Source organism: Hordeum vulgare, chromosome 7H (genome assembly GCF_904849725.1).
Source record: "Hordeum vulgare subsp. vulgare chromosome 7H, MorexV3_pseudomolecules_assembly, whole genome shotgun sequence".
In the NCBI taxonomy this organism is placed as follows: domain Eukaryota; kingdom Viridiplantae; phylum Streptophyta; class Magnoliopsida; order Poales; family Poaceae; genus Hordeum; species Hordeum vulgare.
Window position 1 is genome coordinate 293,664,412 of NC_058524.1, and position 71,751 is coordinate 293,736,162.

The 71,751-nt window shown below is 50.3% G+C and overlaps 1 protein-coding gene and 1 long non-coding RNA gene across 4 annotated transcripts; one reads left to right on the plus strand and one right to left on the minus strand.

The window, feature by feature from the left end:
• Nucleotides 1-4,970: 4,970 nt before the first annotated feature.
• On the minus strand, nt 4,971-55,201 carry LOC123413152 (ribonuclease E/G-like protein, chloroplastic). Of its 3 annotated transcripts, none has more exons than XM_045106102.1 (14): nt 54,939-55,201; nt 48,658-48,761; nt 48,113-48,297; nt 38,650-38,959; nt 37,349-38,556; nt 36,320-36,637; nt 36,163-36,204; nt 34,390-34,514; nt 29,107-29,254; nt 20,374-20,446; nt 19,136-19,248; nt 6,296-6,415; nt 5,704-5,859; nt 4,971-5,549 (listed from the first exon to the last, which is right to left on the minus strand). In XM_045106102.1, the coding sequence occupies exons 1-14, from the start codon at nt 55,055-55,057 to the stop codon at nt 5,427-5,429; spliced, it is 3,144 nt and encodes a 1,047-aa protein (XP_044962037.1). In that variant the 5' UTR covers nt 55,058-55,201; the 3' UTR covers nt 4,971-5,426. The 3 variants fall into 3 exon arrangements, with proteins under 3 accessions (XP_044962037.1, XP_044962036.1, XP_044962038.1); XM_045106101.1 differs by having other exon boundaries at nt 4,971-5,603; XM_045106103.1 differs by lacking the exon at nt 5,704-5,859.
• On the plus strand, nt 14,216-14,879 carry LOC123413153. Its single transcript, XR_006613683.1, has 2 exons — nt 14,216-14,256; nt 14,532-14,879. It is a non-coding gene; the product is annotated as an uncharacterized LOC123413153 (long non-coding RNA).
• Nucleotides 55,202-71,751: the final 16,550 nt, after the last annotated feature.

A 71,751-nucleotide genomic window follows, 5' to 3' on the forward strand; every position in this document is an offset into this window, starting at 1 on the left:
CCTCCGGACATCCGAGGGCTGGACGTCCGACCAGCTTCGGAAATCCAGAGCCCTGCACCAGAAGAACATGAGCTCTATAACTCGGATTTCCGGCTTCCTCCGGATGTCTGAGGCCCGGACGTCCGTCCCCTTTCGGAAATCCGGAACCTCCCACCAGAAGAAGTTGAGTCGAATAACTCAGATTTCCGGTCTTCTCCGGACGTCCGGTCGCTGTTCAATTCACAGGAGTTCCAGTCATATCTACAGCCCTCGAATGACCGACCTGTGTCGGACGTCCGACCTCTTGCAGACGGCCGGACCCTGTGTGACTTAAAGTGTTTCCCAACGGCTGTTTTACACTCCCCACTATATATACCCCTCTCCCACTTCGTGAGAGGGTGTTCAACACAGCTAGAATACATTCAAGAACACCTTTCTTCTCACTCACTCTTGTCCACACCAAATCCTAGATCCCAAGAGCATTTGTGAGTCCCTTTGAGTGTTGTTCCAATCAAAAGATAGATCGTCTCCCTCTCCTCCTTCCCACCAAAGTGATTTGTGATGTGAGCAAGTTTTGAGCAATCCCCGTGATCTTGTTACTCTTGGAGGTTGGAGACTCCTAGGCGGTAGGAGTCTTCAGAGAGGAATCAAACCATTGTGATTTCCCCCGGAAAGTTTGTGAAAGTTTGGAAGCCACCTCAAGGCTTACCACCAGTGGTTGAGAAACGCCTTCGTGGAGTTATCTCAAAGGGAGAATAGGGTGAGCCTTCGTGGCGTTGGTGTGCCTTCGTGGTAACATCCGCCCCTCTAACGGTGACGTAGCTTCCCTCCAAGGAAGTGAACATCGGGATACATCCTTGTCTCTCTTGGAGTTTCGGTTATTTCTAACCCTAACTCTCTACTTGTGTTAATCCTTATTACGTACTTGTATTTGATTATTATTTACCGCTTGCCTTACTTCACTCTAAATAGCTTACTCCTTGTCATAGCAATTATTAGGCCTACACTCATATTCCGCACTTTTGCCTAAAATGGCTAAGTAATTATTAAAATTTGGAACTGTACCTATTCACCCCCCCCCTCTAGGTCTATCTCGATCCTTTTCACCTACGCATATGCAAACTAAGAAGTTAATTTGATTTCAAATTGCATATAAATCAAATAAAACTCTCACATAATTACCCCCTAACTAAAACCCATAAATCACTATACTTATAGAACATGAAACGAGTTAAACTAGAAATGAGAGATGAAAGGATGAAGTTCCCAACTTTTTAGAACATTTGGATAGATGGGGTGCCATCAATCTTGACAAATCTTGGTAAAAATGGAGGATCAACTCGAGCTTGGGGAAGGAATGAAACATAGAGGAGAGAAAGCTTGGATTCGGGCTGGAAGAAGCATAGCTTTATATAGGGAAGACTTTAGTACCAACCGAGACTAAAGGTCTATCTTTTAGTCCCGGTTGGTGATACCAACACAGACTAAAGGGGCTCGTACGGGCCCCAACCTGTCGCAACCCCTTTAGTCCCGGTTGGTATCACCAACCAGGTATAAATGTCCCATTCCAACCGGGATTAAAGAGAGTCGTGCCCCCGTCCTCTCCTAGCCGTTGGAACCAGAACTAATGCTCACATTAATCCAGATCCAAACCCAACCGGGACTAAAGCTCTGGATAAAAGGTATGTTTTCCACTAGTTAATATGGAGCCAAAATATCATAATATCATGTTCAGGTATTGATGAGCTCAAGACAGTTAGATCCACCATGACCTTGGAGCACCCAATATTACGTACTAACTTGAGTCCTCGACGAAGAGCCATAGCTTTAGTTGTTGCAGCATCCACGACATGATCGAAAGATTCAGCTATACCATAGGTCACCTCCCCATGTTTGTTTCATAGGACAACAACGATCGGTCATGAACCATCCTCAAAATATGTTGCATCGGTATACAACTTGTATGGCCTCGGAGGAGGTTTCTCCCAACTGGTTTGTTCGCCTGCTCTTTTGGGTTCTTCTCTCCATAATTAGTTGTATAAGTGCGTGGATAGCAAAGGATGAACTAAAAAGAGGTTTAACATGCACGCCCTTCCTAGCTTCTCTGCATTCAAACCAAAATCTACCAAGATGCAACAACCACCATCTCTTGTAAGCCTAGATGACCAAGAACCGGGGACTTTCTTGTCGGCCATCGAAGGATTTCTTCCAAAACAACTGAACCCAAACGGTCCACTACCAAAGCTTGATCAATGATGTTGTCTAGACCAAGAGCCTTCTATAGTTTGCGTGCTCAGGTACATGTAAAGAGTAGATGACAAATATCTTCAGGACCAAAGTGAAAAATAGGGCAACATAGTATAACTTTGATGTGCATGTGGGAGACCACTGCCATGCTGGGGTTCACTCCCTTGAGGGTGCGCCAAACAAATACTTTAACTTTGCTTGCAACTGACCACTTCCACACTTCCGACCTAACTGGGCCAAAGTCACATGTTTTTCTCAAATACACCGAAAAACGTGTCATTGCATTGATAGAGAAGAAAGGAATAGAGTTCACGATGGTGTCGGGGCCTCGTACACACGAATGGCGAGGCCCACGCACCCGATCGAGCAAAAGACAGAAGGGGGTTGCTCAGCCCCCGAAACCAGATATTCGGGTTATAGGAATGCATGTGGTTATTCCTCGAACTCCCGATGCGGTCCACGAACGAGCTTTGTCTTTGATTCCAGCGATGAGGGCAGTGGTAGAAGGGGTGATCTAGTCGAAGATAATGGCGTTTCGATGCCGCGAGAGGCACCACGCCGTGAGCAAGGCAAGAGTGGCCAATTCACGTCGTCGTGATGCCGGTGTAGCGTGATGCCGGTGTAGCTAGCATAGCCGAGGAGAGCCAGTCAAAGTAGGGCACCGAGCCATCCGGAATGGCCGTCATCGGAGAGCACCAGGCAAGTATTTCTTGCTAAGTGACGCGCGCGAAAACGCAACCCACGAGGATGTGGTGAAGCGTCTTGGGTTCCTGGGAGCAGAGCACGCATGCCGGTTCATGCGGTTGTCCATGTCGGGCGAGACCATCCGCGGACCAGCATCAGTTCAAGAAGGCGAGCCATATGAATAATTGCACCGAAGTGGGGGCTCCGGTCTGCCAGGCTAGACGCGAGAACTCTAAAGGAGTGGAGCCATGAAAGAGTGCGTAAAGGCTAGACGCCAAAGTCACATTAGAAATCCCTTTCATATGTAATGATTCTAGACCCAAATTGATATTCCGTCGGCTCGGTTTTCACCGACAACTATGTCTCCCCGACTCGCAGCCGAGACTAGATGACAGGTCTGGAGATCCGATCACCCAGCCTCAGGCCGACCACCTCCGACGTAGGAGATGACCACCACCGCCATAATCCTCGTGATGCGATGCAGACCCGGAGTGCCTCCGCGAGCCGTCGCCGAAGCCGACGAGATGCCGCACGCCTGAATGTGAAGGTTGTAGATTGAGCCCGGGACGTATCCCGACCGCCGCTGCCGTCTTCTCCTACCGACCCCGCCGGCTGCAGCAGAGTCCCCCCAACGCGCCCCAATCGCCGCTGCCCGCCATCCTCGTCATAAGGGGTCTAGGTCTGACTGCCGTCGCCTTAGATCCTGGGACGTGAGAGGAAGTCTGCCGCGGCAGCGGCGGCAGAGGGAGTGAAATGCGCAGGGGTCGAGGGGAGTTGGGTGGAGACAGCCCCGTGCGGCCCGACGGCGGCCGCACGGGGTCTGGAGGAGGAGCTGCCCGATCGAAAGGGCACCCACGAGGTATACAATGATATCTTAAAATGTGGAGACTTTTACTTCCCGGCCTCTGCACTAACTAGGAATGCATACAGCCATATTAGTCAGCTAACAACGCTTTCAACAAGATGAGAGAAACTATCACTTCGATCTAAGAACACCATTGAAGGGACACCAAGATAAGTGTTTGAAACAACTTATGTCATTATGTTTCATTCCACACAAACCCAAGCATTCACACTTAGATTGAAGAAGATGCTAGACTTTGCTTCCCTCACCGGTTGTCTAGAAACTGAACAATATTCATTCAATACATGTCTCAATGAGGTTGCATTACTCATATCTGCTTCCATAAGGATTAAGGAATCATCAACAAATGATAAATGAGAGACTGATGGTGCATTCCTCCACACCTGAACATCTTTAATGCCACAAACCTCCTCTTCATAAGTCAAACCACTGGACAAACCCTTTGCACACATTAGGAATAACATGGTGATAAGGGGTCCTCCAAATGGAGTCCCCTTGTAGGGATGAACCTTTTGTATCATGATCACTATACCTCACTTTGTATTTGGGATGAGTGATGTTTTTACAATCATTCCACCTTTGTTTAAACCAAGATATTTCTCTAAATCGAGATATTTACTCCGATATTGATAATAAATGACCAATAAATGCAAAGGATTTGACAAATCCTCTCTTTATTTTGAATCTAGAGGGAATGGACTACAAATGGACTAAATCAAGTCAAAACATGGAAAAGGGGTAAAGGAGGAGATATAGGGAATTATCATGAGGCACACCACAGACGCCACAACGAAAGACGACATTTCTTACGACCGCAACCGCTCATATGAGCGATCATATGGCGTGGAAACCGAGGCAGCTCATCTACGTTGAGACGAAAAAGCTCAGCTCCGCCGACGACAACGACCAGACTTCGCCCGACCTCACCCGCTTGCGGCAGCAAGGGAGGAGCATGGAGGAGTTTTGGCAGTGGCGGCTAAGGTTGCCCTCTCCGTCACACGCGAGGGCAAGGAGGGAGAAGATAAGGTTCCTCTGTTTCGCTCCACCGCAACAACAATAGATTATATTAGCTGATTGAGATCAAACTATATCTCATCTAAATAAGTTCCAATCACTCCCTTATAAGCTCCTGTAATACGATTTGCATGAAAATGCAGGAGGCATCATCTAGTTATCTAATTAACCCACACGACTCTTAAAGCTAACAAATGGTATGTGTTCGATGATTACCCGCCAGCAAGGGCGGCTCACCGCCATATGATATTTAACAGTAAAATTGTTTATGCTGCAACGTTGTTCTGAATACTATAATTCATATTTTGACAATGATTGAAAAAATAAACAAAAAAATCTGACTAGGGCGATACAACAACTACGTAAGTATGCTCTGCCCTGACAGCCTTCACACAATCTAATTTCATTGCGTTCTACAATCTTCCCACATATTTCCTACATTTCACGTTAAACTTCACTGAGTGGCAACTAAAAAATCAAGGACAGTAGTTGTCCAAACTTTAGCCAGACAAACATGAATATCCACTGTTGGAATCACCGTTGGAACATAGCAAAGCCATGAGAAAATATCCCCTTGTCAATCTGGGATTAAGTTCAGCTCTTTGAAAAAAAAGTCCATCTCATCTTTGCAAGATATTCACTTGGCTCGCTTTGCACGGCTCATCCATTTCTTTATAGGAAAAATCGACAGCTTCGGTCTTCCTGCTTCCCTTGGAGGTGGTAAGTCTGGTGATAATTCCTTCTGCTCATCTGTGTCCTTCTGATCAGAATATGGTAGCAATTCAAATGCACCCCGTGTAAAACCTCGAGCAATCTGAATAATTTCATTTAGTAAAGTGAGTTCGCTTAAGTTTATCATTGTTGAAGGTTCATGGAGGGTGTAGATGGATAAATAAATGCATGGCATGTTATACCTTCAACAAAACCCAAACTTTGAGGGAGCTACTAAGGATCCCTAATTTAGTCCTTTTGCCTGATGTCAAGTACGTGCACATCTCATGGTCCACCCTAAGCAAAAATCTTGGCCACGATTTTGGTTTCTCTGGATCTGATTTATGACCAGACACGGCCTGTTCATTGGAAAATATTAAGATAAACATTCCTTGTCCATAACTGTGACTAAAATCTTGAGTACATCATGACCTGAAGTTCTATGTCTGGAATTTTGGTTATATAAGGAGATCATATGTGCATCCAGAAATGATCTAAACAAACATGCGATTTCAGTTCCATGGGTCATCAGTATTGTTTCAAGTTATCTCTAGAAAATTAGCTACATCCAGCTGTGAGCATTCATTTCGATAGTGTATAAGGAGATCATATGTGCATCCAGAAATGATCTAAACAAACATGCGATTTCAGTTCCATGGGTCGTCAGTATTGTTTCAAGTTATCTCTAGAAAATTAGCTACATCCAGCTGTGAGCATTCATTTCGATAGTGTAACACAAACTAAAGCCATAAACCGAGGACAGACAACAAACAAGCATATGTTTGTAGAACTTACCAGGCGTCGACAGATTTCACGTTCTATCTTAGAAAAGGACGTATCAAGAGCTTCAACACGACCAATACCATGGCAGCATGGACAAGGCTCGCTGATCATGAAAGTAACACTTGGTCGAACCTGCATACCAACCAGGCATATCAACATTACCGGCAACATGATCATTTAAAGGAGGGGTGTCAGGATGACTCTAAAGTAATAAACAAGTAACAGTAGTAAGTATGTTGCCACACGAACATCATTTCAGCATTAAAATAAAAAAAACAAGAACACTCAGAAACTACTGATGACTAAACAGTTACAACCTTATTTTCAAAGAGAAAAGACAGTTATTGTTAGCTGTAATCTGTATGTTATATTTACTTAGCTACTACAAGGGTTGGGCGCGCTTTGCTGCGCCGTTGGTGTTATTGGGTTTCCTAAAAAAATTACTCACTTTGTTTCAAAATACAAGGTGTATTACTTCTTTGAAAAGTCAAACATTAAAGTTTGATTAAATTTGTAGAGAAATACATAAAAATCCATAACTTCATATCGGTATGATTAGATTCATCATGAAATGAATTTCCATACTTTTTTTGTTTAATATTGTGGATGTCAATATTCTTTGCTTTGAACTTGGTCAAAGTTAAAGAAATTTGACTTTCCAATGTTAGGAAGTATTAGTATTGGTCTAGGAGTCCTATTAGTCTATGTTTACTTTCCTTGCACCTCAAGTCTTGTGTAATATATATATGCCCCTTGGGCCTTCAACGGCTCGTGCGATGATGATCGCCGCCTCTCTTCCGCCTCACTTTTGGGCTGAGGCTGTTTCCACTTCCACGTATCTCATCAACCTTCAGCTGTCCTCTGCTTTGCAGGGCGGCGTTCCTTTCGAGCGTCTCTTTGACCGTTCTCCCGATTACTTGGTGCTTCGTCTGTTTGATTGTGTTTGCTATGTCTTCTTGCCCCTCATGAACGCACCGAACTATCCGCTCAGTCAGTTGAGTGTGTCTTCTTAGGTTATAGCAATGAGCATAAGGGATATTGTTGTTGGGATCCTGTCGGTCGTCGGATGTGTATTTCTCGCGATGTGACTTTTGATGAGTCTCATCCCTTCTACCCACGTCCATCTTCCTCGACCTTTGCAGTGGAGGATATATCTTTCCTCACTTTTCCTGACACACCTATCACTCGTGTTGAGCCCTTGCCCATCCGTCCTACTGTCGCTGCTTCTCCGACTGTTGCAGATTCGACGCCATCATCTCCCATGGTTTCCACACCTCACCTATCATCGGATTCTGCACCTTCCTCTCCGGTGACTTCTACGTCTCCACCCCCTGATTCTATCTCAACGATTCCTCCTCGTATTCTTCCATCTTTTTCTCAGCATTATACTCGTCGTTCATGTAATGTGGATGTGTCTACTGATGTGTCTTCCTCCTCTCAGCCTACCTATGGCTTGTGTCCCCGTCTGCTTCTGCCTGTTGATCGCCTTGGTTTTTCAACCGCTGGTGCTGCTGTTCTTGAGCCGACTTCTTATCGTGAGGCAATTGTTCATCCTGAATGGCAATTTGCGATGACAGAGGAGATTGCTGCTCTTGAACGCATCGGTACATGGGATCTTGTTTCTCTTCCTCCAGGCGTCCGTCCCATCACTTGTAAGTGGGTCTACAAGGTTAAGACTCGCTCCGATGGTTCTCTTAAGCGTTACAAAGCTCGTCTTATGGCTCGTGGTTTTCAGCAGGAGCATGGTCGTGATTACGACGAGACTTTTGCTCCTGTGGCCCATATGACCACTATTCGTACACTTCTTGTCGTGGCCTCTTCACGCCACTGGTCTGTCTCTCAGCTTGATGTTAAGAATGCCTTTCTTAATAGTGAGTTGCGTAAGGAGGTATATATGCAACCACCATCTGGGTATTGTGTTCTTGATGGCAATGGTATGTCGTCTTCGTCGCTCTCTCTATGGCCCTAAGCAAGCCCCCATGCCTGGTTTGAGCGTTTTGCCTCCGTGGCGACTGCCGCTAGTTTTTCAGCGAGTGCTCATGATTCAGTATTGTTTGTCCATCTTTCACCTTGTGGTCGGACTCTTCTTCTTCTATATGTCGATGACATGATCATCATTGGTGATGACCCCGAGTATATTGCCTTTGTAAAGGGCCGTCTTAGTGAGCAGTTTCTTATGTCCGATCTTAGACCTCTTCGCTACTTTCTTGGGATTGAAGTCTCTTCTACCTCTGATGGCTTTTTTATATCTCAGGAAAAGTATATCCAAGATCTTCTTGCTCGTGCTGCTCTTACTGATGAGCACATTGTTGAGACTCCCATGGAGCTCAATGTTCACCTCAGTCATACTGATGGTGACCCCCTGCCTGATCCGACGCATTATCGCCATCTTGTTGACAATCTTGTCTATCTAGCTGTCACTCGTCCGGATATCTCTTATCCGGTTCATATTCTGAGTCGGTTTGTCTCCGCTCCCACTTCGGTTCACTATAGTCACCTCCTTCGTGTTCTCCGATATCTTCGGGGCACGATCTCTCGCCGTCTATTCTTTCCTCGCTCCACTTCTTTACAGCTTCAGGCCTATTCAGATGCTACGTGGACTAGTGATCCCTCAGATCGCCGTTCACTTTCTGCTTACTGTGTTTTTCTTGGTGGTTCTCTCATTGCCTGGAAGACGAAGAAACAGACTGTAGTTTCCCGTTCGAGTGCAAAGACTGGGTTACGAGCTATGGCTCTTTTGACGGCAGAGGTGACTTGGTTACAATGGTTACTTCTGGATTTTGGTGTTTCTGTCACTACACGTACTCTGCTATTATCTGACAGTACAGGTGCTATTAGCATTGAGCGCGATCCTGTGAAGCATGAGCTCACCAAGCATATTGGTGTTGATGCTTTTTATGTGCGCGCTGGTGTGCAGGATCAGGTTATTGCTCTTCAGTATGTGCCTTTCGAGTTACAGCTGGTGGATTTTCTGACGAAGGCCCAGACTAGAGCACGACATGGCTTCTATCTCTCCAAACTCAGTGGTGTTCATCCACCATGAGTTTGAGGGGGGGTGTTAGAGTACTATATATATAGCCATGTAACCTTTTGTATTTACCCTATTGTAAAAGGGGTTTCCTACATATTCTACACACCTGTACATATATATATACTGGCCTATGGCCTTCTGGAAATACAAGCTGCATATTTCCTAACATGGTGTTAGAGTTTTTTATTTTTTTCGGGCGCCGCAACTCGTCCTCCCGATCCAATCTTCTATTCCGCCGTCCTTGCCTTCTCTTGCTGGCCGTCGCTATCTTCCCCATCGCGTGCCTCTTGCCGAGCCGTTGGTACTCCTTCTACTCCCGGACGCCACTCAGATCGATCTACGCGGACGTGTCGTCACGTTGCACTGTGCCTCAATCTACACCATGATCGATACGTCGGCTCCTTCCCAGCCCGTCCGCTGGATCCCGTATCCGTGTTGATTCGTTGGATGTCACGCTGCCTGCAGCAGAGCTCCAGCTCGCATGTGCAATTTGGGGAGCTGTTGGATGGAGTGCTGCTACCTGCTACGTGGTGCTACTATCTGCCACGTGGTGCTGCAAGTCACACCATGGATCTGGCTTTCGCAGTCCGTCACCATGGATCTGGCTTTCGCAGTCCGTCTGCCTGATTGATTCAGCTATCTGTCTTGGTCCGCTTCTTGATCACGTAAAAAAAACTTCATGTTTCTTCTGCTGCCTTTGCCGCTAGTTTTTCCGCTGCCATCGCATCTTCGTCTAGCATGTGCTTTTTTCGCTGCGTCCATCAAATTCGTTGATATTTTGTGTTTCTCATGCCATGCGAGTCCACCATACCATTGTCCGTCAGCCTTTTTCCGGTACCGATCCTTTCTATACAACTTTTGTGGCCTATTTGTCCTTGTTGTTTTCTATAGGATTTTCTGGACTTCTTTTGCATTGTCAATCTACGTCCATCGTGCCTTAACCGCTGAGCTTCTTTCGTCGTCGGTTGTCGTGGACTATGATTTTCTGCGCAATGCTTTATTCTCTTGATTTACCATCTTCTTTTGACAACCCATCTTCTCTTGATAGTTATGTTGTATCTTCAAGTGATGCGGTGTCTTCCTCTGATGTGACATCTCTTCATTATCCACTTTGGCTTGACTCGATAGGTTTTGAAGACTCTTCGTGCTATGACAACATTCTTAAAACGCGGATTTGGATTATCATTTTTTTAGTATTACACTTCTTCAAATGCAATGCTATTGCATACGCTTTGCATTTGAGAGGGGGTGTTAGGAAGTATTAGTATTGGTCTAAGAGTCCTATTAGCCTATGTTTACTTTCCTTGCACCTCAAGTTTTGTGTAATATATAGCCCCTTGGGCCTTCAATAAAGATAGGTTGCGTATATCCTAACATACAAAACCTAATACCCCTTATATTTTGGAACTGATGGAATGTTTAGTTTGGCAGGTGAGGGAGATGATTGAGTGTATTTTATTTTTATTCATAATACGGTAATTTGATGGGTCTTTCATGGTGTGGTTCTGTGTTATCCACTAACCAACATATATTTTTGTGAGGGGAATTTCTGTGTCGGTGGATGGATGTACTACATTGGTGCTACAGTACCATATGATCACGTTTCTTCTTTCCAGGTGGTGGGAGGGGTGTGCGGGAATGATATGTTTTTATAGGTTAGCTGATGCTGAATGATTTAAAAAATCGTTGGCCAGGTCAAAATCGTAAACCAAATCCGAAATTGAATGCCTCGATAGAATGAAAAGAGTTGTAAAATTCAGGAACATAGAGAATTAAAAGAATTGAATGGGAGAGCTCCTTGAGAAATTGTTGGCCCGGTCAAAATCGGGTGACCCAGATCTAAATTGAAGACCTCAATTAATTGAGGGTCCTTGAAAATTAGAAAGCATAGTGTATAGTATAAAAGAATTGAATGAGAGAGCTTTCAAAAATTGTTGACCGGGTCAAAATCGATCCAAATCACTCACGATGCCATCTTCGATGAAGAGGCAAGCTGGGATTGGGTGGCTGGAAGCCCATATCCACCCTTCAGCAACTCCATTGTCACGATGACCAAGCAACCTGCTCCTGCCACACCAAGTACAGCTGCAGGGGGAGCACCTTCCCCTGTTCCTGCACCATCTCCTGCTGCACAGCCGTCTCTAGCACAGCCGTCTCCACAGCCAACAGAGCGTGAGTTCGTGTCACTGCCTCGCAATCACAACGAGCGGGTGGATGCTCTCATGATGACACACCCCTGCGCTACTGTGGCATTAATAATGTGATTGGCAACGCCATCATTCCTGGATAGGCGAAACGGAAGCTCGTCGGCGACACTCTACCTTGTGTGTGAAGGAGAGCCAAGCTCCTTCGCTGAGGCAGAGCGCGATGCGGCAGGGCGGGAAGCTATGAAGGAAGAAATGGATGTCATAGAGCGAGACAACACCTGGGAGCTTGTACACCTACCACGCAGCCATCGCCCATTTGGCCTACAATGGGTCTTCAAATTGAAGAAGAACGAGGCCGGCGCCATCGTCAAACACAAGGCACGCCTCGTCGCCAAGGGGCACGTGCAGCAGCCTAGGGTCGACTTCGGAGAAGTCTTCACCCCCTTCGTGCACCTTGAGTCCCTTATCCTTCTCCTTGCATGTGTCATGAGAGGCGGCCTGTCCATGTGGTGGACGTGAAATTTGCATTTCTGAATGGAGTACTGGAGGAGGAGGCCTATGCGTAGCAGCCGCCTGGGTTCATCATCGCCAGGTCTGTGATCTTGGGATCCTCTCCTTCTAACCGGGGCTTAAGGTACACCACGGCAAATATGTGATCACTTTGAATCAGAGAAACTATGCCACGAGCATCCTCGACATTGTTGGGCTGAGGAATTGCAATCCCTCGCCCACATCCATGAAGGAGCAACTCAAATTGAGTCGTGGGAGCACAACACAAGAGATTGATGCCACGGAACTGGCAGATCAATGAAGTCTAGTACCTCATCCATGCGAGGCCTGATCTCGCCTGATCTTAACTTCTTGGTGGGTTATGTGAGCAGATTGATGGAACCCCTGCGGTGAAGCATGTTAGAGTATATATAATATAGCCATGTACACCTTCGTATTTATCCCATTGTATAAGGGGTTCTCTGCATATAGTCCACACCTGTACATGTATATATATCGGCCTATGGCCTCATGGGAATACAAGTTGCATATTTCCTAACATGGTATTAGAACCTAGGTTCTTTGTTTAGCACACGCAACATGTGCTCCTCCCGATCCAATCCCCTGCACAGCCGCCGCCGCCGTCTCCTCTTTCCCGTCGAAGGTTGTTCCGGCCGAAGACTATCTCGTGGCTGTCTCTTCTTCCCTGCTGGAGGGCACCCCATCAGTCCCGCTCCAACCGCGCCCCCGCTGGAGGCTGGCCTCGATCTGGTGATTCCCGCTCCAACCGCGTCCCCGCTGGAGGCCGCCATCTTGCCAGATCTGGTGATTCTCGATCTGTTCGCCTCGCCCCAGTATCGCCAGCTCCCGCCACCGTCTCGCCGGACTCAGCCGTCTCCAGTTGCTGCCTGATCCCGTGGCCCGGCTGCAGCTCCAACTCCCGCCCGAGCCGCCGGCTGCAGCTCCCTCCCCAAGTCAACCTCGCCGCCAGGTCTCCTCTAATCGCCCGTCGCCGGATCCTGCTGCCATCCTCTGGATCGAGCGCCCTGGCCGCTGCTGATCCTAGATCCAGCCGAGTTCGCTCCGTTCCACTGCTGGACATCTCTGCTGCCGCCGGGAGATATTCCTAAAAAAAACAATGTCTGCTGCATCAGGCTACGTTGTTGTTCCTCGTTGTCCGGTGATTTTTTATGGCACTAACTACACCGAGTTCATTGGCTTCATGCACATTCACATGCGTGGCATCCGTCTATGGGGCGTTCTTTCTGGCGAAGTCCGTTGTCCACCACGTCCGGTTCCTCCTGTGGCCCCCACTCCGCCGACGCCACCGGTTCTTCCTGCGGATGCTAATCAGTCTGCGAAGGATGCAGCTAAGCTTGCTGATGAGGCCGTTGTTCGTACTTATGATGAGCAGGTTTTGATTTATGAGGAGGCTCTTCAGGCGTATCATGGTGCTCTGTCTGTTTACACCCAGTGGCTTGATGATTATGCTCGTGCTGCAGCTGTTCTCACTGCTAGTGTTCTGCCCCAGTTTGCCTCTGAGTTTCTGGGTCTTCCTACTGTCTTTGAGATGTGGACCCGTCTTCGTCAGTGATATGAGCCCTCTGGTGATGCCTTATACCTCTCTGTGGTTCGTCAGGAGCATGCTCTTCAGCAAGGTGACTCCACTGTTGATGATTTCTATGCACAGAGTTCTGCTATCTGGCGCTAGCTTGATTCTCTCCGCAGTGCTGGTTGTCGTACTTGCCCATGTTGCCAGGCTGTACAGGCCAATTTGGAGTTTCATCGTGTCTACGAATTTTTGTCTCGGCTCCGTAAGGAGTTTGAGCCCCGACGTGCTCAGTTGTTTGCTCGTGGCCGCATTTCTCTCATGGAGGCACTTTCTGAGATTCGTGCTGAGGAGACTCGCTTGCGTGGTGCTGGTTTACTAGAGATTCCCTCTATGCTCGCTGCTCGAGCCCCTGCTACGCCACATGCTGCACCGACTTCGTCTCGCTCGAGTGCTCCGCCGCTCTTGTCCACTCCTCCTGGCGGCTCGGGCCGCCCCCGTCCACATTGCGGCTACTGCAACCTGGATGGTCATGTTGAGTCTCAGTGCTTCTGGAAAAAGAAACACCTGCGTCAGGCGCGATCATCATCTTCAGGGACTTCGTCTACTACCTCGACATCTTCAACCACCGCTTTGACTGAGCGGGATATTCTGAGACTTAAGCGTCTGCTTGCTGCTTCAGATTCTTCCTCGACGGGTACTGCTGGTTCTGTGACTGATGCTTCTCGCACTGAGCAACCACCTTCTACACAGTCAGGTACATCCCCATGGATTCTGGACTCTGGAGCTTCTTTTCATATGTTCTTCTCATTCTTCCACTCTGTCCTCTCTTCGTTCGCTTGATTCTCCCGTTCATGTCCTCACTGTTGATGGTACTCCTCTTTCTGTCGTTAGTAGAGGCAATCTTACCACTCCTTATTTTGTCCCTGATGTTGCTCATGTTCCTAGACTTACCATGAATCTGTTTTCTGCTGGTCAACTTACTGATTCTGGTTGTCGCGTCATCTTGACGTTGACTCTTGTTCTATCCAGGACCGTCGCACGCACACTCTGGTTGGGGCTGGCCCTCGCCGCCATGATTCTCAGGGTCTTTGGGAGTTAGACTGGCTTCATGTTCCTTCCGCTGCCACCACTATCGCCAGTTCCTCCGCTTCGGTCGCCTCTACTACCGGTTCCTTCCAGCAGTGGCATCATCGACTTGGTCATCTTTGTGGTTCTCGCTTGTCATCTTTAGTTCGTCGAGGTCTTCTGGGGTCTGTCTCAGGAGATGTCTCTTTAGAATGTCAGGGTTGCCGTCTTGGCAAGCAGATTCAATTACCATATTCGCATAGTGAGTCGGTGTCTAAGCGTCCTTTTGATTTAGTCCATTCTGATGTATGGGGTCCGGCTCCCTTCGCTTCGAAAGGGGGTCATAAATACTATATTATTTTCATAGATGATTTCACTCTTTACACATGGCTTTATTTCATGACTTCTCGTAGTGAGGTGTTGTCTATTTATAAGCGTTTTGCTGCCGTGGTTCACACTCAATTCTCTTCGCCCAATCGTGTGTTTCGTGCTGACTCTGCTGGCGAGTATATTTCTAAGATGTTGCGGGGTGTTCTTGCTGAGCAAGGGACTCTTTCTCAGTTCTCTTGTCCTGGTGCTCACACTCAGAATGGCATGGCTGAGCGAAAGCATCGTCATCTTCTTGAGACGGCTCGTGCATTAATGATTGCTGCCTCTCTCCCGCCTCATTTTTGGGCTGAAGCCGTCTCCACCTCCACCTATCTCATCAATCTACAACCTTCCGCTACTCTACAGGGTGGTGTTCCTTTCGAGCGTCTTTTTGATCGTTCTCCTGATTATTCGATGCTTCGCTTGTTTGGTTGTGTTTGCTATGTTCTTCTTGCCCCTCGCGAACGCACCAAACTGACCGCTCAGACTGTTGAGTGTGTCTTCTTAGGCTATAGTGATGAGCATAAGGGCTATCGTTGTTGGGATCCTATCGGTCATCGGATGCGTATCTCTCGGGATGTGACTTTTGATGAGTGTCGTCCCTTCTACCCACGCCCATCCTCCTCGACCTTTTCAGTGGAGGATATCTCTTTCCTCACTTTTCCTGATACACCTCTCACCGCCCATCGAGCCTTTGTCTATTCGTTCTACTACCTCTGCTTCTCCATCTCTTGCCGATTTGCCACCACCATCTCCCACGGTTTCCACCCCTAGCATGTCACCGGCTTCTGCACCTTCATCTCCGGTGACTTCTTCGTCTTCACCCCCCGATTCTACCTTGGCGATCCCTCCTTGCATTGTTCCATCTTTTCCTCAGTGTTACACTCGTCGTTCACGTCATGTGGATGCCTCTGCGGATGTGTCGTCGTCCTCATCTCAGCCTCCCTATGCCTTGCGTTCTCAGCCTCGTCTGCCTATTGATCGCCTTGGGTTTCCCACCGCTGGTGCTACTGTTCTTGAGCCGACTTCCTATCGTCAGGCTGTTGTTCATCCTGAATGGCAGTTTGCGATGGCAGAGGAGATTGCTGCTCTTGAACGCACCGGTACATGGGATCTTGTTTCCCTTCCCCCTGGCGTCCGTCCCATCACTTGTAAGTGGGTCTACAAGGTTAAGACTCGCTCCGATGGTTCTCTTGAGCGTTATAAAGCTCGTCTTGTGGCTCGTGGCTTTCAGCAAGAGCATGGTCGTGATTACGACGAGAATTTTGCTCCTGTGGCCCATATGACCACTATTCGTACACTTCTTGCCGTGGCCTCTGTATCTCAGCTTCATGTTAAGAATGCCTTTCTTAATGGTGAGTTGCGTGAGGTGTACATGCAGCCACCACCTGGGTATTCTGTTCCTGATGGCATGGTATGTCGTCTTCGTCGCTCTCTCTATGGCCTTAAGCAAGCCCCCCGCGCCTGGTTTGAGCGATTTGCCTCTATGGTAATTGCTGCTGGTTTTTCAACCAGTGCTCATGATCCAGCATTATTTGTCCTCCTTTCTCCTCGTGGTCGGACTCTTCTTCTTCTCTATGTTTATGACATGATCATCACTGGTGATGACCCCGAGTATATTGCCTTTGTAAAGGCCCATCTTAGTGAGCAGTTTCTTATGTCTGATCATGGACCTCTTCGTTACTTTCTTGGGATTGAAGTCTCTTCTACCTCTGATGGTTTTTTATATCCCAGGAAAAGTATATCCAGGATCTTCATGCTCGTGCTGCTCTTATTGACGAGTGCATTGTTGAGACTCCCATGGAGCTCAATGTTCACCTTCGTGATACTGATGGTGATCCCCTACCTGACCCGACGCGTTATCGTCATCTTGTTGGCAGTCTTGTCTATCTAGCTGTCACTCGACCGGATATCTCTTATCCGGTTCATATTCTCATTCAGTTTGTCTCCGCTCCCACCTCGGTTCACTATAGTCACCTCCTTCGTGTTCTCCGATATCTTCGGGGCACGATCTCTCATCGTCTATTCTTTCCTCGCTCCGGTTCTTTACAGCTTCAGGTCTATTCCAATGCTACGTGGGCTAGTGATCCTTCAGATCGCCGTTCACTTTCTGCTTACTGTGTTTTTCTTGGTGGTTCTCTCATTGCCTGGAAGACGAAGAAACAGACCGTAGTTTCACGTTCGAGTGCAGAGGCTGAGTTGCGAGCGATGGCTCTTTTGACGGCAGAGGTGACTTGGTTACGGTGGTTACTTCAGGATTTTGGTGTTTCTGTCACTACACCTACTATGCTCTTACCTGACAGTACAGGTGCTATCAGCATTGCGCGCGATCCTGTGAAGCATGAGCTCACCAAGCACATTGGTGTTGATGCTTTTTATGTGCGTGCTGGTGTGCAGGATCAGGTTATTGCTCTCCAGTATGTGCCTTCCGAGTTACAATTGGGGAATTTCCTGACGAAGGCCCAGACTAGAGTGCAACATGGCTTCTATCTCTCCAAACTCAGTGTTATTCATCCACCATGAGTTTGAGGGGGGGGTGTTAAGAGTATATATAATATAGCGATGTACCCCTTCGTACTTATCCCATTGTATAAGGGGTTCTCTGCATATAGTCCACACCTGTACATGTATATATATCGGCCTATGGCCTCATGGGAATACAAGTTGCATATTTCCTAACAGAGCACATGGGCGCCGTGAAGCAGCTGTTGTGCTACATGGCCGCACAATAGAGTACGGTCTCTCCTGTCCGCGTAGTTTAGGGGAAGAAAACTGGTTGGCCATTCAGAAAGCGACCGACATTGACACCATGAAGAGCACATCCAAAGCTCTATTCTTCCTCGGCGGCGGCCGGGTAAGCTGGCAATCAGTCAAGCAGCAAGTTGTGACTGTCTTCCTGAAAAGAAGAGTATGTCGCTGCAACAACTGGGGGAAGCCAAGCCGTTTGGCTAGCATGGTTGCTTGGCAATCATAAGGGCAAGAAAGCTGACACCATCAAGCTGAAGATGAACAGTATGTCCGCATCGTTGTCCGGTATCATTTCATCCCCGAATTTTTGGAGAATGGGAGCATATTTGCTTATTTCATTGGCACCAAGGACCAGCTAGGACCAACTCTCAACATCCTAAGTTCCTAACAAAGGCATTAGGGAGAGTTCGTTTCCATGAGCTCAGCACAAGGATTGGAATGGTAGCTGTAATCCTTGTGTTGTACTCCCTCTGTAACAAATGCAGGACGTTTTTTTGTAGCCAACTACACCAAAAAACGTCTTATATTTTGTTACAGAGGGAGTATTTACTTAGCTAGTACTAGTATAGGCCGGCTGGAGCTTTCTTAGTAAGATACTGTATGCAGGTAGACAGCTAGTAGTCAATTTGCTTTTTGGATGTACTAGCAGCTGCTAGAGCTGCATGATCGTTTTAGCATACGCAACCCACTTTGCCCATGTACTCCTATTATATATAGACCTCAGGGCAGCAATACAGGCAATAGCCTCAGTAACACACTATCCTGTGTTCAGCCCCAGCTCCCATCTGCCTCTCTATCTCAGCCTGAGTTCTAACAGTTGATGCACTCGAACTTCTGAATTTGGCAGTATTCAGATGCTGACATAGAGTGTTTTCTGCCAAAATCCCCGTATACTGGAAATTCAGTATAAACCATGACCTTGGGAGAGAAAAGACAAACCTTGAGACAAGAAGAAAAAGTTTGAACGCACACTGACAACAATATGAACTTCTGAATCACTCTTTTATGTTCACAAATTTCAATATAGAGAATAGGTATTCTCATTAAAACTATGCCCTTTTTAGTCAGAGTTTGCACCCTAACAAGCATAGGTAAGGCAAATTGTGGATCAGAACGATGGATGATTAATCAGTTCAGGATACCTCACCTACAATTTATTGTATTTATGTCTTAAACTTAAAAAGGAAAATGGACCACAAATGTGGCAATAGTGATTTCTCTTATTTCTTTTTGTTTATTTAGCCTTCTTTGGATACCCTTGGTTTCATCAACTTGTTGCTCAATATGTACTGTATAATCAGATAAATATGTGTTCATGTTATTGTGAACCTCTTAGATAAATGTCAGCATGCTGGCAAAAGTGATCCAAACAATTACGAGTTTGAAAATTGAAGTTTCCAGTGTACAAGAACTTAGTGTCAGCATGCTGGCCAAGTGTCAGTAGCACTTACCCTTTTTCTAGTTATTTCCATCAAACCTAGCTTTGACAATTCTGAAACACCAACAGTTGAGCGGTCCTTTTCTACTGCTTTCTTCATTTCTTCATAGACTAATCTTTTGTTTGCTGGTGGGAAATGCTAGATTAGATCAAGAATAAAAAAAGGAGCAAGAAAATACGCATAATCTTATGGGCATCATTAAGCGCAAGAAATATTGATAAAATAACCAGGAAGGAATTTGTCTCAACCATCAGAAGAAAAATGGGAATGACATAACAGATTGGCCACGATGTCAGCTAACAATCTAACCAACTATGCACGATGCCCAAATGGTACAAGTAAAAGGGGTGTTCTCTATTACCTGTAGTGGCCTTAATTCAGAGCATAAGCAAAGCTCTTAAAATTCCATGAAGATTCAGTTTTGAACTGAATGCACTTTCTAAATTACACATCATGAATTTCCCGTCAAACGAGAATGATGGCCCACACAAAATCTAGTCAAACAATATCTAACTTTTGCAAAGTATCCAGATCAGATGCCTAATATTCTTCTAGAGATATACTGAGCGAAATTAAATCATTTTTTGTTGATACTCCAACTAAATTTACAGCATCCAGTTACAAATAACAACTTAACAGGTAAAGAAGCATTTGTAGGACAAACACCAGACTAAATCTTACTGACAGGACTAATGATATGCAAGTGTTTGAGTACAAAATGTAATATACTGTTCACTAATAAACCAATGCCGTTAAATGAAATCTTATACTTGTTTTTTACAGACAAACTAGCAATTTAACATCAACAAGCAACATCATTTGCTAGGTAATTTACCTAGCATATGAGCACATGAGAAGGTACAGGTCACAGAATGGTATTCGATGAAACTGCATTCTTGTAAATTCTAAAACATCAGCCTGCGCAAATGATACTAACACTGTTTTTGAGTCGAACGACTAGCTGCGACTAGTAGTCGCAACCGCAAGGTCGACTCACCATGTTGACTAGTTGACGAGTCCCAACTGCAGGGTCGACTTGCCAAGAGTCGCTACCCCAGAATGACTCGACTCGGAAAAATTGGATGCTAGTATACGATATAAAATTGTATGAGATAGTCCAGTATCAACGGGTTGGCAGAGAAAAAAAACATAAATGCAAGTTTAGTGAGAATCTGTAAAACAATGCACAATCCTGGATATGCATTTACATGACATTATTAGTTCTACCAGAGTCAAGGGTAATATCTTACAATCATCTGTCATGTCGATAAAATCAACAACAATGATCCCACCAATATCCCTCAAGCGCAGCTCGCGAGCAATCTGTGTTGAAGAAATTTCAAGATCAGCAATCAAATCCGGTATGTTAGGAAGTATTAGTATTAGTCTAGGAGTCCTTATTAGTCAATTAGTATTAGTCTAGGAGTCCTTATTAGTCTATGTTTACTTTCCTTGCACCTCAAGTCATGTGTAATATATATATGCCCCTTGGGCCTTCAATATAGATAAGTTGCATATTCCTAACATGGTATTAGAGCCTAGGTTTAGGTCTCCGGACGCTGCAACTCGTCCTTACGATCCAACTTTTTTTTTCTTCTCTCGATCGATCTGTTCTGGGTCGATCTCGTCCTCCCCGTCATGCTCCCTCACCCCGGCGCGTCGGCTCCTCCCTGCCTCGCCGTCTCGCGCTGCCTCGTCTCCCGTCGCTGGTCCAGGACCAGCCGCCACAGGTCGCGCCGGTCTCCTGCCTCGGATCCAGCCGCCATCCGCCTCCAGCCGCCGCCGCCTCATCCCGCTGGATCTCGCGCCCCCAGCCGCCGCCAGATCCCGCCGCCTCCCTCCTTATTTCGGTGGATCTTGCAGGTCTCATGCTGCGGTGGTGGCGCCGTAGTCGAGGTCGACGAGCTGGTGGCCCTGCACGCCGAGGTCGCGGTCGATGAGGCGCTCGACGTGGACGAAGCGGTCGACGCGGCAGGGGATGGGATGCCTCGTCGAGGAGGGCCCCGAAGAGCGGGTGCTTGTCGCCCCTAGATCGATACAGACACGGGTGCCTGCACTGGCCGCTACTCCCTCCAGGATGTACGCCGCCGTCGACTTCCTGGCCGCCGGCCCCGCTGCTTCCCCCCGCTGCAACGTCTCCTCACAGCCCCGGGTGGCCGCTAGAAGTCAACCACCCTGCAGCAGGTCTTCCATCCAGATTGATGCGCTTGCCTGCAGGATTATCTACTGTGTTTCCTGTTGTGCGTTGCTGCTAGTGCTACTATCAGCCACGTGGTGCTGCTAGTCACACCATAAATCTGGTTTCCACAGTAAAAAAAAACTCATGTTTCTTCTGCTGCCTTTGCCGCTAGTTTTTCCTCTGCCATCGCATCTTCATCTAGCATGTGCTTTTTTTCTTTCCGCTGCGTCCACCAAATCCGTTGATATTTTGTGTTTTCTCATGTCATGCGAGTCCACCATACCTTAGTCCGTCAGCCTTTCTCCGGTCCTGATCCTTTCTATGCAACTTTTGAGGCCTACTTGCCCTTGTTGTCTTTTATATGATTTCCTGGACTTCTTTTGCATTGTCGATCTACGTTCATCGTGCCTTATCCGCCGAGCTTCTTTCGCCGACGGTTGTCGTGGACTATGATTTTCTGCGCAATGCTTTATTCTCTTGATGTGCCATCTTCTTTTGACAACCCATCTTCTCTTAATACTTATCTTGTATCTTCAAGTGATGCGGTGTCTACCTCTGATGTGCCATCTCTTCGTTCTCTTCTTCGGCGACTCGACAAGTTTTGAAGACTCTTCATGCTACGACGACACTCTCAAGACGCGGATTTGGATTATCATTTTTTTTAGTATTACACTTCTTCAAATGCAATGCTATTGCATACGCTTTGCATTTGAGGGGGGGGGGGGGGGGGGGGTTAGGAAGTATTAGTATTAGTTTAGGAGTCCTTATTAGTCTATTAGTATTAGTCTAGGAGTCCTTATTAGTCTATGTTTACTTTCCTTGCACCTCAAGTCATGTGTAATATATATATGCCCCTTGGGCCTTCAATATAGATAAGTTGCATATTCCTAACACGGTACTTGAATAATCTTCCATACTTCAAATACACAATCAGTTTATGCAAGCAATATTTATTATCTTGCTCCATAGCGTGTGTATGGTTGCTGGTTACTACAAAACACAATTACCAGTTGCAGGTATGGTGTCATTGTGCAAAGCAATTCTCTAATAGGGATATCAATGCAAGTATAATTTCAGTAATAAATGGTACTCCCTCCGTTCCAAAATATAGGATGTATTAGATTTTTTCGAAGGCACACTTTTAAACTATCACCAAGTTTATAGGAACAATTTATCGGTGTTTAGAATACCAAACCAATACCATTATTTTCATCATGAAATATGTTTCATATGTTATATATCAGGTATAGTACATATAGATAATTTTCTCTATGAACTTGGTCAAAGTAGATGAAATTTAACTTCTGAGAAAACCAATGTGCACTATATTATGAAATGGAGGAGCACAGAATATCCTGATGAAGGCTGATTGTCCCAGCTGAAAGAAAAGAGAAATATGCACTATTTCATCTTAAAAAGCACAAGGTTATGAAGTAAAGTGTGGGCCATAGGACTCTGAATTTTTTATTTAGTACTTGAAATGAAATAAGGAACAATTCCTTTGTGAACCATACACGGATATCACTTCTCAAAACACAATCACCTAAATGACAGTAAGTCAGTAACACTCATAAAATGATAAAATCCTAATACTGCGCTATTATTTGATGTTATATTCTACCCGAAGGGATGCATTTGTTTTTGAATGTGCAATATAGCTACTGGCGTCTGAGCAGCCCACTCGTTAGGTCATCCTGCCTTGGGATTAGATAACCAACATTTAAAAGAACTAGTGCAATTTTGTGATAAGAGCATGTGATACATGTTAAACACCGTATACATGGGCCGGTTGAGGCTGCGCCAGGTCCAGGTTTTACTTGTCTTGTGTGCTACTCCTAGGTAGTTAGGATAGATTTCCTCTATCTAGTTAAACATGTATTCTATCTCTATCTCCCTGTCAAATCTCTCTCCCTGTTCTCTTTGGACTCCTATTGTAATCTGATCAGGAAGGCTGTTAGCCTCCGGTATATAAAACATAGCGCTGGCTCCTGCTGGAGGAGTTGAGACACTCCATACAATCTTTCATGGTATACAGAGCTGGCCCTTCCCAGCACATCTAGCTCATCCACCTCGACCGATCTCCATTACCAACCTCCGTCGACCATCACCACCACAACCATGTCCACCTCCGCTGCTATTCCCTCCACCGGCCTCAACTACAACATCTCCGAGCCCCTCACCAGGACGAATTATGTCCTCTGGCGAGCTCAAGCCCGATCCCAAATAATGGGTGCCGGCTTGTACGGGTACATCGACAAAACCATCGAAGAGCCTCCCAAGCACAGTGCCACAAAGGATAAAGAGGGCAAGGAACAGGAGGTTCCGAATCCTGCCTACGCCCCCTGGCTTGTCCAGGACCAGCAAATTGTTGCTTACCTCCTTCGGAATCTCTCCAAAGAGGTTCTGGTTCAGGTGGCTTCCCTGGAGACATCGCACGCAATATGGATGGCACTGTCCAACATGTTTGCGGTGGTCTCCCTGTCTCGCGTCAACAACCTGCGTGCAGCCCTCACCAACGCCCAAAAGAGCACACAATCAGCCTCGACCTACTTCGGCTACATGTGTTCCCTCTCCGACGAGCTCACGGCGGCGGGCAAACCACTTGGGGAGCAGGAACTCATCTCCTTCATCGTCGCCGGCCTTGACATGGAGTACCAACCACTCATCTCTGTGCTTGATGTCCGCACCGAGCCCATCACTGTCGATCATCTCATCTTCTTGGTGGCCAACTTTGACCAGCGGGTTGAGTTGTACCATGGAACCGGCGTTGGTGGCTTCAAATCTTCGGCCAACTCTGCCTCCCAAGGTCGACGGGGAGGGAGAGGGGGCTACCGCAACCAGAAGAACAGCAGCAGCAGCAGATTTTATGGTGGCAACGGTGCTCAAGGCCATCCTGGTGGCAGTGGCGGTGGTTATCCAGGAAGTGGTGGCGGCGGTGGCGGCTACCCAAACAATGGTGGCTACGGAGGCGGCCAACGGGGTGGTGGTGGCTACTACCACCCCAACAATGGCAACACCACCAATCGGCGATCTTCCTCCAACAACAACCGACGGCCTTTCCAAGGCTATGACGGCTACGAAGGCAACTGCCAAATATGTAAGAAAACAAATCACATTGCTAAGGATTGTGATTGGCGTTACACCAATGACAATTCCCAAAAAAAGAAAGTTGCAGCTGCAGCAGATGGATCCTATGGTGTAGACACCAATTGGTACATGGACACTGGAGCAACAAACCACATAACTGGAGAATTGGAGAAGCTGGCCATGCATGAGAAATATCGTGGCAATGATCAAATCTACACGGCCGCGAATGCTGCAGGTATGGAGATTAATCGTATTGGTCAATCAATTCTCAAAACCCCGCATAAAGATCTTGTACTAAAATAAATCTTGCATGTTCCTAATTCTTCCAAAACCCTTCTTTCTGTCCATCGTATTGCCCTTGATAATAATGTCTTCCTAGAATTTCACCCGTTTATCTTTTTGATCAAGGAGGGGTGTCTGTATTCAAGGGCTATATGCTTTGCTTCCTCAATAGTGCAAGTTTAATAAACAATTCTATGGTACCGTCAAACTCTCCGCTAAAAGATGGCACAGTCGTTTAGGCCATCCATCATTCACTACAGTTCATCAAGTTCTTAGTAGAAATATTCTCCCGGTTATTGGTGAGAGAAATCCCGAAACTATTTCTGATTCGTGTCAAAAAGCAAAGAGTCATCAATTGCCATACCCTGTTTCTACTAGTGTATCTACTAAACCTTTGCAACTCATTTTGTCTGATGTATGGGGTCCAGCACCCACCTCTGTTGGTCGTCATTCCTATTATGTGAGCTTTATTGATGACTACAGCAAGTATACTTGGATCTACCTCCTTAAAAAACGTTCGGATGTGTTCCAAGTTTTTCACAACTTTCAAGCTCTCGTTGAACGTCAGTTTGATAGTAAAATTCTTGCTATGCAATCTGATTGGGGCGGGGAATATGAGAAGCTGAACTCTTTCTTTCAACAGATAGGTATTTCTCATCATGTGTCTTGCCCCCATGCTCATCAACAAAATGGTTCTGCTGAACGAAAACATAGACATATTGTTGAAGTAGGCCTAGCACTTCTCGTTGCAGCCTCCATGCCATTCAAAATTTTGGGACGAAGCTTTTCTCACTGCCGTTCATCTTATCAATATGTGGCCCAGCCGCACGATTAATAATGAAACCCCAACAGAGCGCCTTCTCCATGTCACACCTGATTACAGTACCCTTCGTGTCTTTGGTTGTGCATGTTGGCCAAATCTTCGTCCCTACAACACTCACAAAGTCATGTTCCGTTCTACCCAATGTGTCTTTCTTGGATATAGTGCCCAACACAAAGGTGTCAAGTGTCTCGATGTTTCCACTGGTCGTGTATACATTTCACGTGATGTCGTTTTCGATGAGACACAGTTTCCTTTTGCTCATCTTCATCCTAATGCCGATGCTCTTCTCCGCAAGGAGATTCTTCTCCTTCCCACTTATCTGGAACTGACTATGTGGGCAATGATGATTGTGTTGATTCACTTACAACTAATTCTCCTAATTCTGTATCTAAGTGTGCTATTACAGGTGATCACAGTGCCGAGGACAGGCTGCTCCATGGTGCAAATCCGGCTCAAAATGGTGCACAAACCTGCCCAGTTGGTGTCCCACAAAATCAGCAGCAATCTCCCTCGGAATTGCCCCCGCTAATCGTGCCAGGGCTGCCAGTATCGCCTTTGGTGTCCGACACTCCACCTGCTTCGCCTATTTGTCTGCTGCCGCGCTAATGCGGTTTGCTACCGAGCCGCGCGTCTTCACCAGGCGGGAGCCGCGCTTGTCGACTGCGCGGGATGCTCCCGCATGTGGGCGATATGAGCCTGCTTCCGCGGGTCCTTCGCCACCATCAGTTGCTCCCTTGGTCACAGAGGATCTGGCGGACGGACCAGGTGTTGCCTCGGGTCTTCCCTCTGAACCTGCGGCTTCTGTGGACACAGACACAGCTGCTGCAACGGTGCCTCGCACACGTTTACAAGCAAATGTCATTAAGCCCATTAATTACAAAGTTAAATTTGGTTTGGCAGCCTCTACAGGAGAACCACGTACCCAACATGAGGCTCTTGTGGATCCAAAATGGAAGGCAGCTATGGATGCTGAATTTCAGGCTCTTCAGGATAATCAGACCTGGCACTTGGTCCCTTCACGTCAAGGTCAAAATGTGATTGATTGTAAGTGGGTTTTCAGGATCAAACGAAAGTCTTATGGTACAATTGATCGGTATAAAGCCAGACTCGTTGCCAAGGGTTTCAAGCAAAGGTATGGCATCGACTATGAGGATACTTTCAGTCCTGTTGTTAAAGCCGCTACCATTCGCCTTGTTTTGTCCATTGTTGTATCTAGAGGATGGAGTCTACGACAGCTAGATGTGCAGAAGGCATTTCTTCATGGTGTTCTGGAAGAGGATGTTTATATGAAACAACCTCCTGGGTTTGAAGATAAGAACAAATCATCTTATGTGTGCAGACTCGATAAGTCTCTTTATGGACTAAAGCAGGCCCCGAGAGCATGGTACTCACGTTTGAGCACAAAATTGCAGCAACTTGGTTTTGTTCCCTCAAAGTCTGACACATCACTGTTCCACACATATCCATCTTTGTGCTTATTTATGTTGATGATATAATTGTGACCAGTTCCTCCAATGATGCAGTAAAAGCTCTTTTGTCTGACTTGAACTCTAAGTTTGCTCTCAAGGATTTGGGTGATTTGCATTTTTTTTCTGGGTATTGAGGTTCAGAAAAACAAAGAAGGTGGTCTTCATCTTTCCGAGGAAAAGTATGCAGCAAATCTCTTGAGAAGAGTTGGACTGCAGGGCTGTAAACCTTAACCCACACCTTTGTCTAGCTCCGAAAAACTTTCTCTCACTGCAAGGGGACTATTGAGCCAAGAAGATGGCGCCAGATACCGGAGCTTGATAGGTGCACTTCAGTATTTGACCCTCACTAGACCAGATATCTCTTTTTCAGTCAATAAGGTTTGCCAATTTCTTCATGCACCCACTACTGCTCACTGGACTGCACCCAAACGCATTCTTAGATATGTGAAGCATACTTTGAATGTTGGTCTTACCTTCAGTAAATCCTCATCCACTCTTGTGAGTGCCTTCACTGATTCTGACTGGGCAGGATGTCTAGATGACAGACGGTCCACAAGAGGGTTTGCAATTTTCTTTGGACCTAATTTGATTTCATGGTGTGCAAAGAAACAGGCCACGGTATCAAGATCAAGCACTGAGGCAGAATACAAGGCATTGGCAAATGAGACAGCAGAAATTATTTGGGTTAAGTCCTTGCTCAAAGAACTTGGTCTTCATAATACTCAAACTCCTTGTCTCTGGTGTGATAATCTTGGTGCTACCTACTTGGCTGCTAATCCTGTTTTTCATGCAAGGACAAAGCATATTGAGGTAGATTATCATTTTGTGAGGGAACGTGTTGCCAACAAGGAACTTGACATACGGTTTGTTCATTCCAAAGATCAAGTTGCGGACGGGTTCACAAAAGCCTTGGCCACACGCCAATTTGAGGAGTTCAAACGTAATCTAAACTTGAGGAGTGGTTTAGCTTAAGGGAGGGTGTTAAACACCGTATACATGGGCCGGTTGAGGTTGCGCCAGGTCCAGGTTTTACTTGTCTTGTGCGCTACTCCTAGGTAGTTAGGATAGATTTCCTCTATCTAGTTAAACATGTATTCTATCTCTATCTCCCTGTCAAATCTCTCTCCTTGTTCTCTTTGGACTCCTATTGTAATCTGATCAGGAAGGCTGTTCCCTCCGGTATATAAAACATAGCGCTGGCTCCTGCTGGATGAGTTGAGACGCTCCATACAATCTTTCAATACATTGATACTAATATATAGCTAACAATATAAAATTAATAGAATAGCCAAACACAACAAACAACCAGGACAGGCGCTGGTCTAAGTATAAACTACTGATATACTACCTCTATTCAAAACATAAGGCACATAAACATACATGTGATCAACTTTTTAAAACTTCGACCACTAATGTCGTTGTATTTGTCTTGCAAGATATTTGTATGTCATATATCTTTTTACTAATTTTTGTAAGCATATTATAAAGTAAAAAATCGTACTCAAGATTGTGCACTGGAGACTGAAAAGTCAAACACCCCTTATATATAATGGGAGGAGTAACAGCTCTACCACATACACGAACTGCGTCCCTTAAGTGCTACTGCAAAGTCGATAGTTTCATCGTAAATATGTTCATTCATAACAAGAAGCAAGAGCAATCTTTTCGTAGCAAACCTGGGTTGTGTACGACAAAGTGCAATGAGTTGCGTCTGTAGCAATTAATAAAGCAATGAAAGTGAATCACAACAGAAGGATAAGTTCATGACACAGATAGATTCTGTGAGGCAAATTGGAAGCAAATACTCCCTCCGTCTCGGTTTATAAGTCATTTAGGTTATGCACGCGACCAAGACGGAGAGGAAAACAAGAAAAAATAATGTTAATTTGCTAATTAATACCATTGCATGCAATGAATTGACCACTGCATGTCGTGCTAGTTAGTCTCAAGTCATTAAAATCATACACGTCCACGTCTCTTATTGGTTGATCCCTTTATTCATGTCAAAAAAACAAAAAACGAGGTAAAAGTTAATGCACCGGGCCTAAGTGTTTTGGGATTATTTGGTTTCGTAAGATGACTTATAAACCGAGATGGAGGGAGTATACTGTTTTCCTGCAAAGCAACAGCATAAAGCACATACTTGCTTTGCAGCTTCAAGATTGACATCTAAAATAGCCTTCTCCTGCGACGTCCCTTGACCAAACATACTGTGGCCACCATTCACATCAATGGAAACTAGAGCTTCAGTCTGTTCTATAATTAAAGAACCCCCATTCTGTAGCACAACCCTGCAACAAAGGAAACACTATCATATAAATATAATAAGGCAGAAATTTATAAGCATCTCTAATATCAATTGGCGTGGCTCTTTCACCAGCTCAAGTTACCGCGGGAGCTGCTAAAGCTCGACCTAACCAAAGCGTTTGACTCGATCTCCTGAACATTCGTCCTCAAGGTTCTTTGTCGCTATGGTTTTGGCAAGAAATTATGCGGCTGGCTGTGCATATTGTTCTCCTACACCAACACTAGGGTCCAACGGCATGCCCAGCGCACCGATTTGGCACTGGAAGGGCATGCGGCAAGGGGACTCCCTTTCCCCGCAAATCTTCATACTGGCCGTCGACACCATCTGCCGCTTGGTTCAGCCTGCCCTGGACTTTGGCTTCTTCTTCACCCTCGTAGGAAAATCCTGGCTAAATCCCTGTACGCTAACAACATCATTGTCCTCTGCCATCCTTTCAGGCAAGAGTTGTGGTACAGACATGCGAAAAGCTGGTGACTCAATAAGTGGTGTCTGTTGCAGGCAAATTGAACACTCGCTTGGCGTCCAGCTGTGTACTAGTATGCCATCATGGATGGCGTCGTGACGAGCGGCAGAGGCAATGGCAGGCCTACTAGACTCCCTGCAGCGAGACGTGGTACATCAATTAATCATATCTATCACATTGACCGTTGGCACAGCCCGGGCAAAACAAACACATGGCAGGCCACAATGTTACATGGGCTGGGCTTCTTTACTTTGGTACACAGGTGTTCGAACCCCTGAAAACTAGCCAAGGGAAGAAAACCAGCCGCTGAATGAAGGCATGGACGAAATATAATAGATGACACTTCATAACTCCGTCAATAATCATCCATAGATGTTGTGCCACCTAACTTTTTGGCAGTTTTAGAGTCTTTATAAGTGGAGGAAGTTAGGGTGGATTTCGGCGCCTCTGGCTCCCAAGGTTGGCTGAATTTCCCCTCTGTCCCTCCATAAATACCGCCCTAGAACATTTGTCGTCGTTTTCTCACAACAGATGCCAGGGGGTGGCTAATCGAGGTGAGAGCAAGGCTGCCGTGGAAGATCCGGGACGGGATAAGGTAGTAGCACGCGGTGGTTTACCCAGGTTCGGGGCCCTCGCGTGCAGGTAACACCCCTACTCCTGCATGTCTAATGTATATGAAGAGAATGTGTTTGTACATAGTTGCTCCTTGAGCTGTCTGGAGGAAGAAGGAGGTTGTGAGCTCTCCTCCCCTGGTGTGTGTGCGTGTGAGCATGAGAGGGGTGAGAGAATGGGAGAGAGCCTCCGTGAGCCGGCTCCCTAGGTCACCTTATAAAGGGATGCCCATGGGACAAAGGGTGGCCCACATGAACTTTACTGTTTGACGTGACGGGTGACAAGCAGGCGACAGCCTGCAGTCGGCCAGGGGCAGCCTGCAGCCGGACAGGCTTCCAACCGGCCGGGTGTAGCCTGCAGCTCGCAGTCGGCCAGGGGCAGCCAGACAGGCTCTAGCCGGACAGGCTCCCAGCCGGCCGGGTGTAGCCTGTAGCCCGCAATCGGCCAGGAGCAGCCAGCAGCCGGCAAGGCTCCAGCCGGACCGGGGAACCAACCGGGGTAGCCGGACCGGGGGTCGTGGAGCCGACCAACCCTGGAGCCATCCAACCTTGGAGCCGGCCAACTGGGAGCTAGCCGGACTGGGGAGCCAGCCGGATCGGGGAGCCAGCCGGAGCAGGAGGACCAGGGGGCGTTAGCCACCCCAATGTTTTAAAATGTTGAGTCGTCTCCTTGAGCCTACCTGGGGTCATCCCCCTGACAGTAGCATCCGAGCCTCCGAGTGACTTGGAGAGTCGGGTGGAGGGTTTTCGCTATTGTTGTAGCAGAGTTCGTTGGTGACGGTCGGCAGCGGGATGCGGTCAACGTGGCTTGCTTCCAGTGCGACTCGAAGAGTCGGGCGGTGGGTCTTCATAGTTGCTAAAGCAATCAACGACATCGAGGATGTCGGGCACGGACGCGGAGACCGTCGTCTGGTGGGCGCGGAGCCCTGTCGTGCGTCGGTGTAGAGTCCGAGGGTTGATGCGCACGGAGCCCTGCCAGGCGGGGACGCGGGGGTCCGCCGGCTGGTGGCCGCGGGGCCCTGCAGGGCACGGACGCTAGGTCTGCAGGCTAGTTGTTTCCAGCGGGGGCGCGCACGCGCACCCGCTGGGTGTAGCCTACGGGCGACTGAAGAGTCGGGCGGAGGGTCTTTGATGTTGCTGAAACAGACGGTGGCGTCGAAGATGTCGGGCACGGACGCGGAGTCCGCCGACTGATGGGCGCGGGGCCCGCCGACTGATGGGTGTGGGGCCCTGCCGGACGCGAACGCGAAGTCCACCGGTTGATGGGCGTGTGGCGCTGCCGGACGCGGAGTCCGTCGGCTGGCTGTTTCCAGCGGGGGCGCGCAAGCGCACCCGCTGGGTGTAGCCTCCGGGCGACTCGAAGAGTCAGGCGACGGGGCTTTACTATTGCTGAAGCAAACGGTGGCGTCAAAGAAATCGGGCGCGGACGCGAGGTCTGCCGATTGATGGGCGCGGGACCCTGCCGGCCACGAACGCCGCCGGCTGGTGGGCGTGAAGCCATGCCGGGCGGGGACACGGGGGGCCGCCGGCTGGTGGGCGCAGGGCCCTGCCGGGCGTGGACGCGGAGTCCGCCAGCAGGCTGCTTCCAGCGGGGGCGCGCAAGCGCACCCCCTGGGTGTAGCCTCCCAGCCTCCGGGGACTCGGAAGAGTCGGGCGGAGGGTCTTTGTGTTGCTAAAGCAGGCGGTGGCGTCGAAGATGTCGGGCGCGGACGCGGTGTCCGCGGTCCGATGGGCGCGGGGCCCTGCCGGGCGCGGACGCGGGGTCCGCCGCTGGTGGGCGTGGAGCCCTACCGAGGGCGGACGCGGAGCCCGCTGGTCGATGGGCGTGTGGCGCTGTCGAACGCGGAGTCCGCCGGGAACTCCGCATAGCTGGCCAGGTGGAGGAGCCGAACGGGGAGGCAGCTGGAGCAGCCGGACCGGGGAGCCGACCAACTAGGAGCCAGCTGGACAGAGGCCTACCCGGGGCAATCGGACCGAGGGGGGTCCGTTTCTTGTGTCCGGCACGAGGATATACGGGTGCAGCCGGCAGCCCGCAGTCGGCCAGGAGCACCCTGCAGCCGGACAGGCTCCAGCCGGATCGGCTTCCAGCCGGTCAGGTGTAGCCTGCAGCCCGCAATTGGCTAGGAGCAACCTCCAGCCGGACAGGCTCTAGCGGCCGTGTGTAGCCTGTAGCCCGCAGTCGGCCAGAAGCAGCCAGCAGCCGACAAGGCTCTAGCCGGACGGGCTCCAACCAGACCGGGGAGCCAGGCGGGGTAGCCGGACCGGGGGTCGTGGAGCCAGTCAGCCCTGGAGCCGGCCAACTGGGAGCTAGCCGGACTGGGGAGCTAGCCGAAGTAGCAAGGCCAGGGGGCGTTAGCCACCCCGATGTTTTAATCCTTGAGCCTACCCGAGGGTCACCCCCCCCCCCCCCACACACACACACACAACATTGCTGCAACTTCATGTAAACTGATGAGTCCAACGACCGCCGGCGAACTGCTTTTCAGAACCCCAACTCATATTCGTAATACTCGCATTGCTATTCATAATTCTAGCTTGGTCAATAACAACTCTGGAGTTCGTTTGGCGATTGCATGGCGCACCGTCGACGCACATTGTAGTCGGATCGTCAAAATCAACTCCAACAAAATAAAAGGAGTACCTCTCATCAGAAGATCAGGACACCCAACTGCCTATCATTGGCAATGGGCAGTCTTCTTGCCGAATTTTGGTATGACCGCAGGCTTGGCGGCAGCACGGTGGCAAAATTATCAACTGACATCCTCGCCAAGGTTCCTAGCCGTCAAGGTGAAATTCACATCGTGGCTCAGTGGCTTCTCAACGGTGCCTGGATTGACAACATCCTGATCGAGCTTTCCTTGTTGGGGCTCTGACAGTTTAGGACGCTCTGGCGAGCCTACCAACTCTTCGATGGGCCTGAATGCCTCGTATGGAGATGGACTGAGTCTGGTGTCTACTCTGCCAGACCATGCTATAGGGCAACCTTCCATGGGTCTATCCGCTGTCGTGCCTGGAAACTTACTTTGATGACATGGGCTCCTTGTACTTGACCTCCTAGGAGGATTGTAACAAAACTCTACCTTTTCAATGCAATGAAACGCAAGTCTTTTGCGTTTTCTCAAAAGAAAAAAAAGTCATTTTTTCTTCTGGCTGGCCAGTCTGGATCGTTGTTGGACTGTGCAGCGCCTTGCCAACAAAGCGCTGCCACATAATCCTGCTTGCTTGCTCTGCATCCAAACTTTGTAGAGCATGGAGCATCTCCTGGTCAACTACCCGTTCGCCAGGGATATTTGGCACGAGGTCATGCCTTGGTTCCTTGCCTCCTCCAAGGGGGCTGATCCTGGCGAGACCCTCATCGACTAGTGGTTGAAAACCAAGCAGAGAACCTCCAAGGAGCGGCGGAAAGGCCTCGCTAGTACTGTACTCCTAACATCTTGGATGATCTGGAAGCACAGGAACGCCTGCACCTTCGGCAACGCACAACCGAACGATCGCACCCTTCTCAGTGATATCCTTCTTGAAGGTTGTGCCTGGGTCAGAGCCAGTGCTGCAAGGCTGGCTGCTTGCTGGCCAGAGGGTTGGGACAGTTCATTCATTCCCTTGGGAACCTCCTTTTTCTGCCATCTTTCTTTTTTTTCCTTGGCTCCCTTGGGTGCCAATGTCAATTCGGTCATGGGCCAATTGACTTGTTTGGCCCATGATGGATCAGCTATTACAAAACCAACTTCTAAGTTAACTCTTTGAGCAAGTTCGACGCAGAAGTACCTTGCACTCAACTCTTTGGATTAGTTATTATTAATTAATTTGTTCTTGGTTAGGAAGTGATAAAAGCTATGGTTACAGCAATACAGAGATAACATCCGCACTACTCCACAGAAGCAGCTCCTTGATCCAGACATAGTGAAGCTACTTATCAAACTCAAATATACAGTTACAGATGCAATTTTGCTCTCCAGTAGAATGGCTCCCAGATATTACACACAGGAAGCAAAAACATTAGCAGCTGTAAAACGAACATCGGTAATGCAGGAAGGGACATCATACCTTTTGCACAGAATATTGTCGATCTCCTTTTCAATCTTATATTCATCGAATATGGGAGCTCTTTTCTCGTAGAGGTCAACTCGATTGCAGAGCTCAGGTGCGACCTCTTGGAGATAGCCCGTAACCTAGAAACGAAAGAAGAAAAGCATTTTTTGTTTACATCAACAGGTCTGGAAAATGTGATTTTCTACTAAGAATGGACAATACCCCTCAATGTAACAAAGGTAGAGCACACAATACATGTTTTACTTTTATATCCATAGGAAACACTAATATGCTAACAGTAAAATGTAAATTGTACATTTTTGCTTTAAGGTACACTAATATGCTAACAGTGCAACTATCCATATTTGGTTATTATGCTTTATAGGGCAGTGGAGGCACGCCTGTGGTCGAACTCATAGATTGTTCTGGTGGCCCGCTCCTTTGCTGCCTGGAGCTCGACCTCAACTAGGTCAGCCACTCTGGTATGGGCCTGGGCCTCCTGGACCAGCAGTACATGGGCCACTCATACAACAGTCGCCCTCAAGAGAGGCGATAGATACCATTCATTCCCATCTTGATGCGGAGCATCCCCCGGACATCACCATGTCAAGTGCCCCATCGTCAAGAGACACATGCAGCTCGCACATCATGCATATAAAGGTGAATTTCTCTCCTTTACACTGTGTTTACTTGCCCCCTTTGAGGATGGTATACTATTTGACTCTCCCTCCTAGTGCATATATAGGTTTAAGCTGAGCTTCGCGCATGTTGAGGGAGTGCAAGCACAAGAGTACGACTACGTCATCCAAGAGGGAAGCATGGAAACAGCGACGGAAGAAGAGGCAGCAAAGGAAAAAGAGGTGTGGTGCGGTGTCGGTCTGCGCAGCTTCAAAACCTTCTGTTGCCACCGGGCTGTCCAGAAGACTCGCCATCGAACTGTCCGGCCAACCGACCAGACTGTCCGGTCCTGCACCGAAGCCTCCGAAGATTTGCACTACCGGACTGTCCAGTCCTCCACGACCAGACTGTTTGGTAATACTGTCTGCGCAAAGTTTTGGGCCCACGGACCATGCATCCCTTCCTCACTTACGACCTATATATACCTCTCCCCCACCTTCGATCCAGGGTTAGCTAAGATTAAAACTCATTGATAGAGCTTAGCTCATCTACGTCTCCTAGTGGGATCCCTCCATTATGGAGATGGCTCCTCATGGAGAACACTTGTGGTGTATCAAGGCCACCCAAGGGAGAAGACTTGTGGTGTATCAAGGCCACCTACGGGTGAAGATTCCTCTAGGAATTCAAGCCCTTCTTGTGTTAGGACTTGGGGAAGAACACTATCTTGTTTCATCTCTCTCTTGTGGATGATGTGGATCAAGGATCCATCTATGTATATCTTTATTTGCAACTTGTGTGTTGATTTGTACTAGTTCCCCTTGTGTTTCCTCTCGTGTTCTTCGTGTTCTTCCTCAAATCCACCTCCACTTTGTGAAGATCGGGCCACTCTCTAGTACGGGCCTGGCCATCCTGGGCCAGCAGTAAATGGGCCACATGGGCCATTCATTCAACAGGCTTATGTGACAACAAAAAATGTGCAGCAAATTTTTGGAGAATATATTTCAAGTGTTTACTTCTTGGATTACAGAAAAAATAGGCATATAGAACTCAACTTCTGTATAGAGGCACACACCATAAAGCATGCATCAGTGTGAAGGAAAAATAATTTACAAAAAATATTTTTTCAAGAGTTTATATGACTATAAACATATCATATGTCAAGCTACTCACCTCATGGTAGGTGCGAGGAGAATCCACAACCAACCTCTTGACCTAAGTGAAGAATACCAGTTAATCGGGATTCGAGTAAAGCATTTGAAAAGAAATGAACTGGTGACATAATTTTATTGGTTCTGCTGTGTTTGAATAGTATGCAAACTTTACTCACCTTCTCATTAAAATCATCTTGAACAATAGATAGAGCCTGGCCCTTTGATCTATACAACATCACAGGAATAGCACCTTCCACACCCTCCTCGGCAGCCAAGGCAGCAGATTGAGCATGTTCGGTTATTCCTTTCCAGGTAGATAACAAGCGATCAAGGTCCTTGTTTAACTCCTCCCAGGAATGGCCAGCGGCAACTGTACGGGCCGTCAGAGTAAATCCAGGAGGACGTAATAACTTTGTAATGCCCTTCAACCGGGTGCGTTCTATCCCAGTAATCTTTTTTGAAACTCCAACTTTGTTGCCACGGGAGACCAATATCTGCAATTCAAAATGGAAGGCTTATCCCAAAGTTAAAAAGGTTTCTACCTGAGCACCTATGCACCATACAATTTGGGGTCTGTCAGAAGAAGGGCATTCTTTGGAAAGTTTTGGTACTTACATCAGAATGTGCCTCGAAAAGTTAGTTGCCACCTGTCGGTGATATCATTAACATGTTATCATGGCAAATGTCCTTAAGCAACATAATCCAGGTAAGTTAAGATCATTGCTTTATTCAAGATCAGAACTCGAAAAGGTTTGTTAGATAGTGAAGCAGGAAACAGCTTGTTATGGCATGTTTTGCAAATGCACATGTTAAGGATGTTGTAGATACTTGATTTTTCTTCACATTTTTTTTCATGTGTATAACATGCATTTTTGCAACAGGGTGCAGAAACATATAGTTGTGGTTCTGTGAAGTAACCAGGATGCATTTAGCGGTCAGAGATATTCCTTTTGTGTGACTGTTGTACCAATGGCAAACAAAACAAACAAGTAGGGGTAGGCTAGAGTTGAAACACATAAGATCTCGAAACCAACTCATGGTTCTGGCATGTGGATAGCTAACACGCACCCCTGTCCATGGCTGGTTCTTTGGTGATAAACAAGAGATTATAAAGCATTAAATCTTTTAAACAAGTGATTATAAAGCTTTAAAAATGTAATGCTCAAAGTGCATGAGAACTAATGAACTATGTTAATCTTACATACCCAAAATCGGCTTCTTAAGCATGGAAAGGGACTCAGTGTTGGACCTTTCGTGCCCAATCCCTCCTTGACAACTTGAACCATGATTTTTGTGCCCTTGCGAACTTGAGACCATCTACATCCATTTGTATCATCGTTAGATTCCCTCAAAGCATGCTGAATGGAAGATAATGTCTTAATATCATTGCAGATCTCTGACCGATCTCCTGGTGAGTGATCATCATTGTATTCATCTTCCGAGTGATCATCAATTTCATCATCCCAACCAGAGACATTTTCAAATTCAGCACCATCAATCCTCTTTATCTTAGAATGGGAGACAATGTCCAAGCCTTCTTCATTTTCTTTAACATTCTGAGCCAGAAATGTTGATGAATCATCCTCATTTTCTTCATCTGCAAACTCATCGTCAGCAACATCATCATCATCATGATCATCATCATCATCATCGTATGTCAAAAGGCTCTCATTGTTATCACCGGAGTAATTAGCAGAACCTCCTTTAATATCCTTGACAATTTGAGGATACACAAATGGATCACGGTTTTGCTTTATGCTCATAAGTGAAGGTCTCAAAATTCCAATGTCGACAAAAGCACCTCCCATATGAGGCACAAGTTTCGTTATTATACCTAAATAAATACTGTCACAATGTACATTGTTTTTTATGGGCTCCAGCAGGAGTTCAACTAGTTTCCCATCTTCCAATACTGCAATTCTCTGTGTACTGCAGATAGAGGAGTTAATTAATATGACTCTTGGCGGTTCACCGGTGGCGGGCATATCCTTCTCAGAAGCTGCTGAGGGTTTATCATATTCTTTTAACCTTTTCATAATATCCTTTGATTCTACTTTCCGTTTCGATATAACACCAGCTCTGTTTGCTGTCACCCAAGACTGAGATAACCATGGCTCCTCCACAGGCTGATCCTGTTCAGGCATGTTTTCAGTTATTTCACCTGAATCCTTTTCCGTATTCAAAAACTTCCTTCTGTCTTTCTTGCGTTTCACTTGTGCAACAGAGTTCTTTGCTGAGATGATAGGTCCAAGAACCCATGGCTCCTCAACAGGCTGATTTATCTCCTGTTGGTTTACATTTATTTTAATTGCATTGCGTTTATCAGCTGCAGCAAAATCATCATGCACACTGATGGATGGACTGACTGCATCTAAAGGAGTGCCATTCCAAAGTCTCATTATAATATGCTCACCTGCCAATCAACTGAAAACATTTAAGTGTTCAGCAACTCTAAGGGTCTCAGTCAATACTGATTAAATGAAAATATGTGGTAGAGCAACATTACCTACAGATGAAGCTCCGTCCACCATATCTATAACAGAGTGGCCTTTCACAATGCTGTCACGCTTCCCTCTCTCAGCAATTTGATCTTCAACAGAGTCAGCTTCCATCAGCCATGATCCCCAGGAAGGAGAGGAAATACCTGCCACACTGGTTTCCATCCACTGATCTTTTACAAGGATGACATGATTTTTCTGGCTAACTGAAGGTATCGACAAGGAGCACTCAGGACCAGGCCTCCATATGATGTCATTAGAGGAAAAAAATTCCTCTCGAACAAAATAATTATACTTGAAATGCACGCCATATGGTACCTGAAAGTGTGTAACATGTCAAAAGAATGATATCATTTTTCTAACAATCATAATAAGTGACTGTTGTGTTTCTGATAATAACAATGAATAGGCAGGTATGTCAATTAAATCAATTACCCATAGCATTTGACACGAAAACCTCTTTGTAAAGTTGTGAATTTAAAATGTTTGTCAGATGTATGAAATACAGAAAGATGTGCCTCATCCTCCCAATATAGGTTCCATATAACACGATGTTTCTTATCACAAATCCATTAAACAAAGGAATTTGCAAAGTAAAACCTAAACTGAGCAACTCATAAAGGAAAAGGAAATTATACTTTGCATAAGCGTGCATGCGTTCACTGAACGCATATCAACGGGATTTTTCCTATATTGAGAGAGCACAAGCAGGCATGCAAAAAACTTACACCTCATGCTGACATCATCACATTAGTTGCTTTTTTGAATTTTTAAAGTGATTTATCTCACAAACCATTAATCCAATAGCGATCCGCCTTAACCGCTGGGTTCGCCTCGGCGAGAGCTATGAAACAAGATCCCATGTTGACATGTTCCAGTGGAAAAAAAACGCTGCCACGAGCTGCCAGATTATGTCACCATAGTTGTCATCTTAACAGGGAACGGTTGCCACAAAAATTATGAGTAGTTACCAGACAATATTTTTGTATATTTTTAAACTTTGCAATGTCATGCAAAGCTAGATAGTGATTACTCAAGTGTTAACAATGAGTAAGAAGTATCAGCCTACACTTTAGTTGAGCAATCTGGCAACTAAGTTAATTAAATCCGGTAACTATCTGACTAATAACATGGCAAGTAAGTGATAGTAATCTGCAAGTATCGCCAAAAAAAGTTTGTCGAAACATACCGACATGGGATATAGTTTTGAAGATCTCGCCATGAGAAAGCTAAGGTGAAAGCTGATCGTCAATCAGGTTAACAATTTGGGAGATAAAACTTTTTTATATTCAAATTGGAAAGAATCTTTTGATGATGTGATGGTTATATGTCATGGTTGCATGCAAGAGAAGGAGGGGAGGCATCCACATGGGAAGGCATCCATGCGGTGCCACTATGTAGTGGTGTCCAACAGAACATGAAGCTATCCTGAGCTCAACATTAGGCTACCTGTATTGGGAGTATCATAGCTAGTATCATGCATGCCAACTAGGCAATTTTGATGACGTGGCATCGAATTAAATGTAGAAAAAGAGGGTTGAGTATCATATTATGATACCATATCATAATAAACTCTATGCTATTGTGTGTCATGCATAAATGAGATCATCTAAAATACTACTCTATGATACTATGCACTATGAAGGTAGTATCATACACTTAGTATCATATGCATGATACTAATGTGTGATACTCCCCACTACGAGTAGCCTTAAAGAAAACAGTTGAGAAAATAAATGTTTAATTATCATCTCAGCAAGACTCTAGAAAATATTATCTACTCCCTCCATTTCTAAATATAAGGTGTATTATTTTTTCAAAAATTCAAACTTTTCTAACTTTGACCAAGTTTATTGATAAAAATATCAATGTTTAGAATACCAAATCATTATCGCTAGATTCACCATGAAATATATTTCTATATTTTGTATTTTTAGTATTGTAAATGCGTACTCCCTCTGTCTCGATGCATTAGGCATCTTACGAAAATAAAATAATCCCAAAACACTAAGGCACATTACAATAGTACTAGTTGCATGCATATTAATTAGACTCCATCTATTAATTGAAGGACCAATGCATTTAACTTATGCGGCACTCTTTTTGACTTTGAAGAGGTCTCCTAATTAATAGCACATTTTTAGTTGAGAAAGGAATATTGTGATTGGCTTCATCTGTAATTCAGTTTCTTCTTCTATCCAATCTTTGTGTGCCTAGGTTGCAGTGCGCCTTCTAAGATGCCTAATGCACCGAGACGGAGGAAGTATATATTTTGCTATAAAGTTGGTCAAACATAGACATCCTTTGACTTTTCAAAAAACGAATACACCTTATATTAAGGAACGGAGGGAGTATACGATAAGAAGATAAATATAACAACGCGTGACTTATGAACCAACTTATCTAGAATGGATTACAAATACTTAGAAGTCAAATGGTTTCGGCGAATTTTTCTCATTAATTTTCTCTAATGTTCCTCATCATTCTCCCCTTGTTGTTTGGAAGTCGACCTTGAGTTATCTTCATTAACCGCTTGTTTTGGGTGGTAGAGGGTCAAGCCCGCAACACTGAATGTGTTGGATATATCCATCTCGCATGAAAGATCCATCACATAAACATTATCGTTTATCTTCCTCGGAATAGAGAAGGATCCACAATTTCACTGCCTAAGCTAACACCTAAAAGCAGTCTTTCTTTTCGGAGGTATACCATCATCTTATCACCAACTTGCAATGATTTCAACCTCTGTTTGCAGTCAGCTAACTGCTTGTACTTCTGATTCTATGCTTCCAAAACACTGCATATTTCTACAAATAGTTTAATGTACTTCACCAGGCCCAGCAAAGTACATGTCTTGGGACTTTAGTGTAGACAATTGAGAAAGGACTCCTTCCAGTGTTTCTATGTCTGCAGTTGTTATAGGAGAACTCAGCTAGAGATAAAGCCAAATCCCATTGTGTTTAATCAAACTTTTTATCATCTACATTTTGCCTTTTGTGGAGGATATGTGCCTACTCTACTTTCCTATCTAGGACTCCTACAAAATATATACTAGTGTGAAGCATAGATTGCTTCAAAAAAAAAAAAACCTTTCCAAACTGTACGAGCTTCTTCAAAGCATACGGTTTCTAGATGTATATGACGTGGTGCTGGAGCTTCTGAACCAGAAGCTCTCGACCCCATCCCTAGCGTAACATCTCTGCGTGGGGAGTTGGCTTCTTTTTTCCGGAGAACGCAGCAGCTCAGGCTCTTCCTGCATACCATAAATGGCCCACAAAAATGAATAATCCTAGAGCAAAATGAGGCCCTTTCTTTCTCCACAAATGCAATGAATCATACCCAAAAATTTGTTCAGCACTTTGGTCGTTTTTGTGGATGGGCAATGCTAGAAAAAATTATTTCAGTGTTGAAATGCTTCCGTAAAGTGAGCCAGAATGCAGCAAGAAACTTGCTATCATGGTCTGAGACAATGGACGTTGGAACACCATGAAGCCTGACCACTTCTCGAAAAGAATAAATTTGCCACATGACGAGCATCTGTCATCTTGCGGCATGCTATTGTTGAATAAAACCAGGCACAGGCACAGCTTGTTTTTCTCACCATGGCAGTGCATTTAGGCTTCAACGGCAGTGTCTAGTTTTCAGTTAGTGCTTTTTCATCTCGTGGCACCGCTTTAGCTCGAGATGTGTGGCACGATTCATTAGTGGGATGGCGCGAGCAATGTGGATCGTGGCACTGCACGTTTGCTTGTAGAGTCCAAGGTCTTGAGTTCAAGTCCTAGCTTTCGCAGTTTATCTAAAAAATTGTTGTCCCCCCTTTGTCCATGTATAGGCCTCTTGAGCCATACATCGGAGTCCTCTCTCTCTCTCTCTCTCTCTCTCTCTCTCCCTCTCTCCCTCTCTCCCTCTCTCTCTCTGTCCTAGCTTAGCTTCTCCAATCTCCGGGATGCCAATCATGCCGTGAATGTCTGCGGCCCATTGGTTCGCGTGAAGGCCGTCCGCAACAGTTCTTGACTTGCGACGCCGTTTGGGGATGAGATCAAAAAGGAGAGGCGCGATCTCTCGGATTGCACGTCCGTTGATCCATCGGTCCTCCCAGAACAAGGCGCGCTGGCCATTGCCGATAGCCATGGTGGTAGAGGCGAAGAAGAGCGCGTGCTCCTCGGGCGCGAAGTGCAGGTCAAGGCCGCTCCAGGCCATGCCAGCATCGACTCGGCTGAGCCACTGCCACCGTATGCGAAGGGCGAGGCCAGTGCGCTCGAGGTCGTGAACACCGAGGCCCCCAAACTGGATAGGCCGGCAGGATTGACGCACTAGGATGAAGTTGTCGTGAAGACTTCGCCCGGGGATGAACGCGTTTTGGACGTTGCTGATGAGGTTGTTGAGCCTGGGGGCTAGGCGGAGCGAAAGCAGCTTGGCCAGGACCTTGGCGACGATGTGAATTAGGCTTATGGGCCTATAATCACCCAGGCCAGTGGCCTCGGCGCGCTTGGGGAGGAGCGTGATCAGCGCCTGGTTAAGGCAGCTAAACCCTCGTCCACGCAGCGCGTAAATCTGGTCGAAGACGCATCGGAGGTCATGCTTGATGATCTGCCAGCAGGATCGGAGGAACTCTGCGGTGAAGCCGTCGGGGCCGGGCGCCTTGCGGGACGGCATGCTTTTGATGGCTTGCCAAATCTCATCCTCGCTGAATGGCGCGTCAAGATCTTCCAGGTTTGAGGGCTCGATGAATTGCGACAGGCTAATGGTGCAGTCACGCTGCATGTTCGTCCCAATCCGGCTGTCAAAGTGCTCGAAAGTGGTCGCGGCCATGCCGGTAGGATCGGTGATAGCGGCGCCGTCGAAAGTGATCGCAAGCTAGTCTCGCACGTTGCCAACGAAACGCGCGCTCCAGCTGGTGAGCTTGCGCATGAACCGCTGGAACGGGTCGGCATCATCCACCGAATGCCACGAGGCCGCTACGATCTCCAGGAAACCGGCGAGACAAGTCCAGTACTCCTCGAAGTGGAATCGTCGACGCGTTGCTGGGAGTGGCGAGCAGTCAAGCAAGAGGGGGGAGTGATCCGAGACGACCGAGGCCAGGCAACGCAGGTGGCATTCGCCGTGCCGCTCCTCCCAGTCCATGGAGCACAGCACCCGATCAAGATGGACCAGGGTGGGCGGGTTCTGCTCGTTGGACCATGTATAGCGCCGGCCGCTGAGGTAAATCTCCTTGAGCGCGAGGTCGTTGAGAACGCGACGGAACCGCCCCATCATTCTCCGATTGAGATTGTCGTTGTTCTTGTCTTCGTCACGATAGATCATATTGAAGTCCCCGCAGATGAGCCATGGCCCGGGGCATGCGTCGCGGACGTCGCGAATCTCCTGCAGAAAAGCTATCTTGGCGTTGTTGTCCTGGGGGCCATAGACGATAGATAGCCACCACGGCAAGCTCGTGCTACCAGGTGTGCTAACCTGGGCGGAGATGGTATTGGTGGTGAACATCGGGTCCGTGATCGTCACGTCCCGGCTCTTCCACGCCAATAGTATCCCGCCACGGGTGCCGTTCGCTGGGAGATAAACATATTCATCAAACTCAGAGCCCAACGTCTCAAGGACAGTCGACGAGTAGACGAATTCCATTTTAGTCTCTTGGAAGCAAGCGATCGAAGCGCTGGAAGTTACAACTAGCGAGCGAACTGTCGTACGTCTGGCACGGGCGTTGAGGCCCCGAACGTTCCAGTTGATGATTTTGAGGTCGTGATCCATTAGGCAGAGGTCGACAAATGGGCACGCGACGGCGCGGCTAGGCCTCGATCAGGCTGCCCGATATCACCATGGTGACAGGCGCCGTGGACGGGTCGGCGGGCAGCGCGCGGCCAACGAGCACGGCAATGGCCGTCAACACAGCATGTGAGAGGGGCGCAACAAAGACCCCATCATAAGCCTTCATAGCCTCGGCGGAGATCACCTGATCGGTGCCGATGATGCCGAGGGTGCGCAGTATCTGGACCTGCGCACGGCGCCCAGCGGTGGGCGGCACGCCGGGTTTGGTCTTCACAGCGGTGGCAGATCGTCCGCGGCGCGGCGAGAAGTTCAGGGGCTGTCGGCGACGTTTGCATCCGGGGTTGGGTAGGGCAGAGCAAGTCTGCTTAGTTGCCGCGGCGAGGAAATCTCCAAGGGTCCAGGAGCTGACAGAGGCCGGTTGTCTGGTACGTCGCAGAGTGATTGGCGGCGTGGCAAAGCGCCCTGCGCTGCGCACCTGAGGCGCATGGGACGCAGGGGTGGATTGCGGCGTTGACGGGCTTGGTGAAGCGGGCGTGGGCCTTCGCAGTATGCTCCTGGGCTCCTGGGCCGCGGGGGAGGGGCAGCCCAAGTCAGCGTCCCCGATGGCAGCTGCAGGAGGGGAAGGCGCGATGGATGGGGTCCCACCACTCGCGTCCCACGTTGGCGAGGAGAGGGGGCCATGCAGATCCGGCAGGGCCGCAGGGGTGGACGTGGGCACTGCATCCTGTGTAGTAGTGGCGGGGTCGGCATGCAAAGCAGTAGGTGACATATCAGCCACAGGAGCTGACGAGGGCGAAGCATCGCTTTGCCCCGACAGCGGATCAGCCTCGGGAGCCACAGGTGGTGAGGATGAGCCTTCCGGATCCCCAAACGCGCAGGCATTGGCCGTGGTGGGTCCATCACCCGAGGGGGTGTCTCCCTGCGCGTTAGGCGACGCGCACGACCGGGGCGTTGCGGGCCCGGCTGCAGGAGGAGGGCGGGCGGGCACCAATAGGCAGGTGCCAGCTGTCGGGGTGGCAAGGACCAACGGTGGGGTGGGCGACCCGGTCGGCCTGGGATCCGCTGCAGCTGCAGCGTTGGCCAGCGCCGCCTGAATCCTGGCGCGCTTTTTCTTTCCCCCACGCTTTCCCCTTTTGGCTTTGCGACGAGGCAGGTGGGTCCCAGCCTGGGGCCATGCATCCATGCATCTGGCACGGGACGGGACGGACGGAGGCGCATGCACAGCCGCGGCGGCGCGGGACGCCGGCCAGGCAGGGTCGACCGCCTCGCCATCGGCCCGTAGGCGGCCTCCGGAGCAAGTCCAGCCGGCAGAGTCTACTGCCATGCCGTCGGCGCGTCCATCGGGGGCGGAGGTTGGTCGGCGACGTTTCCGGCCACGGCGGCGTTGCTACCCGCGTCCACGACCATGGCCTGCAGGGTCATGCGTGCTGCCATGAGCCTCTCCATCTCCATTGCCATCACCATTGGTAGCATCGTCAACCGCCCTGGGAAGGGCGGCGGATCTCACTAGCCGGATGGAGATAGGGTACTCCAGGGTGCGGACAGCCAGAGGCAGGTCAGGCCGGATGGCGGGGACGTGCTCGACAATCTCCAGGATGGCATCTCGGCGAATGGAGGCCAGGTCTCGCACGCTCCCGGTGAGCCGGAATACGGCAAGGTCCGCGCGGGAGCGCGTGTCCGGGTGCAGCCGATCAACCCAACAGCCAGTCCCGAGGATGTGCTCGGCCGTGGACAGGTGCCACGCCTGCGCCGGGATGCCGCGGAGCTCGAGCTGCATAGAGTATGCAAAGCTCCCAGCAGTGGCGTGGGCGAGCTTGCAGCAGGGAGAAGCGGGCGGCGTTGATGAGGTGGTCGCCGGCCATCCGGTCCATGATCAGCCGTGAGAAGATGATGAGGAAGTCCTCCGGGGCGTGCTTGTGCACAGTGAAGTCGCCGGGCTGCAGATCAAACATAGCATGCAAGGAAGCCTCCACGTCGGCCGGTGAGACGGGGGGCCTGGTGCCGGTGATGGTGGCCACCATGCCACGCGCGAGCACCTCCTCCGCTTCCTCCATCTCGATGGAACGAGCGATGGTGACACGCGCCAGCGCGGGGGCGGGCGGCTGGGGCGGCGCGGCGTTGCGAGGCCGCGCGGCGTCGCGGGGGAGTCGAGGAGGGGGGGTTGCGCGACGGGGAGTTGGGCACCGGCCGGTGAACCGCCGGAGGCTGCGCACGGTGGTCACCGGGCAGCCGTGTCTCGCAGCAGTTGGACTCGTGGCCGGAGATCGAGACAGCGGCGGCAGCGCACGGGGTTGGTGCAGGCTCGCACCCGGGGTCCGCCTTCCAGGCACCTGAAGCACAGGCCGGCGACTTCCTCGAGCGACGGGCTGCGACGGCGGCGCTAGGAAGGAGGGGTGGTCGCGCGACGCACGCGCGGGTGACGGTTCCTCCGCCGCGGCTGCTGGAATCCATCGGCGTCGAGTATAGGGCCTCCAGACACACGGTGGACCTCCGACCGCGGTCCCAGGCGGGCGGCGACAGGAACGCGGGCGGCCGGCGCGGTCGAGTGGAGCGACACCAGGGCCGAGGAAGCAGGGGCCAGGCGCGGCGCGGCCGGCGACGGGGGGCCGTGCGGGGCCGGCGGGGTGCTGACGACCTCGCGGTAGGTGCGCAAGTCAGAGGATTTGCCCGCAGAGCCGCTCCAGCGGATGCGACCGTCGGGGCTGGAGTCGCCGGAGCGGGCATCGGCGAAGGCCATGGCCGGAGGGAGGGGGAGGGGGAGGGCTACCGGCGGGGATTCGACGGCGGCGAGGCTGGTGGGCTAGGCTAGGCTAGGGAGTGAGCGGGGAGCGGGGAGCGGGGAACTGCCATCCCTAGTTGATAAGATTATACAGACACATATCCTCTGACTAGTATATGATTCGGTTAATGGCTATGTTTCGCAAGTCATGGACATAGACATGCGGGCCCAATAGTATGAACTCGGGGACGGGGATCACCGAGTCAAACATATCCACTTCAAGACGCGTCGAGATATTGTTATTTGTTAGTCTCGAGTACAACTTATATTTCATGTCCTAGACTTGAGATCTTCGCATGTACTCGGGATGTGAATCGACTTACTTAGTACCTATCAAACTTTACTCCGTAAGTAGGTAGTTATAAAGGTAGTTTCGGGTTAGTCATGAAACATGCCGCAGACATGGTTGGTCGATGTAATAGCCCAGGAGTAGCACATTTTATTAGTCACTGAGGAAAAGAATGATATGGTCTCAATGCGAAACCATAAAGGAAATGAAAGGAACAGAAACAAAATAAAACATTTGAGTGGGCAAAACACTTGAAATGAACAACAGGATATAATCTGATTGTTGTAATAGGCTGAAAAAGCGTAACTAAAAATTTTAGTTGTTCCCTTGAAAACCATTGTATGTTTCAAGCATATGCATCACTTTTACACAGAAAAGGTAGTACAAATACATAAATAGGCATATTTTATTTACTAAGCAAGATCCCTTCGAGAATGCTAAACTCAATTAGTTTGCGACGGTCCAGTTCATTTTCTAGTTTACCTTGACCAGACCAACCACAGCATGCCTTATTGAATATAACTTGTTCATTATTAACTTGCTTAGATGATATTATAGCAAGTTTAGGAAACTGTCCAAGGATGTACCATCTCACTTGACTAGTTTGGCACAAAGTTATTTCTGCTGGAAGAGTTACCTTGATTACAGCCGTCCATTTATTGCTACTTTTAACAGAAGGATTCAACTGAACAGCCATATCAGGTTCCCAACAACCCAGGGTAACTGGATCGCCTGTTATGAAGATAATGTAACCATCCATAACATCTGCTTTGAGGCTCCATGATATCGTACAGAATCCTTTACATGTTATGGCTGAGTCATCTGTAAGAAACCAACTGGGGATGACATAAACTTCAAAATATCCACAATGTGATGAAGTATTTTAGGTGCACATGTTTTTAACCTAGGTACAAGCTTAACTTTAACATATCAAAAGGAGTACAAATTAATATTAACACTAAATAAAAATGAAAACTTTACTGAAACAGAAAAATCAATTTTACAATTTAAAAACAAAGGTGTGCAATTCATTGAATGTTTTACTTGTGCAATTTAATTCAAATACAATGGAATTGCAAACAAAAAAGTCCGGAATTCAATGTAACCATCCATATATTCTCAAGGTTTATCGCATGGTACCTAAAAGATATGAGCCTATTCAACCTAAGTTAAAGAAATTACCACGTCTTGTAGACATCAGTTGAGTTGGGGAATGAGACGAGTTTGCTTCCACTTGAAGATTGCCACTAGGGGATTCTGTCAGTTGCACTGAACACAAAGTGTGCCTGAATAAATAAGAGTTGCCATCAACCACGGGATCAAGTGGCACAAGGGAAAAAAAATTGAAAGATCCGGGTTTCCGGCTTGATTGATTTAGGGGAAAGCAAGCAGGAAAACGATGGTGATCAAGTGATCATGGTTACAAGAGGAGTGACTATTGCAGAGAAAGTGCAGAAAAAAGAAAAAAATCCTCGCCGGCGATTATCTCAGTACATCTTCCCCAAAAGGGGGCTCTAGACAGCGTGCACCCGCCAGCCGCCACAGCTCCAAGTTTCCCCTGACGGCATGCAGGACATCATCAGTTTGCGGCAGCTTGTTTCGGAAAATGCAAGCATTTCTCTCCTTCCAGATTTCCCAGGTAATCATCAACAGCATCGACTTGAGGCCCTTCTTGAATCCAGCCTGGGTGAGGGCTGTCAGCCTCTGGCAGTGCCTGAGGGAACCATGGTGCATCTCCCACTTCTCCTTCAGTGCCGTGCAGCCGACCCTGGAGGACGCCGTCTTCCAGATCGAAGAGGAGAAGGGGCAGTCCCAAAAGAGGTGTGTTGAGCTCTCCAGGCTTCTAATGCAGAGGGTGCAGAAGTATCCGTTTGGCCATCCACGCCGCTGTAGCCGGTCATTGCACCACAACCTGTCATGATGCAGCAGCCAAGCGAACATTTTCACGGTGCCTGGAGCCCAGGCCTTCCATACTGCAGCTTTGATTCCGATGATGGAGCCCTGGGTTTGAAGATTGTAGGCAGAGCTAGCTGAATATGAGTTTCCTCCTCCGGCCACCCAGCTGATCTTGTCCTCTTCTAGGGAAAGAACTATGTTTGCCCTCTCAATCTTCCGCCACAGCTGCAAAAAATCGCTTGCAATGTTGGCCGTGTTTCCATGACGCAGATCCGGTATCCATTGATCATTTGTCAACGCAGCTTCTACTGTCCTGTTTTTTCTTCTTGTATGCTTGAACAAATTCGCAAACTCTCAGCACAGCGTCGCGGATCCCAGCCAAGTGGTTGTCCAGAAGCTTGCAGTTTTCCCGTTTCCGACCTATAGCGAGGTTGCGCTTGCAAACAGAGCAGCTATACCTGCTTCGTGGGAGAGGGTTTGGTAAGCTCAACCAAGCCCTCCTGACCCTGCTGCCGAAGCGCGCGGATGCCCACAAGCTGGGTGACTACCGACCAATCTGCCTGATTCACATTGTGGCCAAGTTATTCGCGAAGGTTCTGTCGTTGCGCATTGCTCCTAAGCTGGATAGCCTAGTCAGCCGCAACCAGAACGCATTCATCGCCGGACGCTCTCTCCACGACAACTTCATGCTCGTTCGGCAGTCTCTCCGGATGCTCTATCACCTGGGCGCACCGTGCATCATGCTCAAGCTCGATCTCACGCGGGCTTTTGACTCCATATCTTGGTCGTTCCTCTTCGAGATGTTGCGCCAATATGGGTTCGGGGACAAGTTCAGGGAATGGCTAGCCATTCTCTTATCCTCGTCCAGCACACGGGTCATGCTCAATGGAGTGCCTGGCCCCCCGATATGGCACCGCCGAGGGCTGCGCCAAGGGGACTCCACATCGCCACAGCTATTTGTTCTGGCTGTCGACGCGCTTGCCCGCCTCATGCACCGGGCGCTCCAGACTGGCATACTTCAGTGACTGCACCCCCGCCGTAATGCACCCCCGCCGTAATGTTCCGGCCATTTCATTATACGCCGACGACGTGATGCTGTTTTGCCATGCTGAGATGGATGAGGTGCTCGCTGTGAAGAGCGTTCTAGGCATATTTGAGACCGCATCGGGCCTACAGGTCAACTATGGCAAAAGCTCGGTCACGACCCTGCATGGCGACGAGGATAGTGCCGCCTTGTTGGAGGCGCTGGGTTGCCAGGCGGCGAACTTGCCCATCACCTACCTGGGCATACCGCTCACCACTAGGCGACCCACTGCGGCTCAGATGCAGCCGCTAGTCAATGCGGTGGTCGGCCGCCTCCCGACATGGAAAGCATGGCTCATGAACAAAGCCGGGCGGCTGGCATTGGTCAAATCGGTCCTCAGTGCGATTCCAATCCACCAGATGCTTGCCCTAGCGCCCCCGAAGAAGACCCTGAAGCAACTAGAGAAGATCCAGCGCGGCTTCCTATGGGCTGGTCGCGCGGCTGCGCATGGAGGACACTGTCACGTGAACTGGCACACGGTCAGCCGGCCGCTCGCGCTTGGAGGGTTGGGCATCCGTGACCTGGAGCGCACAGGGCTCGCGCTCAGACTGCGGTGGCTCTGGCTATCGAGGACGGACGCCGACAGAGCCTGGCAAGGCCTTGACCTGCAGTTCTCCCGTGAGGAGCTCGGCCTCTTCTACCCTCCACCTTCATGGTGCTAGGCGACGGTCACACGGCGCTGTTCTGGGAAGACCGCTGGCTGCATGGGCAGTCGATTCGTGAGTTAGCACCCCTGCTTTACCCATGCATCCCCAGGAACAGGAGAAGGGCGCGGACGGTGGCGAAAGGCCTCGCCGGCAATGCCTGGGCTCGAGACATCCGCGGCGTAGTGGGGCTGCAAGAGATTGGCCAATACCTGACGACATGGCAGCGCGTCGCGCACACTACCTTGTCCGCTGAGCCAGACAAGCTTGTCTGGAAATGGACGGCCAATGGCGTATACTCGGCGAGGTCCTGCTATCAGGCAACCTTCCACGGATCCTTCACATGTCATTCTTGGCAGTTAATCTGGAAGGGATGGGCTCTGTCGAAGGACAAGTTCTTCCACTGGCTTGTGAACCTGGACTGATGCTGGACCGCGGACAGACTTGCTCGTCGTGGCCTCCCCCATCACACCCGTTGCCTGCTTTGCGATCAAGAGCCGAAGACCATCCGACACCTGCTACTTGCCTGCCCCTTCGCGCGGCAAGCCTGGCACGAGGCTCTTTCCTGGCTGCGCCTACCAGCCCCCACGCCGGAGCAGGATATCTCCATTCAGGATTGGTGGATAAGGGCGAGAGATGCCACACCACCATCGCTCCGCAAGGTGCTGAGGTCCACCACGCTGTTGGTTCCCTGGATGATTTGGAAACATAGGAATGCGTGTGTATTTGATCATGTCACTCCGTCGCTCTCCGAGCTCTCGGATAGGATCAAAGATGAGATGAGGTGTTGGGCTAGAGCCGGGGACAAGGGGCTTAGTGTAGTCTTGCCCCCATCCTGGGATGTCCATTAAACTGCTTGTAACCTGCTGTAATCGTCTCCTTGGAGGCTGACTTCCCCTCTTTTCAATACAAAGAAACGCAAATCTCTGCGTTTTCTCGAAAAAAACAGCTCCCGATCCCCCTGGTCGCAAGGAGCCGGGAAGCTCATCCACGGGCGCCACGGTTGCTGCCATGCGAGCCAAAGTCATCTCAACCACAGTGCCGTACTAAAACAATGGAGGTCCAGTATGCCGAGCCCCCCCCCCCCCTTGTCAACAGGGAAGCAGACCTTATCCCGAGCCATTTTGCATTTGGCGCCGGTTATGCTCTCGTCCTGTGCCCAAAGGAATTGTCGGCGCGCTTTGTCCACCTCTTTGAGTTTTTCTTTTGGGCACGTTGAGGACGGACAGAGCGAAGATGGGCAGAGCTGTGAGGACTGCGCGCACAAGCACCCGCCTGCCGGCCATGCTCATAAGTTTGCCTTTCCATCCCGCCAATCGCGAGCGCACCCGATCGATGATGAACTGTAGATGCACCAGGCGCAGCTTTCTTGGAGTAACTGGCAGCCCGAGATAAGTTGTTGGAAAATCTGATACTTGGCCGCTGAAATTTTGCAACACCTCCGACAGCGGTATCACATTGCAGTTTATTGGGATGACAGAGGATTTGGCCTGGTTGAGCCTTAGCCCCATGGCCTCCCCGAAGCAATTCAGCAGAAAAAGCAAAGTGTCCACTTCATCTTTCTCTGGGTTTGCAAAAATGACTGCATCATCGGCGTATAAGCTGATTCTCATGTTGATTCCTCGGCCCGGCAGAGCAGCGATCATTTCTTCAGTTGTTGCGGTCTCAAGCAGACGGTACAGTGGGTCTATTGCCATGATGAATAGCAGAGGGGAGAGAAGGTCACCCTGCCTGAATCCACGCCCATGGAAGAAGGACGGCCCCGGTGTCCCATTTAGCATGCAGGAGGAGGAGGCCGAGGAGAGAAGCAGCGAAATCCAGTCCCTCCATCTCGCTGAGAAACCCATCCTCTGCATGAGCTCCAGCAGATATTCCCAGGATACAGAATCAAATGCCTTTGCAATGTCCAACTTGAAGAACAGAGCCTGCTTTTTTTCCCTGCACAACCTCTTGACGCAGCTCTGTACATATTGATAGCTATCGTGGATCCGTTTGCCTTTTTGAAACGCGGTCAGTGCCGGGGAGGTGAGTCCGCCGAGTGTGCCAGTCAGCCTTGTCGAGAGCACTTTGGATATGAGCTTCGCAACTGAATGTATCAGGCTGATGGGTCGGAAATGCTTGATTTCAAAAGCCCCGTTTTTCTTCGGCAGCAGAGCAATGAGGGCGGTGTTGATTTCAGCAAAGTTTTGCCCGGCAAGTTGGTAACTTGTGAAAAACAGCCATGATATCTTCCTGAATGATGTGCCAGCACGACCTGAAGAACTGGCCTGTGAAACCGTCGGGCCCAGGGGCTCTGTCCGTCGGGGAGGAGATGATCGCAGTCCAAACTTCGGCCAGAGAGAAGGGCGAATCCATTCCTTGAAGCTCGGACGAGGGGATGGTGAGTCGGTCCCAGTTGAGAGTATTTTGACGCGCCTCGTGTTTGCCCAAGGACTCAGCGAAGTGATCATGAATAATCTTCTCCTTTTCGCCATGTTCAAAAACTTCTCTGCTGCCTACTGAGAGAGAGTGGATGAAGTTTTCTCTTCTGCATGATTTTATCTTGGCATGGAAAGCTTGGTGTTTGCGTCCCCAGCCCGCAGCGAGGTGATACGGGAAGCCTGCTTCTTTCTGGCCCTATCAATGGCAGACAAACCGAGAACTTTAAGCTTGAGCTGCTTTCTCAGGTTGAACTCTGCCGCCGATAGCCTCCTGTTTTCTTGCGCCATGTCGAGGAGGATAACCTCATTTGCAATGTGGAGCTGCATTTTTGCCTTCCCAAAAGTGGCCTTGCTCCAGATCTTCAGATCATATGCTACCCTCTCGAGTTTCTTTTTGATTCTGATGAAGGGGCAGTCATGCGGCACCGGCCTTTGCCAAGCATGAAGAACTGTCTCTGTAAAGTGAGGGAACTTTGGCCAGAAATTTTTGAATCTGAAACGCGCCTTCCTGAATGGCATGGCAGCAGCAGCAAGAACTAGCGGGCAGTGATCTGATAAAGAGGTGGATGCCGCCACCAGCAAGTGTTCAGAGTGGAACTCTTCCCACTGTGCATTGCAAAAAACTTTGTCAATGCTGCAGAGAGTAGGATCCTCTCTTTCATTGCTCCACGTAAATCTGCGATTTTTGCACTTGATCTCCTTCAGTCCCTCCAGATCAATGGCTCTACGAAATTTCCCCATCATCCTTCTGTTTATATTTGAGTTGTTTTTGTCCCTTGCTTGATAGATCATGTTGAAATCGCCGTTTATCATCCAAGGTTCTCCCGCCGGTGGTGCAGCTGCCGCAAGCTCGGAAAGGAAGCTGTCCTTTTGCGCGTCGTCAGTCGGGCCATACACGGTTGTCATCCAGAACCGAAGACCGGAGTGGAGCTCCTCTATCCTAGCAGTGATCGAGAAGCTACCTAATCGCTTAGAAACTACGTCGACTAAGGTCTTGTCCCAAAAGATCGCCGCGCCTCCTTAGTGCCGATCGCCGGCAGCACTACGCATCCCTGCAGCCCATGCCCTCCTACCTCCGTAGCTAAAGCCCATGCCCTCCTACCTCCGTTCATCTAAGCAAAGAAAGATACTGTTCTACTGCCTACTAGAATCAGAAACAATCCAGGAACTCTTCTCACTGCCATCCATAGAATTATTATTATTAGCCAAAGATTGTTTCAGGGCCATCTTACAAACATAAGACTAATCCAAGAGTTCACTCACAATGTTTTCACGATAAATACAGGAACTCTGAACTGTTACTCTAATAATGTGCGAGAAGCATGGGCAGAAGCAAGCCACTAAGCAAAACCACACAAAAAGATTCGGTGTCAGCACGATATCCACACAATCAAATGAGGATGAAATCCAGGAAGGGACCTTCCCCGGTGGCCGGTCAGCGCTGAGCTGAGACCGGCGGCGGCGCGCGGAGGTGCCCGCATGGTACCCAGAGGGGGAGGGGGAGGCAGAGGGGGTGCGACCAGCGCGCGGGCAGACATGGCAGGGCATCACAGGGACGAGGTCTCTTCTCCGCGTGTGCCCACCACCACCATTTCCTGTGAGGATAGGGGGATTGGAGGAGGGCGTTGGGGTTTTAGAGGACAGGTGGAGAGGGGAGGACACGCTGCTGGAGACTCAAAGATTGAGAAAGCTGGAAGAGATAAGAAGAAGGGCTTTCTCGTTATTATAGGCAGGTGCGTGGGGAAGCCGAATTTTGGAACCGGGATACACGCTCTCGCTTTTTTCTGAAAACCCTTCGGCGTTGTTTGGTATTTTAGAAAATTGGTGAGAATTATTCAGTCAAATCTTTGAATTCCCACATATCACAAAACATCATTTTAGTTTTAGTATATTTGATATGTTTCATCTTTATATTTCTTCATAAATCCTTAAACTCTAGCGTATTTTTCTCAATACCCAATACCTATTCATATCTAGTGTATTGAGGATAAATGAACATTTGAAGAAATTGAATGAAGGTTGGGGTTTCATCCAATTTCCGTGGAAATTATCCCACCAATCCTCTTAAAAACCCTAGTATCAAACAAGGCCTTACGATCATTTTAACTCCGTCTGAGTTTATTGTTTCCTTCGTATTTTATGTCAATTTTCATCATAAATTTTAATTAACATAATATTGTCACAAACTAATATTATTGAATTCATATTTGAAAGAGATTTTCAATGATACTATTGTTAAAGCATATAAAATATATATTTTATAATTAATTCAAAGGGCAAAATTTCGACCCAAAATACAAAGGGACTAAAAATCTGAACGAGGTGGTACTTGTGATCCGTCAAGATAGTAAAAGTAATAACAGAAGTAACAAAAAAGAGAATTAGATGAGCTAGTGACGACTACAGGCACGGAAACAAGCCAAAAACGTGTCACCGTCATCCCCCTTTGTCGGGGGATAACCCCGGGGTAGGCTCATCGAGCCTACTCCTTTGACTTCTGCCATGAAGGAACAACACGAATCATTCTACAAAGCCCATGTCCCCCTGACCGGCTAGGAAGCACCTGTCAGCTGGGGGCAAGACGGCCAACTCTTTTTGGCCGGCCAGAAAGCTCCTGCCGGCTAGAGGCGAGACGGCTACCTCCCTCTGGTCGTCTAGGCCAAGTCGGTCGGCTAGAGGCGAGGCGGTCGTGCCCAGGCCGGCTAGTTAAGCAACTAGCCGCCTAGGGAGCTCAAGTCACATCAGACCATAGGTCATGACGAGACCCTACGGTTAAAGGTGGCTACGCGTCAGCCAAGGTGCTGGATTGGGGTGCACGGCAGGTACAGCGTCGGCGACCATGCCGATGACCTACTCCGGCTCCGATCCATCATCCTGCACAGTGTCAGCCCGTCAAACTCCCACTCCATTACTGCACTCGGCGTGGGAACAGTGGAGACGGTCGTACTAGCCCCCCATGACGAATCTCGCAAGACGACGCCGGACGTACTACACGTGTCTTGCGTCAACCTTACGCGAGAGCCTCACTGGCTAGCCGGCGGGTCCCACAGCCAGACGGGGCCTGCAGCCGGCGGGCCCCTCCAACGACAAGACAAGACCCCTATGGGTCCCCTGGCCAGCCGGCGAGGCTGCCAGCCGGGTCCCACTTTTGTACTTTTATCCTTATTGTAGGTCAGTGGGTTCGTCTATAAAACCCCCCGACCCCCCTCCATGCAGAGGGTCGGTCAACTCAGCACACACACACATCATACATGAGAGGTAGACGCGAGCCGGCTGCTCCTTCTTCCTCCTCCGCAGAACAGCTCTAGGAGCACATTGTACTCCCATTGATACATCATACATTCCGGCAGGATTAGGGGTGTTATCTCTATGGAGAGCCCTGAACCTGGGTACATCATGCGTTCCATGCTTGTACCAACCTCGTCCCCAGCGCCCACCAGTGTCACTTCGGTTCCCACCATCTTTAGCCTACCCATGGCTTATGTTGTGAGTAAACACCGACATTTGGCGCCCACCGTGGGGCTGTCCGCGGCATCAGCCGGATTTACGCGTTGGGCGGGGCCCTGCGCTTACACCGTCGGACGCATCGCGTCCGGACCGATCAGCATGCCCGTGGAGCCTGCTCTTGAGGAGGCTTCTCCGATGTTGATCGACGTCCCAGTCCGTCACGTGGATTCTGATGGGGAGTCAGACGACGAGTCACTCCCCAGCGTCGTCATCGCTGCTGTTGCGAACCTCAGCGTTCTCTTCAGTGACTTGTGCCTCGACGATGGCCCTCGCTATCCTGACGAGGACATCGACGTCGATGCGTTGTGCGCCAGCTTCAGTAGGCTCTCCCTCGCGGAGACGCCTGCACTTGATGAGTACCCCAGCGATGTGCTCATCTTCAACGGTCCACCATCATTTGCGTGGTGCCTTGCCCCGTATCACGTTGTCGTCGTCTCCAACGTCGTGGAGGTGATGGTCATTGGTGCTCGCACCACCAAGGCTCATGGCAAGGCGTCAGCCGACGCTGCTAATCCCGCTGCGGTATCAGCCGACACGCTTCATGCCGCCCTTGCCGGCTTGAAGACACCCATCGCCACTTCGACAAACCCCACTAACGCGCGGGCCTCACTGGAGGAGGCTCGCATGCAGATCTTGGAGTAGGGCATTGCCATCGCCGCGGCAAAACGCCAGATGGAGGCCACTCAACGCGAGTATAACTCCGCCTATGGCCTCACTCCGGTTGCTGAGGGTCCAAGCCGGCTCGGCGCGGTCCACGACCGTGGCCGGGTCATTGCCAAAATTCTAGGCGGCAAGCAGCCCATCTACGAGACCCCTGCGGCCAACTTACGGGCTGCTCAGGCGGCCATGGCAGAAATGCCAGATTTGGAGGGCGAGGAGCGCGCCCTTTAGGAGAAGCGGGTCAAGGATCTCCTTGACGCCGCAAATGAGCAGCAGGCACTGCTTGACCCTGGTTAGGCACAGTCGGAGTCTCCGGGACCCAATCCCAGAGCACGTCGTAACCCCATCGGTCGTCATCAAGCCGAGGGATCTTCCTCGCATCGCACTTCCGGTCGGAAGGCCGAGGGCAGCCTAGATAGGCGTTCTCAGCGCCAGAGCGAGCCAACTTCAAGCCGGTGTCGCAAAGATGGTGGCGATGAGAGTGATTCGGTGTATGAGGTTCCTCGTCCGGGGAGGACGCATGCTGTCGGCTCACAAGACACCCTTCCGATCACGGCTCGGATCGGGCCTCGCGTCCCGCACAGCGACAACGATGCTCACAGGCGCCTCAACGCCCTGGCGCAGTCGGCTCTCCTGGAAGAGGACGACCCCATCGGTCCGGCGTGCTTCGGCCCCGGGATCCGAGGGGAGCCGTTTCCCCGAGGTTTCACTCTCCCTCGGGACACCCCCAAGTACAACGGCACAGCCAAGCCAGAAGACTGACTGGTCGACTACACCACCGTCATTGGCATCGCTCGGGGCAACAAGCGCGTAGCCGTCCGCTACGAGCCACTCATGTTGGTCGGCTCGTCTAGAACATGGCTTAACAGCCTTCCAGCCGGCAGAGTCAACTCCTGGGTTGACTTCGAGGAGGCGTTCGTCCGCAACTTCACTGTCACCTACAAGCGCCCTAGCCGGCCTCGCGAGCTGGCCATGTGCGTCCAGAGGCCCGACGAACCCCTTCGCGACTACGTCACCCGTTGGACCGAGCTACGCAACTCCTGCGAGGGAGTGAATGAGGTACAAGCCATCTAGTACTTCATCGACGGCTGCCGAGACGGCACTCTCCTCAAGCACAAGCTCATGTGCTCCGGGCCCATCTCTCTGGCGGTGCTCATGGCCAAGGCGGACAAGTACGCCACCTCCGACTCTGCTATGCGGGTCAAGGTGACCGCCTCGGACAAAGTTGTCCCCACGCCGACTACTCCCAAGCCGGTCGGCGACAATCGAGGCGGCCAGAACAACAACAAGCGCAAGGCGGATCAACTTGATTCACGCTCCAACAACAAGCTGGTAGCTAACATGGAGGGACATGCGCCGGCTACTCAAGCTGGCTCCTAGCGGAGGCGCACCGGCAAGAACGACTGGCAGCCCAAGCTCTCCTTTGAGAAAATGCTTGACGCGCCCTGCAAGATGCACACTCGGGCAAAGCAGATGCACGCTCGGGCGAAGCCCGCTACTCGTACCCTTCGACATTGCAGCTTTGCACGGCGTGTGTCGCAAGGAGAGGGCCTGCCGGCTCCCCCAATTGCAGCTGCGGCGCCTCATGCTCCGGCTCCGGCTCCGCCACCGCCGCCTCACAACGACGGTCGTCTCCACGATGACTACCCCCATCAAGATGGAGCTTATGTTGTCTTCACCAGTGAGGGTGACGACAAGCACAGCCAGCGACAACGCCGGCGTGAGGTGAACGCCATGGTTCCCCCGGTTCCCCAATACATGCATTGGTCTGAAAAGACAATTACATGGAGCCGGGTTGACCATCCTGCGGTGATGCCAAATCCTAGCTCATACGCGCTCGTCCTCGACCCCACTTTCGCCTCCCACAGGCTCACCTGTCGGTTCTCCCGGATGTTGGTCGACGGCGGCAGTAGCATCAACATCCTCTACCTCGACACCTTGGTCAAGCTTGGTCTCAAGGAGAAGGACCTCCAGCCGACCAACACTGTCTTCCACGGCATTGTGTTGGGACAGTACTGCTCGCCGGTCGGCAAAATTCAGCTGGACGTCCTTTTCAGCGACAAGGCACACTTCCGCCGAGAGTCCATATGGTTCGAGGTGGTGGATCTCAACATCCCGTATCACGCGTTGTTGGGCATCCCCCACGTGGCCATCCCCCACAACGCCTACCTCAAAATGAAGATGCCGAGTCCAAAGGGCATCATCACCATTGCCGACGACTATAAGAAGTCGCTCGAGTGTGCACAGGACAGCAGTCGTCTGGCCGATGCCATGGTGATTGCTGGGGAGAAAAGGCAGATCGACCGGCTCGTGGCTCAGGCTACCGAGCAGCCGGCGATCCCTACTCCACCATCCCAGTCGGCCGGCGAAGGCTGATTCAAGCCGGCCAAAGAAACCAAGCAGGTGCCACTCGACCCTGCGAACCCCAAGCAGTGTGTCACCATTGGGGCTAACCTCAGCCCCAAATAGGAAGGCGAGCTCGTCGACTTCCTCCGAGAGAATCGGGACAACTTTGCATGGTCTCCCAGAGACATGTCAGGGGTTCCGAGGAAGTACGCCGAGCACAAACTTTACGTGCGGCCGGATGCAAAGCCGGTGAAACAACCTTTGCGCCGCTTCGCCGAGGGGAAGCGACGCACAATTGGGGAAGAGATCACCCGGCTGCTCGCAGCCGGCTTCATTATGGAGGTTTTCCACCCGGACTGGTTGGCGAATCCAATCCTGGTGCTGAAGAAGAACAACACATGGCGAATGTGTATCGACTACACATGCTTGAATAAGGCGTGCCTGAAAGACACTTTCGCCTTGCCCAGGATAGATCAAGTGATCGACTCCACAGCCGGCTACGAACTGCTGTCGTTTCTGGACGCTTATTCAGGCTACCACCAAATCAAGCTGGATCCAGCTGATCGCCTGAAGACCTCCTTCATCACGCCCTTCGGGGCCTACTGCTACACCACCATGATGTTTGGTCTGAAGAACGCTGGTGCGACATTCCAACGCTACATGCAACAGTGCCTCCTGCCATAGATTGGCAGAAACATCCACGTCTATGTGGATGACATCGTCGTCAAGACCAAGAAGCACTTCAGTCTCCTTGATGACTTGTGGGAGACGTTCGCCAACCTACGCGAGTACAAGATCCGGCTCAACCCGGAGAAGTGCGTCTTCGGGGTTCCAGGCGGCAAGCTCTTGGGGTTCTTCGTGTCCACTCGTGGCATCGAAGCGAACCCTGAGAAGATTGGCACCATCGAGCGGATGGTGAAGCCGGCTCGAATCCTCGACGTCCAGAAGTTCGCCGGCTGCCTGGCATCCTTTAGCCGATTCGTCAGCCGGCTCGGCGAGAAGGCGCTTCCACTCTACCAACTAATGAAGAAAACAACCAAGTTCGAGTGGAACGAACAGGCGGATGAAGCCTTCCGCGACCTCAAGCGCGACATCTCAAGCCTGCCAATCTTGGCGGCGCCGGTTGAAAGGGAACCCATTCTCATATACATTACAGCGACCACTCGCATGGTTAGTGTAGTGTTGGTAGTAGAACGCAAGGAGGAGGGCAAGGTACTGTTAGTGCAACACCCTATCTATTACCTCAGCGAGGTCTTGTCCGCCTCCAAGCAAAACTACCCCCACTACCAAAAAATGTGTTATGGTGTTTACCTTGCCGCAAAGAAGTTGAAGCAATACTTCCAAGAGCATGCCATCACTGAGGTGAGCACTGCTCCACTTTCAGAAATCATGGGCAACCGTGATGCAACCGGCCGGATTGCCAAGTGGTCCATCTCCATGGCCGATCACGACATCCGTTACGAGCCACGCACTGCTATCAAGTCCCAGGTGGTGGCCGACTACCTTGTCGATTGCGCTGAAACCCAATTTGAGCCGCCACCTCCAGACTCCACTCATTGGCGGATGCACTTCGACGGCTCGAAGATGCGAATTGGTCTGGGAGACGGCATTGTCTTGACGTGTCCAAAAGGAGACCAGATCAAGTACGCTCTCCAGATACACTTCCCCGCCTCCAACAATGTCGCCGAGTACGAAGCACTCGCTCATGGCCTTCGGCTTGCCAAGGAGATTGGCCTGGCAGCTCCTTTGCTTCGACGACTCGGATCTCGTAGTGCAGCAAGTCTCTGGCGAATGGGACGACAGGGACGCCAACATGGCGAGCTATCGCTTCCTCATCCAGCAGCTGAGCTGCCCTTTCAAGGGTTGTGAGTTTCATCATGTCCCCAGGGCGGACAACGAGGCGGCTGATACATTGGCCAAGATCGTCTCTACGAAATAGGCTATTCCAGATCGGCTCTACAAGATAGGCTACTGCATAAGCCCTCCATCAAGCCGTCTCCGGAGTCGGCATCAATTTTTGTGCCGGCACATCCCTCAGTACCAGCGCCGTCGGCTACGCCAGTTGTGCCGTCTATAGCCCCTGTACCGGCTACACTCGCTCTGCTGACTCCAACTGTTGCGCCGGCTACAACTACTTCGCCGGCTACAACAACAATTCCGGGTACGCCAAGCCTCGAATCCCGTCGTCTCGACACCCAGTGGGTGACGTCATGGAGGTAGACGGCGTGCCGGCTGCCACGACGACATCAGAGACAGAAAGTCTCGAGCCTGCGACTGCTTCATCAAGAGCGGGGGCTGCAGAAGCCCCTGATACCCAGGTCGAGATGGAGCCAGCCCTTGTGTCGGATCCATCGTGGGCTCAACCCATCTTGGCCTTCCTTCTTCGCGGCGAGCTTCCTCAAGATGAGGCGGAGGCAAGGCAGATTCAACGTTGATCAACAGCCTACTCCATCATCAATCGTGAGCTAGTTCGGGATAGCGTGACTGGCGTGTTCCAGCGCTACGTCGAATCAGAAAAGGGACAGGAGATCCTCAGAGACATACACCAGGGTGAGTGTGGGCATCGTGCCGCCTCCAGAACCCTGGTGGCCAAGGCGTTCCGCCACAGATTCTACTGGCCCACAACCCTCGAGGAGGCTATGGACATGGTCAACAAATGTGAAGGCTGCCAACGCTTGAGCACGCAGAGCCACATGCCGGCTTCAACCCTCAAACACCATCCCCCTGTCATGGTCGTTTGCCATATGGGGGTTGGATATGGTGGGGCCATTCAAGACCGCTCGAGGCGGCATGATGCATCTCTTGGTGGCCGTCGACAAGTTCACCAAGTGGACCAAGGCCAGGCCCATCAAGAAGCTTGATGGCCCCACGGCCGTCAGGTTCATCAAGGACATTGATGTCCGCTATTGCCATCCCCCACAGCATCATCATCGACAACGGCACCAACTTCGCCAAGGGTGCTTTGGCACTCTACTGCTCCAAGGAAGGCATCCGACTCGACTTGGCTTCGGTGGCGCACCCGCAATCCAACGCCCAGGTGGAGAGGGCCAACGGCCTGATCCTGGCCGGCATCAAGCCAAGGTTGGTGGCGCCACTTGTCAGGTCAGCCGGCTGCTGGATCGAAGAGCTACCGGCTGTGTTGTGGAGCCTTCGCACCACGCCGAACCGGTCAACCGGCTTCACCCCATTCTTTCTGGTATACGGGTCCGAGGCAATCATCCCCACGGATGTTGAGTTTGACTCGCCTCGGGTCACCTTATACATAGAAACAGAAGCGAAGGAGGCAAGAGAAGACGTCGTCGATCTGCTCGAGGAGGCACGTGATCTGGCCTTGAGCCGGACGGCCATATACCAACAAAATCTGAGGTACTACCACAGCAAGAAGATCAAGCCTCTCTCCTTCAGGGAGGGGGACTTGGTGCTCAGAAGAATCCAGTGAACTGCCGGCCAGCACAAGCTCTCATTCCCCATGGGAGGGGCCCTTCATCATCAGCCGAGCACTGCATAACAATGCATACTACCTGATCGATGCCCAGAAGCCAAGGAAGCGCAAGAGCGACGACTCCAGCCAGGAGACGGAGCGTCCATGGAACGCGGCGTTGCTTCGCCCGTTCTATTGCTAGATTGCAAGAGAGAAAAATGAAAAGAGCATGTACGTATGTATCTTCCTCCCTCTTCGGGATTTCCAATGAATGCAATGGGTGTTCCAAGCTGATGCTTGGGACACACCTCTTTTGGATTCATAACCAGAGTCTTCACTCATTTGTGAGTCCCTTGGTCCGGCTCCACGGGCTCGGGGGCTCGCTAGCCGGCACGAACGATTTCCTTAGTTCTAGATGAGCGTATACGTCGGGTCGAACCCTTACCGTCTCGTAACAGCTACAGACCGACTCCTGGCTATCCGACTAGCGAGGCGATGGCAGGGAAGGTTGGTTGCATGAAAAGTTCAACTACAAAAAGGGTTGCCGGCTTGGGTTGGTTTGATCATCTTTCGATCTTATTATTCTAGTCGGCCTCTGCTGGCTTGTGTTTGAGTCTTGAAGTCTTGATGGCTTCGAAAAATCTAAGTCCAATATTCTCAAAGGCAGAAAGTCTCGTCCCAGTCACACACCGGCTCCCGGCTGTCGGGCTCGCGAGGTCGATGTTAGAGGGAATAAAGGAGTTGGAGAAAAAGGAGTCAAACATGAATCAAAAGATGAAAATACAAGGCAACAAGCATGGTGTTTACGAATTCAATGCAGAATATATACATTCAAAAGCATTTAAAAGGCCCACGGCTGAAGTTCATTACAATAAACACCCCGAGTGGGTGGAACTATTGGACTGACGATACATTGCAGACAATGAAAAAACAAAAGGACCAACTAAGGGACGGCGGCTCCGTCTGCTGCTCCTGAAGTGGTGGCTTCACCCTCGCCGGCTGCTCCCGAGGCGGATGTGCCGTCTCCACCACGAGAGCCTCCGGCTCCGCCCCTTGTGGCCGAGTCCGCATAGGCCTCGCTGCTGGAGTCGGCAGCTTCCTCCTCAAGGGCCGCCTCGGTGGAGCTGCCATCGGCGTCATATGGCTGAAGATGGTGCAAGTCCTCAGGGACCACGTTGCCATCTTCATCCCGCTCCAAGTTGAGCTCGTCCCAGGCGGCATAAGAAGCGATGTCGCTCGCCCTCATCCGCAGCTGGCCCTCCATGGCCTGCAGCTCCCCCTCCGAGTCGTCGCGCTGTGCGGCGAGCTTGCCCAAGTCCAGGTTCCAATACCAGGATTTGGCCAAGCGCAGCGCCAGGTAGGCACATGCGCGGGCGGCTAAGGTGCTCCAGGCATCGAGGCGGGCGCCTCCGTCTTCGAGCCAGCGGGACATCCGGCTCATCGACGCCGGCTCCACGGCATCGGGCCACAAAGCCCTTATCATCGATGAGCCGACGCTCTGGAGCCGCTCCACGGATTCGGGGAGAACAAGTAGGCGGGCCCGGATGCCAATGGAACCTCCTCCACAGTCCAGCAGGCGTGGGCATCCACCTCCTCACCAGCAGCGCGGCGCGCCTTGCGGCTGGTCTCCACAGCCATTTCAGCCGCTTCCCGTGTCCCAAGGAAGATTCCTGTGGTAGGGGAAGGGGTGCGAAGAAAAATGAGAAGGGAGGCCAACAAGGAAGAAAATATCAAGACAAGATAAAGAAGGACTTATGATTGAAATTGATGTCGGTCTCATGAGCCTCATCCAGGGCCTCGCGCTCCCACACCGTGCTCTCTCGAGTCACGCGGGAGAGCTCTTCTCGGAGGGCCTCGACCACCTCCATTGCCTTAGCCAGCTGCGCCCGCCTTTGGACTAGGGCATCCTCCTTCTCCTTCAAGGCAACGTCCTTGAGCTTCATCTCCTCGAGATGGGCCGTCTCAAGGTGCTCCTTGTTAGCAGCATAGGAGGTGTCCTTCTCCCGAAGGGTGGCGCGCAGCTGCCCCAGTTCGGCCTGAAGGGCCGCCTCGCGATCCTTCTTCTCTGTTTGGAGAAGACTCAGTTGCTGTTGGTCTGCCTCGTGCAAGGCGTCTCGCTCCGAGACGGCAGCGCCCAGCCGGCCCTAAAGATCAACAACTTGGTCATCAGCCGCCTGGGTCTGGGCCCGCAGCGTGTTGTACGCCTGCACTTGGGCGTCATGAAGCTCCTACGAGCAAAGCAAAGAAAGCAAGAAGTAAGATTCGGCCCGGCTAACTCATAGTCGGCCCGATTCTCGGGGGCTATACCCAGTGGGTGCGCTAGCGCGCCCCCACTAAAAAAGCAAAGATGAACATAGCACAAGAAGATTCGGCCCGGACAATGCTTGGCCGTCCCAATTCTCGGGGGCTACACCTAGTGGGTGCGCTGGTGTGCCCCCACTAATTCAAGAACGGAAAAGGCAAAAAAGCAAAACCAAGGCAGAGAAGATGCAAAAGATGAAGGACTCACCTTGGCGCATTCTTCAAGAGTCTCCAGATTGTTGTGGGCTTCCCGGGCCACCTGCTTCACCTTGTCCCAGCTACTGGAGAACAACGCCATCAGTTCCGGGACACCGCTGAGCTCGGTGCCTGGGGGCAGCGTTATGCGCTCAGCGTTGGCCACACGCCAAGTCTTCATGGGTCGGCTCCCGGCGATGGGGTCGGCTCCTGGAGCCGCTGGGCCGCTGTTGGCCACGACGATGGTGACATCTCCAGGTGGCTGGTTGGTGGCCGGCTCCGTGGGCGATCTGGTCGGCGCTGTCTCTGCAGCCGGGGGTGGATCGGCCGTCTCCGGCGCATCCATGGTCACCTCCGGCGCATCCATGGTCATCTCTGGCGTGCCGTCTACGTCAGCTTCCGGCGTGTCGGGGATCACCTTGAGGTCTGCAGGTGTGGAGGCGGCCGGCTCGGGAGACTTGGCCGCCTCGGCTCCCTGGGCGCGCCTCGGAGCCGCCTCGCTAGCTGGCTCCTCCACGCGCGCTCGCTTGGAGGTGTCATGCTTGGCCTTCGAGCGTTTCTCCTTGGGTCTCTGAGCCCGGCTGGGCTTGGACTGGCCCGCGACCGTCTTGTTCGCCGCAGCCTCCCAGCGAAGGGCGAACTCGTCGTCCAATGCCTTCTTGGCAGCGTGTGCAGCTGCCCAACCGACTCGTTCGGCGGCGGAGGCGGTTTCTTCCTCCACGTCTTCTGCCTCCCTGCCAAGCACCATTTGAGGAACCCATCCTCACACAAACGAAACAAAAAAGAGATAACAAAGGACTCTTACCCCGCCACGACGGGCACTCGCTTCCTGCCGGCGCTGGCATGGTGCTTCTTGGCGCCACATCCTCGTCCTCCGGCGGGAGGTCCCGTTGTGGCACGCTTGGGGGCGGCTTGGATGTAGCTGCTCCCTTGCCCTTGTTACTGTCCGTCTCGCCAGGAGCTACCGTCTCGCTTGCCTTACGGCGGCCCCTCGCCAGGGGAGGGCTGGTGACCTCCTCCAGATCCTCTGGATCCTCCTTGAAGACTACACCAGATGAGGCAGACGGCGTCTCCTCATCATCTATCCAGTCAAGAATGGAGGGCTTTAGGTGCTCACCAGGCGGCTCGGAGCCCTCCGACTCAAGCGCTTCCTGCGATCCTTCGGAGGCGGTGGCTCGCGGCTCGATCACCCCCTCATCCTCGATTTCCGAGGGGTCCGACGTCTCCACGTCGGCGGTGGGTGGGTTGAGCTCTTGCAGGCTCTCGAACAACTGAGCAAGGGAGTCAGTAGCCGGCTCAGAAGAAAGAACAGCGAGTTCAAAGATAAACAAGACAAAGTTTGGGAAGGAGCTTACCACTGGGGCCGGATGGGCTAGGTCGTAACGGCGCATTCCCCACTCCCAATCTCCACCTTCGTCCATGTTGGCGAAGGAGTGGCGAAGGAGATCAAGTTCACATTCCGGGCCAACGCGCCGGCCTGGAAGTTCTTGGTGGAGAGCCGGCAAGGATCGTGTCGGCCGCCGATCTGACAGATCAGATGGGGTCGCCTCTGCAGAGGCAGGACCCGGCGGGTCATCATGGTGGTGAGCAAGTCGCGGTCCAGGAGGCCTCGAGTCTTCATGGTCTTGAGGTAGGTGCATATCTGCACCACCTCGTCGATTGGTTCGGATACGAAGCCTTCCAGTTCCTCCTCGTTGTAGGAGGATTGATGACGAAGGGCGGCAAGTTGAGGCCGTCGCGGGAGGGGTCGACGTTCTTCACATAGAAGAACATCCTCTACCACAGCTTGATGGAGTCCTGGAGCGGCATCTGGGGGAAGCCGCACGTCATTCGGTGATGCACCAGTGCCGCGCCGCACGGGGTCATCGGACGGGGTCCTGTGAGTTTCTCTGCCTCGGCCTTGTCCATCTTTATGGACTGCTGCTTGAAGAAGAAGAGTTTCTGCCAAAGATCGAGGCGGGGCTCGATGCCCAGAAAGCCCTCGCACAGGACGACGTAGGCAGCCAGTTGAAGAATGGCGTTAGGCGCCAGGTGGTGCGGCTACAAGCCGAAGAAGACGAGGAAGTTGGAGAAGAAGTTGCTCGCCGGGAGCCCGAAGCCGCGGTAGAAGTGTTCATTAAACACGAGTACCTCTCCCGCCCTAGGCGTTGGGGAGTTTTCGGCTCCTGGCACCCGCGCCACCACAATCGACGCGGGAGGAAACAGGCGGCGATATCGGCTCCTGAGCCCTCGATATGGTCGTTGCTGATGTCGCTGCCAAGCCAAGCACCGTTGTGTTGACCCTTCTTGGGGGCGCCGCTTGACATGACGGCGTGCGACGGAGGCTTGGTGGTTGGCGGCGACGGCCTACACGACAGCGAAGACGAAGCGAAGCTCTCTCTTTCTGTGGGCTCAGGGAAGGAGAGGGCGCAAGTGCGGGGCGAGAAGGGGGCGAATGGCCTCCTCGGTACCCCCGCACCCCATTTAAACCCTACGATGGATCGTGGGGAGGGGATCCGGTGCACACCAGGCCCACCTCCCCGATTATTACACCGACATTACGTTTCCTGAAACCCAACCGTCGCGGAGTAAATCCACAGAGGATCCTCCACGCGCGGACCGAGGAGGCATCGTGGCGGGACCCAGGGCTCAGGCCCAGTCCCGTCATCTGAACAAACCATCATCACGTCAGGCCGGGGCCTCGCACGTGGCGCAATTTAGGCAACTTGCGTCGAAGCCGAGGCGTCTCTTGGAAGCCAGTCGGCTTCTGAGCCGACGTCTCCTATCGCAGGCGGCAAAGGAAAATCAACGGCAAACAACTCAAGCCGGCGAGGCCACCCGCTCCAAGGCGGCGGGCCTCCCGTGCTTCGGGGACTACTATCGGGGGAATAACCCCGGGGTAGGCTCATTGATCCTAATCCTTTGACTTCTTCCATGAAGGAACAACACGAATCATTCTACAAAGCCCAAGTCCCCCTCGCCGGCTAGGAAGCACCTTCCAACTGGGGGCAAGATGGCCAACTCTCTCTGGCCGGCCAGGAAGCTCCTGCCAGCTAGAGGCGAGACGGCTACCTCCCTCTGGTCGTCTAGGCCAAGCCGACCGATTGAGGCGAGGTGGCCGTGCCCAGGCCGGCTAGTTAAACAACTAGTTGGCTAGGGAGCTCAAGTCACCCTACGGTTAAAGGTGGCTACGCGTGAGCCAAGGTACTGGATTGGGGTGCACGATAGGTACAGCGTCGGCGGCCATGCCGTTGACCTACTCCGGCTCCGATCCATCATCCTGCACAGTGTCGGCCCGTCAAACTCCCACTCCATTACTGCACTCGGCGTGGGAACAGTGGAGACGACCGTACTCGTGGCCCATGACGAATCTCGCAAGACGACGCCGGATGTACTACATGTGTCATGCGTCAACCTTACGCGAGAGCCTCACTGGCTAATCGGCGGGTCCCACAGCCAGACGGGACCTCGCAGCCGGCGTGCCCCTCCAGTGACAAGAGAAGACCCCCGTGGGTCCCCTAGCCAGTCAGCGAGGCTGCCAACCGGGTCCCACTTTTGTACTTTTACCTTTATTGTAGGTCGATGGGTTCGCCTATAAAACCTCCCGACCCCCCTCCATGCAGAGGGTCGGTCAACTCTGCACACACACACACACTCCATACATGAGAGGTAGACGCGAGCCGGCTGCTCCTTCTTCCTCCTCCGCAGAACAGCTCCAGGAGCACATTGTAGTCCCAATGATACATCATACATTCCGGCAGGATTAGGGGTGTTATCTCTACGGAGAGCCCTAAACTGGGTACATCGTGCGCTCCATGCTTGTACCTGATGACCCACAAGTATAGGGGATCGATCGTAGTCCTTTTGATAAGTAAGAGTGTCGAACCCAACAAGGAGCAGAAGGATCTGACAAGTGGTTTTCAGCAAGGTAATATCTGCAAGCACTGAAATTATCGGTAACAAGTGATTGTGTGGTGAGATTATTCGTAGCGAGCAACAAGTAACAAAAGTAACAACGGTGCAGCAAAGTGCCCCAATCCCTTTTTTAGCAAGGGACAAGCCTGAACAAAGTATTATAGGAGGAAAAATGCTCCCGAGGACACACGGGAATTTCTGTCATGCTAGCTTTCATCATGTTCATATGATTCGCGTTCGTTACTTTGATAGTTTGATATGTGGGTGGACCGGCGCTTGGGTACTGCCCTTACTTGGACAAGCATCCCACTTATGATTAACCCCTCTCGCAAGCATCCACAACTAGGAAAGAAGAATGAAGACAAAGTCTAACCATAGCATTAAACTAGTGGATCCAAATCAGCCCCTTACGAAGCAACGCATAAACTAGGGTTTAAGCTTCTGTCACTCTAGCAACCCATCATCTACTTATTACTTCCCAATGCCTTCCTCTAGGCCCAAATAATGGTGAAGTGTTATGTAGTCGATGTTCACATAACACCACTAGAGGAAAAACAACATACAACACATCAAAATACCGAACAAATACCAAATTCACATGACTACTATTAGCATGACTTATCCCATGTCCTCAGGAACAAAAGTAACTACTCACAAAGCATAATCATATTCATGACCAGAGAGGTAATGAGTAGCATGAAGGATCTGAACATAAAATCTTCCACCAAGTAATCCAACTAGCATCAACTACAAAGAGTAATCAACACTACTAGCAACCTTACAAGTACCAATCGGAGTCACGAGACGGAGATTGGTTACAAGTGATGAACTAGGGTTTGGAGATGAGATGGTGCTGATTAAGATGTTGATGGTGATGAGTCCCCTCCGATGAGAGGAGTGTTGGTGATGACTATGGCGACGACTTCCCCCTCCGGGAGGGAAGTTTCCCCGGTAGGATCGTCCTGCCGGAGCTCTAGACTGGTTCTGCTCAAGTTCCGGTTCGTGGCGGCGGCGAATCCACGAAAAAGCCTCCTCTTGATTTTTTTCCCGGACAAAACCCTTCATATAGTAGAAGAGGGGGGCCAGTGGGCCAGCAGGCTGCCCACAGTCCCCCTAGGCGCGGTTTGGGGGGGTGGCCGCGCCTAGCAGGCTTGTGGCCACCTGCTGGCGCCCCTCTGGCGCTTCTTCGGCCGAGTATTTTTTATAAATCCGGAAAAAATCCTCGTTGATTTTTACGGCGTTTGGAGTTGCGCAGAATAGGTATCTCAAACTTGCTCCAATTTTAGGCCAGAATTCCAGCTGCCGGCATTCTCCCTCTTCATGTAAACCTTGCAAAATAAGAGAGAAAAGGCATAAGTATTGTACCCTGAAGTGAAATAACAGCCCAAAAAGCGATAAATATCAACATGAAAACATGATGCAAAATGGACTTATTAGTACCAACCTCGTCCCCAGCGCCCACCGGTGTCACTTCGGTTCCCACCATATTTAGCCTACCCATGGCTTATGTTGTGAGTAAACACCGACACCCTTCCTAACTAGAGTCGTTGAGAACATCTCTAGCAGATATCGCAAACCGCATCACCACAAATTTAGTTTACGGGATCCTATAAGCCGAATTTGCGATACCGCAGACGGCACGAAAAAAGAGATATAGTAAACACATGTCGCATATCTAAACTCCTAGTTCGTGCCACATACATCGCCGAAATTCAACAAAGTTCATACGACAAACTTCAAACATACTAGCTTAAAAAACCTAAATCTACCCACCATCACCACCAGGCTTCTTGACATGGAGATGGCACTCCATCAGGGAGTTGGAGAGGGAGAATGCAAGGTCGTACTCCTCCTCCACCGCCTCCAACTACCCCGCGACAACTTCTTCTCCGACGGCGATCGTCTCCT

Bases quoted from the DNA above. Each gene is read 5' to 3' on its own strand.
- LOC123413152 (XM_045106101.1), bottom strand. From the start codon at position 55,057: ATGTCTGCCCGCGCGCTGGTCGCACCCCCTCTGCCTCCCCCTCCCCCT. The intron at 38,960-48,112 runs GTAACTCTTCCA...ACACACTTTCAG, and splicing joins AATGGACGGCTGTAATCAAG to GTACCATATGGCGTGCATTT. The intron at 38,557-38,649 runs GTAATGTTGCTC...GTTGATTGGCAG, and splicing joins GGACGGAGCTTCATCTGTAG to GTGAGCATATTATAATGAGA.